This window comes from Lactuca serriola, chromosome 8 (genome assembly GCF_051521515.1).
Source record: "Lactuca serriola cultivar US96UC23 chromosome 8, Lser_US96UC23_V15, whole genome shotgun sequence".
Lineage (NCBI taxonomy): Eukaryota > Viridiplantae > Streptophyta > Magnoliopsida > Asterales > Asteraceae > Lactuca > Lactuca serriola.
This window is the reverse complement of record NC_136415.1, coordinates 287,608,508-287,680,596: the sequence shown is the minus strand read 5'-3', so window position 1 is coordinate 287,680,596 and position 72,089 is coordinate 287,608,508. Positions and strand designations below refer to the sequence as shown.

General features: G+C 37.5%; 3 protein-coding genes and 1 non-coding gene across 6 annotated transcripts; 1 reads left to right on the top strand and 3 right to left on the bottom strand.

The window, feature by feature from the left end:
* The first annotated feature begins 36,489 nt into the window (after positions 1–36,489).
* On the top strand, positions 36,490–40,257 carry LOC145068163 (protein neprosin-like). The gene is made up of 8 exons (XM_079015138.1): positions 36,490–36,678; positions 36,774–36,891; positions 36,984–37,186; positions 38,260–38,424; positions 38,842–38,895; positions 39,506–39,649; positions 39,801–40,125; positions 40,235–40,257. Exons 1-8 carry the CDS (start codon positions 36,490–36,492, stop codon positions 40,255–40,257), a joined length of 1,221 nt encoding a protein of 406 aa, XP_078871264.1.
* An 88-nt stretch (positions 40,258–40,345) lies between these two features.
* On the bottom strand, positions 40,346–40,418 carry TRNAE-CUC (transfer RNA glutamic acid (anticodon CUC)). The gene has a single exon. It is a non-coding gene; the product is annotated as a tRNA-Glu (tRNA).
* Positions 40,419–41,031: 613 nt separating this feature from the next.
* On the bottom strand, positions 41,032–43,326 carry LOC145068423 (Tetratricopeptide repeat (TPR)-like superfamily protein). Its single transcript, XM_079015383.1, has 2 exons — positions 42,902–43,326; positions 41,032–42,374 (listed from the first exon to the last, which is right to left on the bottom strand). The coding sequence occupies exons 1-2, from the start codon at positions 43,139–43,141 to the stop codon at positions 41,142–41,144; spliced, it is 1,473 nt and encodes a 490-aa protein (XP_078871509.1). The 5' UTR covers positions 43,142–43,326; the 3' UTR covers positions 41,032–41,141.
* A 3,317-nt stretch (positions 43,327–46,643) lies between these two features.
* On the bottom strand, positions 46,644–52,379 carry LOC145066114 (Translation elongation factor EF1A/initiation factor IF2gamma family protein). Of its 3 annotated transcripts, XM_079013294.1 has the most exons (13): positions 52,202–52,379; positions 50,913–51,085; positions 50,651–50,768; positions 50,400–50,561; positions 49,864–50,082; positions 49,687–49,764; positions 48,655–48,989; positions 48,445–48,555; positions 47,886–48,373; positions 47,619–47,787; positions 47,281–47,520; positions 47,067–47,201; positions 46,644–46,986 (listed from the first exon to the last, which is right to left on the bottom strand). In XM_079013294.1, the coding sequence occupies exons 3-13, from the start codon at positions 50,763–50,765 to the stop codon at positions 46,852–46,854; spliced, it is 2,187 nt and encodes a 728-aa protein (XP_078869420.1). In that variant the 5' UTR covers positions 50,766–50,768; positions 50,913–51,085; positions 52,202–52,379; the 3' UTR covers positions 46,644–46,851. The 3 variants fall into 3 exon arrangements, with proteins under 3 accessions (XP_078869420.1, XP_078869421.1, XP_078869422.1); XM_079013295.1 differs by lacking the exon at positions 49,687–49,764; XM_079013296.1 differs by lacking the exons at positions 49,687–49,764; positions 49,864–50,082 and having other exon boundaries at positions 52,202–52,377.
* Between the last annotated feature and the right edge of the window lie 19,710 nt (positions 52,380–72,089).

Sequence of the window (72,089 nt, the reverse complement as noted above, 5' to 3'; positions counted from 1 at the left end):
CCCCAAATTCCTTGGATCTATGTTTTCACTAATTATACATGCGATATTGTTTCCAAGACATTAAGCCTACAACTAGCATGCATTTGACATAATCAACTTAGAAATGAGTTAGATGACATACCTCTTTGTAGTAGCTTGTAGTTTTGGCCTTTAAGAACTTAGCACCAATAGTATGAAAGCCTCAAATGGAATCACAACACACCTTTGGACAAGAGATGAACTTGAGAGAATGTGCTAGACACCAAAATCGGCTATGGCCCTCCAAGGACACTTTCATTTTTGTTTTTAGCAATGGAGTATCATATATATAGTTTAGGATTATGGTAAACCCTAATCCATACCCTTGGGCTTATTATCCATGATCCATGAATCAAGTGGGCTAACTCTTTATGGGTTCCACCATAAACTTAGTCCATTATGTATCATAAGCCCAAACTATATATATATATATATATATATATATATATATATATATATATATATGTATATATGTATATATATATATATATATATGTATATATATAACTAAGTTACACAATTAGTCCCTATTGATTTAATTAGTCTCTTTTGATAACAAAATTAATTCCAAACTAATTCTTGATCAATACTAATTAATCAAATGATTTCATATTAATATATTAGAACTTATAATATATTAATAAATCATAAATAATCTCACTCTCAAGTATCATCCTATCAAATTGTCCTTTTGATATGAAACCCAAATGGACCATGCTATTCTCGGGTCAAGTGCATACCGAATATAGTTATGGACTTAGACACCTTATCCACCAGTTAACGCATAAGGGAACGTATTTTTGGCTACGGGTTAAGTGACCTACTTGACGACTCGGGGGACCGACTCAACGAGTTGGTCAGGGTTAAGGAAACCATAAATTCGGGACTTGGTACCCTATTTAAGCATCTTATTCTCCTCCTCTTTGCTCCATTCCCAACCCCCATTGTCCAGAACTTAACCCACGAAACCCTAGAGCATTTTGTGAGTGTGTGATCCATTCTTTAAGTGTTTTGGTGTGTTCTTGGAGGCTAGAAGAAGAAGAAGGAGATTGAAGGTTCAAGGAGAAGTTTGTGGATCCAACAACACCATCTTGATTCCATCATTTTCTGGTAATAAAGTCTTCATCTCTACTTATTGTTTCTTAGATCTCTTTATGACCATTTTATGAGAGTTTTGGTCCATGGGTCTTGATCTATGGGACAAGGACGTCCAAAGCAAATATCCTTTCAGATCTGGAGTCCCTAAGAGTGGTTAAGGCATAAAGGTGCAAGCTTTATGTCATTAGAAACCCCCATGCAAGCTTTAAGGAGTTGTTATGGCCTTTTAAGCCTCAAAAGGCCATGCATGGAAGTAAAGGCAGAGACTTTATGTAGTAACTGCACTAGGGGAGGTTGGATCTAGAGTTTGTAACCCTAGCACCCTCTGGAATGGACTGAACACAAAAAGGACTTAATGGACTCGACGAGTTGCGTAGCCAACTCGATGAGTCGGGAAAAGTTTTCCCGTTTTTAGGATTCGGGGTGATTTTGGTCAAGTGTTTCGGTCAAGTGTTTTCGGCCAAGGGTTTTCGGTTTAGAGTTTTCAGCCATGGGACAAGTCACTCTAGTGACTCGGCGAGTTGGTGAGTTATTCAGGAAACTCGACGAGTTGCTAGAAGCATTCGACGAGTTGAGGTCAACATGGACTGTTGACCTCGACTTTGACCAGGGTTGACTTTGAGGAAATTTTGGGGCTAAGTGCCATTTGTTAATTGATAGCTCGGGGAGCCGAGGGAGCAGTAGTTCGGGAATTTTCAGTTGGCAACCGGAGGAGTATCAGCAGATTTTCAACAGTACGAGGTGAGTCTCCTCACTGTGTGTATGGGTATATGGCCACAATGACGGCCCATTATGTTTGTGTATAGTAGGAATACCCGGGGGTTAGCCCTAGGCATTTATTGATATATGTTCCGGGTTACGACCCGATGTCGGGCGAGGCCCGAGAATGTTAGTATGCTAGAGGTCTTTGTGACTCTTGCATGTGTCGGTATGATAGGTTCCGGACCGGGGGTCCGATGCCAGGGCAAGTCTGAGGTATGTTTATATGGTAGTATGTTTCCGGACTAGGGTCCGATGCCGGGCCAAGCCCAGGGAAGGTTATAGGTTATATGTTAGATTATACTTGTTGCCTTTATGATACTTGTATGTACCTGGTAGGGAGGTTAGTGTGGGTGAGGTCTCGTATCTCATCACTAGCTGAGTATGGATAGGGTTCCATATCTCAATAGTAGCAGAGTAGGGACGAGACCCGTGATAGGAGGGGAGTGAGTGTGGGTGGGGGCCCGCATCTCACTATTAGCAGAAGTGTGGACGGGGTTCCACGACTCATCCGTAGCAGTCCAGGGGCAAGGCCCAAGTTAGGCAAGGCCTTAGAACAGGAGTATAGTTAGAATATGATTATGTATGTGTTGTCAAGATTGTTTGACTGTATGTGTATAGAGTGCGAGGCCCAGAGACAGGCGGGGCCTAAGAGAAATAGATATGTATACCGAGCAGGGCTCAAAGCCAGGCGCGGCCTGAGGCCGGGCGGGGCCTAAAGCCGGAGTGAGTCCGATGTCAGTCAAGACCCGATCTAGCAGGCGGTGGCCTAGTATGTGATTACGTGTATGGTATATGGTAAGTTGGGGAAATCACTAAGCTTCGTGCTTACGGTTTTCAGTTTTGCTTTCAGGTACTTCCGGTAGCGGAGGGAAGAGCTCGGGATGAACGAATGGCACACACCAAGAAGTTTTAGCCTGGGATGTTTTACTCTAATAAAAAGAACATGTTTTGATATGATACTTTAATTTGATATGTCAAAATTTTTTTATGGATGAATATTTGATAATTATGGTTTTGTTAAGGTTTTAAAAAGAAATTTTTTGTCATGATTTTTGGGTTGTTACAAGTTGGTATCAGAGCCTTGGTTTGAGGGATTTAGGCACACTCTCGAGTGTGTCTGAACTCAAACTGAGGACTTGGTATGAAAAAAATTCAAAGGAAAATAAATTTTATAAAAAGGGATTGAAAAGAGAAAAGAACATTGAAAAGAAAAAAAGGGTGTGATGCATTCAATCAGCCGAGCTCAAGTAAGTTCTCCCAAGTTACCAATACAAGTTTATGTTATGATATGATTTTGTGATCAGCATGCTAGTATAGGGCTAAGGATCTTGGAAGGATGCCTTGTATGCCTTTTTTATGTGTTTATGGAGCTGCATGCTAGTATTGATTAGACAGTGGTATTATAGCCTGTTTAGGTTATGTCTGATTATATGAGCTTAGAGTCGCATGCTAGTACAGATTCCTGATATGTGGATAGAATTGCTTGATTATGTTATGGGTATATTTTCCTTTTGTTTGAATGTTGCTTGCTTTGTGCTTTGTGGGACTCTGAGTGATGGGAATTAGCTACTAGGTGAATACGCTAAGTCACATGTAATCAGGGTTAAATAATCTTAGAGTGTTGGATTTGACCCTATTGTGCAGCTCTTATCTGAGTCCTAACCATTATAGGGATGAGTCCCTTGCTCGAAGGATTATCCGAGCCTCGTTACATGCGGTGGTATTCATGTAGTGGCTAATTGGCATTACAAGGAGACCTTCAATAGCTGAGGACTGGGTTGGGTCGGAGATTTCCCTAGGGTAAGCCTAGGATGAGTGTAGTGCTGGGACCAGGGGTAGTAGTGAAGGCACTTGGTGGAGTCGAGGCAATTCTTGAGGAAAGTACAGATAGATGTGGAAGGTAGTATGAGCCCGTACTATTGAAAGCATAGGATCTGTACTCGATTCAAGAAAGGCTGAGATAAAACCAAGGAACTTGTGGTACGTGTGTGATTCCTCAGTAGTGATGAGTATCCTGATGGTTGTTATGTAATGTGTTCATCATGGTGACGTTGTGTGAGAGACCAGTGGACGGATCAAGCGCCAGAGAGGGATCAGGATCAGGTTCATGATTCGAGCAGCTCGAGTAGCGGATGAGGGGGTTTATATTAGATGAGATTACTCGCAGTATTCTAGACTACATGTCACACCTCAAAACCAAGAACGGCGGAAACGTTCTGGGGCGGAGGACGTCATGTAAAGTATCACAATAATGCAAAGTAGTAAACAAGCAACAACATCATCCATTGCATTAATAGTATAATTTTAATTACAAGCGTGTTCTTTCATAACATAATGAATAATCAAAATAAAAGACGAGTATGGACTGCTCCGTCTTCACAAAACTTGGTCGTCGTACCTGTCTATTTGTGACCTGAGAATACAAGTTATTTTGAAAGCGAGTATCAGCATAAAGCTGGTGAATTCATAAGTATTTTAGTGTCATTTAATTGTAAAACATGTAATGAAAGACTTGAAATTGTTTTGAAAGAAAAGTTTGTATAAGTATGAAATGTTTGTAAGTAATTGTAAACGTTTGAAAACCCTAGAAAATCCCATATTTCCTACTAGTATAAAAAGTAATCTTCTACCAAGCCCTAACGGTTTTGAAAGTAGTCTTCTACCAAGACCCGACTGTTTTGAAAGTAGCCTTCTACCAAGACCCGACTGTTTTGAAAGTAGCCTTCTACCAAGACCCGACTGTACGACTATTATTATTTAAAATCTTATCTACCTCATCGATTATGTGAATATGACACACAGTAAAGGTATTAATAATATATTAACTGGAGTTTTATATCCTTTTGTAATTGTCATATATACAGTGTAAGTACTGTAGTATTTGTAATAAGTGACTACTTTTGTACTATTTTGCCTAAATTGAGGGTTAAGGCATAATGTGATGGCTAGATCCCATGCTAAACGCTCCCCTGTCAAGAGATTTTGGGAACCACACACGACCCCTGCAATGATTGCAAGCCGCGAACATCCACATTACTATGATCATGTATACCCAATATAACTATCACAATGCATTAGTGATTCATTGGTATAGTTAGATCCTGAAATTGTTCCATGTTATAGCACCTTGTTATGTCTGTTCTTTTATCATGTATTGTAATCGTATTTATGTAAGCGTATCTATGTAAATGTATTCATGTAAGCGTATTCATGTAAGCGTATCTATGTAAACGTATTCATGTAAGCGTATCTATGTAAACGTATTCATGTAGCATGTAATGTATTAGTATAGACTCATGAATGAACTGAATCTTGTGTGATTCCTTCTACTTAGGATAGTAAGTAGTATCTCCTAACTATACCTATTATAGCTACTAGTAATGTATGTGTATAAACAAAGTATGCCTTTGCTACCCAAAGGTACTGAATTGACTAATGGAACTTTTATGTCTATATATGTATACATGATATACAACTAATATTTAGACGACATTCAGACGGGTAACCGATGCCCTAAGGCCACATCCCAACGAGGAAAAGGAAATAAAGCGAGCTAGTCGTCCTAAGTCCTTTAAACATTATTTATATAACTATACATATCTAGGCATGAATTTGACAATATAAAAGCATAAAAGAAGTTTTGTAAAACCCTTGAAAAGTTTAATACTAAGAAACTATGACTTGATGTCAGTTTATAAAACGATTTGAAAGTATTTTGTTCGATAAGACAGTTTAAGTATAAGGAAAACCTTTGTTTGAAACACATTTGTAACAGAGTTTAAAAGGAAACATACAGTATGTAAAGCAGTTTGATAAAGAGTTTTAACATGTAAAAACGTGTAAGAAAGTCATCTGAAGAAATTTGTTTGGTAAAATAGTTGACATATAGTAAATCCATTTGCATGTTAGTTATTAATCACATGTGATTCATATAACAACTAGCATGATTCAAATTGTATTCCCCCCCCCCCCCCCCATAAAGAATTTATAAACATTTAGAAACATTTAAAAGGTTAATTAAGGGGTATGAACTCACCTGTAGTGAGTGGTTTGGATGAACTGATGAAATAGGATTGCTAGGTGTCAAGTGAAGACTTGTACACACTCAATGATCCTAGTTAACATATAATAACACATATATGTATCCAATTAGTCTTTAAACAACTAATTAACAAAGTTAAGACATCCTAAGACATGTAAAACACCTTATATAAATGCTATAAGTCCCAAGGATTACATCTAAGTGTTGTAGGACATTACTATTGAGTTTAGGGTTCAAGGGAACCCTTCATTTGAGTTTACGGTTTTGTGACCATAACTCATTGAGTTTACGGTCGTAAAACCATGAGTTTACGGCCTTAAACTCATGCTTCGTTGACCATATGTTGTTTTTAAGCTCTACAAGTCCTTAGAAGCATTTCTACTTTGAAGTATAAGCCTATGGGAGTGAGTAGGGCACCATCTCACTCCTAAATGGAGTTTACGGTCCTTGGACCATTTGCCTTTGGGTTTACTGCCGTAAACCCATATGGTTTATGTTCTTTTGATGTTTTCAAGCCCTTAACTCATCAAGGAAGGGGTCTATGCAAGTTTCCAAGGTTTAGCAGGGACTAGGGCACATTTTGGCACCCTTTTTAGGGTTTACGGTCCAAGAACATCTTGGACCGTAAACACCTTGATCTTGGTGTTTCTTGGGTGGTTTCTTGATATATGGAAGTGTAACAAGCCTTAAGATACTCTAGGATAGAAGTACTTACAAGATAGAGGCTTGAAAAGGTGCTAAAAGTCCAAGAACACTAGTGTGTGTTCTTGGTGTTTTGAAGAACACTTGAAGATCTAGCTATAAATCAATAATGAATGGATGAAATGATGTATAACTACTAGATATTAGGTTATAACAACAATTCAAGTCGAGAATCACTTACGTTTTCGGAAGATCGGGTGAAAACGGGTTGATAGTTGAGAGAGAATAGAGGGTGTTCTTGAGAATGGAAGTGAAAAGTGAGGAGTTTGGGGAGTACACTCATGCTTAAGGCATGAGTTCACGACCACTAGGGAGTTTATGGCCCAAACTCTAAAATTTTGTTCGTGAACTCCTAATTAAGGTGGTATGTGCGGTTTTGCAACTCCAAGACTCGAGACGGTACTTCCTTTCATCCGTTCGTTTGAAGAATAAATACTAAAAACATTCAAACGGACTTTAAATTGTCTAAAAATTATCAGAAATGTAATTGAATTTTAATTGAAGTGCTTGACTTTAATGTTTGTACAAATGAAAATTCCGAGTTGTCACACCAGACTCCTATGATCTTTGGGACGATCAAGGAGGGCATGATGGAGATTATGGAGGAGAGGCTCAGGGTGTTCAGAGCCGAGATTGATGCAGGTCAGTTTGGGGCCCGAACTCCCTCGTTCCAGGAGTTCAAGGCGTTCGGAGCGCTGGAGTTTTTCGGGGTTTAGGACCCCATTGTTAGCCGGCAATGGGTGGCAGATATTGAGAACGCCCAGCACACGAGTTCTTGCCCGGATGCAGCAATGGTGGGTTTTGCTTCGTGTATGTTGAGAGACAGAGCTCGAGATTGGTGGGGTGAGGTTACTAGTCAGGTGGGGGCAGCTGGTGTGGCTGAGATGACATGGGCAGAGTTCGTTCGGCGATTTGACTTGGAGTTTGCACCAGCCATTGAGGTGCAGAGGATAGTGAGAGTGTTCCAGGAACTCTAGCAGACCACAGAGACTATGGCGGAAATCACCGCCAAGTTTCGAGAGCGAGCTTTGTTGATCCCACGGTATGCTACAGATGAGGATATGAGGCGGACGAGATATCATTCCATGCTGAGGGATGATATTCGGGAATTTGTGTGCTTTACAGGGTGCAAAACCCTGAATGAGATGGTGGAAAAGGCCCGTGAGCGGGAGATGGACTTGGAATCCCGCACTAAGCGGAAGCCTGAGCAGGCACAGGCAGCAGTGGGTCAGGCTAAAAGGCTGAAGACATCAGATTCTAGATCAAGAGGTCATCATGACCATAGTCGCTCTGGTAAGTGCGGCAGGACGCACGAGGGTGTGTATATAAGCGACAGTGGTGGTGATTTGGGTTGTTTCAAGTGCGGCCAGATCGGTCATTTTAGCAGAGATTGTACTGCTACTACCACCCAGGGATCAGATCTGATATGTTTCCATTGCAATCAGAGTGGTCACAAGAAGGCCCAGTGTCCGAGTTTGCTTTTAGCAAGACAGGTGATGGCACTTGCCTACGGCAAGGAGCAAGGCGTACCAGTTGGTTTAAGAAGAGACACGAGCAGCCCCTGATGTGGCAAATTCGTATCTTCCATTTTCTTGTCAGCTTTTGTTATGATCTTATGGTTATAGTTCTACATCGGTATTGGTAAAAGTATTTCAGAATATTGTGGCCTGCATGTGATTGAGTTATATGCCATCTGCATACCCTGGATTTATAGAATAGTAGTTAGAGGTTGTTCCCTATTTAGAGCAGGTTACTCAGGATGCGGTAACTGAAGCATGCATTTGTGGGACTCGGGAGCGCATCGCTAGTTTTTGAGTGAGGCATCGTTTGGGTGTTGGTCTGTTCGATCGCCAGCAGTGGTAAGCATGGATTGAAAACGAAGTGGCCAGAGTATTATAGGGAGAATTGGGAATTCTTCCCAAGTTATGAGCTGTGAGGAGATGGTTGAATTGAAGTGGGTGAGAGCCACCCGAGCGGCCATAAGCAGAAGTAAGTGTGAGACTGGGATGAGTTCGTAGTATTGGTGAGGAAGAAACCAGCTAAAGTGGCTGCTTGGTTTGAGGAGCACGTGAGCTAGGAACTTGGGAAACTTCCCAACATTGAGTTCATGTATTCACGATTGGTTGATGACTGGTTTAGGAAACCAGTTTGGAGATTTTCTAGTAGGGCGCGAGCTTAGGCAGGAGGTAAGACTGCGGGGTAGGGCCTAGAGCATTTTGTGAGTGTGTGAGCCATTCTTTAAGTGTTTTGGTGTGTTCTTGGAGGCTAGAAGAAGAAGAAGAAGGAGATTGAAGGTTCAAGGAGAAGTTTGTGGATCCAATAACACCATCTTTATTCCATCATTTTCTGGTAATAAAGTCTTCATCTCTACTTATAGTTTCTTAGATCTCTTTATGACCATTTTATGAGAGTTTTGGTCCATGGAGCTTGATCTATGGGACAAGGACGTCCAAAGCAAAGATCCTTTCAGATCTGGAGTCCCTAAGAGTGGTTAAGGCATAAAGGTTCAAGCTTTATGCCATTAGAAACCCCCATGCAAACTTTAAGGAGTTGTTATGGCCTTTTAAGCCTCAAAAGGCCATGCATGGAAGAAAAGGCAGAGACTTTACGTGGTAACTACACTATGGGAGGTTAGATCTGGTGTTTGGAACCTTAGAACCCTCTGGAATGGACTGGACACAAAAAGGACTTAATGGGCTTGACGAGTTGCTTAGCCAACTCGACAAGTCGGGAAGAGTTTTCCTGTTTTCGGCATTCGGGGTGATTTCGGTCAAGCGTTTTTGGCCAAGGGTTTTCGGTTTAAAGTTTTCGGCCATGGGACATTAAAGAACTCAGCAAGTCACTCTAGTGACTCGGCGAGTTGGTGAGTTATTCAGGAAACTCGACGAGTTGAGGTCAACATGGACTGTTGACCTCGACTTTGACCAGGGTTGACTTTGAGGAAATTTTGGGCTTAAGTGCCATTTGTTAATTGATAGCTCGGGGAGCCGAGGGAGCAGTAGTTCGGGAATTTTCAGTTGGCAACCGGAGGAGTATCAGCAGATTTTCAGCAGTACGAGGTGAGTCTCCTCACTGTGTGTATGGGTCTATGGTCACAATGTCGGCCTATTATGTTTGTGTATATTAGGAAGACCCGTGGGTTAGCCCTAGGCATTTATTGATATATGTTTCGGGTTACGACCCGATGCCGAGCGAGGCCCGATGAATGTTAGTATGCTAGAGGTCTTTGTGATTCTTGCATGTGTCGGTACGATAGGTTCCGAACCGGGGGTCCGATGTCTGGGAAAGCCCGAGGTACGTTTATATGGTAGTATGTTTCCGGACTAGGGTCCGATGTCGGGGCAAGCCCGAGGAAGGTTATAGGTTGCATGTTAGATTATACTTGTTGTCTTTGTCATACTTGTATGTACCTGGTAGGGAGGTGAGTTTGGGAGAGGTCCCGTATCTCATCACTAATTGAGTATGGATGGGGTTCCATATCTCAATAGTAACAGAGTATGGGCGAGGCCCATGATAGGTGGGGAGTGAGTGTGAGTGTGGGACTGTATCTCACTATTAGCAGGAGTGTGGACGGGGTTCCACGACTCATCCGTAGCAGACCAGGGGCGAGACCCAAGTTAGGAAAGGCTTTAGAACAGAAGTATAGTTTGAATATGATTGTGTATGTGCTGGCATGATTATTTGATTGTATGTGTATAGCGGGCGAGGCCCAGAGACAAGCGGGGCCTAACAGAAATGGATTTGTATACCGAGAGGGGCCCGAAGCCGGAGCGAGTCTGATGTCGGGCAAGACCCAACGTAGCGGGTGGGGGCCCAGTATGTGGCTACGTGTATGGTATGTGGTTGGTTAGGGAACTCACTAAGCTTCGTGCTTACGGTTTTCAGCTTTGGTTTTAGGTACTTCCGGTAGTGGAGGAAAGAGCTCGGGATGATCGCATGGCACACACCAAGAAGTTTTAGCATGGGATGTTTTACTCTGATAAAAAGAACATGTTTTGAGATGATACTCTGATTTGATATATCAACTTTTGTTTATGGATGAAATGATTTGATAATTATGGTTTATTAAGGTTTTAAAAAGAAATCTTCATGCTTTTTGGGTCATTACACCGTTGCTGCCACACACTTGCCTCCACCTTATTTACTAGCGACCTACCCTCATTACCGGTGTCCAGCTATGAAATTGAGGGCAACACAGCTACATTTCGGTGAAATTGAGCAATCTAAGGTCAATTTCTTTCCCTAATTTCTATTCTTCTTATGTTTTGATGTTAGTTTTAGCTTTGAAACCTGATTTTATCATTGATGTATATGTTTTCTAAGATTTTGTTTGGTTAGTGATTTTGAGGGTCAACTAAGACCTCCTGTTTTGCTGTTAGTTTATGATTTTTGAGTCATTATATATGTTTTCTCACATTTATGCAGCCTATTGTATAATTGATTTGCATTTATGCTCATTGTGGTGTATTGACATGAAAATGGAATTAGACATGGTTTGTGTGATTTTGTATTTAGATGTATACTTTTGTATTGTCACACCCCAAAACCAAGAATGGCGGAAACGTTCTGGGGCGGAGGACGTCATGTACAGTATCACAACAATGTAAAGTAGTAAACAAGAAACAACATCATCCATTGCATTAATAATATAATTATTATACAAGTGTGTTCTGTCAAATTTTGATAAACACTAAAGCATAAATCAAAATGAAAGATGAGTCTTCAACGAGCTCCATCTTCCCTATTCCTTGCATCGGTACCTGTCTATGATGACCTGAGGATACAAGTAATTTTGAAAGCGAGTATCAGCTTTAAAGCTGGTGAGATCATAAGTATTTTAGTGTCTTAATTTGTATGTAAGAATTTGTAAGTAAATGAATTGTAAGTATTGTAAATGTATATGACTGTAAATGTAAAAATGTTTGCAAAACAACTGGAAACGTTTGAAAAACCCTAGAAATCCCTATGATTCCTACTATTATATAAAGTGTGTCTTCTACCAAGACCTAACTGTTCTCAATGTAGTCTTCTACAAAGACTTAACTATTCTAAATGTCCGTTTCATGTAAAAGTGTGTAATTTTCCCAAGTGTAACTATCATTAACAAAATATAGCTTTTTACATTTAAAGTTTAAGTGAAAAGATCACTAAATATATGTACAAGGAAAATTAAAGTAGTACTAAAATGTAGCGCTATAAGAACTACTGCTGTACTAACTACCTTAAACCGAATTTATATTAAGGCATCATGTGATTAATTGCACCATACTATTGACTGGTAACAACGACATAAGAATGGTCGTAAAAAGGTATGACGTTTGGCACCCGCAGACCTACAGGTCCGGCTATAGCTAGCAGCAAGGTGTAGGATAGTCAATCCAGTATAGATCTATACGCAAACTCACGTTCTCCCTCCAAGAGAATTCTGGCAACATCTCGGGCCATGACATTTAAGGCATGCTCCGATACAGTGGATCACAATTATTAACGTATTCATGTATATGTAATGTAATGAACTGTTCTAGCTGTAATGTATGTGCTCTCTACCTAGCAAGTATAGTAATGTACTCGTTCTAGTATCGTTGTATATGTTCTTCCTAGTATAGTTGTATATGTTCTTCTCTAGTATAGTTGTATATGTTCTCCTAGTAGTAAGTGTTGACTCATGAATGAACTGACTCATAGTATGATATTGTGTTCTAGTAATAGTTCTAGTATCTTCCTAAACTACCCATATGGTAGTTTACTAGTAATCTAACTGGTACGTATGGACATGGATGTATACCCTTGCTACTCAAGGGCATGGGATGAACTGGAAGGACCTTTTATGACTATATATGTACACATGATATATAACTAATATTTAAATGACCTTCGGACGAGTACCCGATATCCCACCAGACCACATCTCAAGCGCGAAAAGGAAATAGGGTGGATAGCCTTCCTAAGTCTTTTAAACATTTCTTATATAACTATACATATAGAGGCATGCAATTTATAATATAAAAGCATAAAATAATATTTGTAAAACCTTTGAACATAAATATTTTCTAAGAAAAGATCAACTTGATGTCGATCTATAAAACGGTTTCGAAGGCATGGGTTTGATAAAACGGTTTAATATAAAGAAACATTTGTTTGAAACACAATTGAAAATAAGTTTGAAAAGTAATATAAAGAGTATAATGTACAGAGAATTAAGGAGTTTTAAACACATAAAGTGTTTATGAAAGACATTTGAAGGAAACTATTTAGTAAAACGGCTAATGAGTAGCCAATCATTTGAATGCTGCTTATTAATCACATGTGATTGATATAATAATTAGCATAATTCTACTTGTATCCCCCCCCCCCATAAAACATTTAAAAACAATTTAAAACATTGATTAAGGGGTACGAACTCACCTGTAGTGAGTGGTTCTGATGACAATGTTGATTGAATTGTTAAGTGTCAAGTGGTGACTTGAGTACACACGTGAATCCTATTTAGCATATATTGGCATATATATATATATATATATATATATATATATATATATATGAATATAATTAGTGTAATGAACGATTGAATAATGATTTTGGGACCACCTTAGGGACTAGTAAACACTTATAATGAAGTGTTTCAATCATATATGATAGTATGAGGGTTTATAAGGCTATAAAAGAGGGTGTATGGCCAAAATACACACTATATGTGTGTGTGCGGCCAGGTGTGCGGCCTAGTGTGCTGCCAGCACATGTGTGCGGCCCTGTGTGCAGCCATGTGTGCTGCTAGATGGTATGTGCTGCCATGTGTGCGGCCAGATGGTGTTCTTGGTGTTCTTGGTACCTTTTATGAAGATCTTCAAGGAGGTTAGGATGATACTTAAGAGGATTTCGAGTTCTATGCTTGAAGAAGTGAAAGAAGTGTTCAAAAATGACTAAGTGTGGTATATATAGGTGGATTGTGCGGTTGGGAAGGGTGTGAGGCCGCAAACACATGTGTGTGGCCGCACACTCCATGTGTTGGAGTGTTTGGCCTCTTTTTGATTCCTACACTTTGAGTTAACCCATTTCCACACTCCAACCTTGATTATAACACGTTTAGAACGCTCTAATAGACCCTAAATGGTACTACAAGATAGCAAAACGAGTCTATTATTGATAAGAATGAAGAATGCAAGTTAGAAATTTTCGGGTTGTCACATGTATGAAATTGAAATTGGATGTCTAAAATGGTAGGTGCTATAAGGTATGATTGTATGAAATTGGATGTATTGCTTAATTGTTTGAAATTAGAATTTGAATTGGATTTATTGTATGTTTAATTGTATGAAATTGGATTATGAAAGTTGTATTGTATGTCAAAAATGAAATGAAAATTGGAATTGAATGTATTGTATATTTGTATGATTATGTGATATTTAGGTTTAATAGTTTGGTGTATATAAGATGAAGTGATAAAGTTCTTAATTGATAAGTTATAGTTTTTGTATTTAGATGTTGTTGTTTGTATTGTAAAGTGCTTATTATGTTTTTTTATTTTCTTGTTAATATTGTTTTAAAGTGTTTAATTTTGTTAATGACTTAATACGGGTCATTACAACTTTACCTTAAATTGGTTATTAATAGCAACGTATTTTTAGTAATATTAAATTAATTATAAAATAAAGATAATAATAATATTAAAATAAAATAGAATTAATTATAAAATCATATTAAATTAATTTAAAAAATTATACTAATAACAAAAAAAGAATAAATTAAATTAATTAGAAAATCAAATTAATTTAATTTTAAAATCAAATTAAATTAATTATGAAATCAAATTAAATTAATTATAAAATCAAATTAATATTAAGATTAAAATAAAATAAAATAAATTATAAAACCAAATTATATTAATTTAAAATAATAATAATAAAAACGAAAATATTAAATTAATTATAAAATTAAATTAAATTAATTTAAAAAAATAATAATAATAAAGAAAATATTGAATTAATTATAAAATCAAATTAACATTTTATTAAAATAAAATAAAATAAATTGAAAAATCTGTAGGGTCCATTATGTGTTGCGTCTTGGGCTCGATCCTTAGTCCAATTTTGTATCCGGATTGGGTCTGTCCATCTGTGATTTATTTATTAGGGTTTAGTATTTATAGATGCTTGCATGCATCTTTGTACGTAGCTTTTGAGTCGATCATTCATAGCAAATACTTTTTTATCGATTGTAACCCTAAAAGCCTCTACAACGGAATTTCTTTATCGAGCTCTGCTGAGGCGTGAATCTATTGAATCATTCAGCTTATTTTGATTTATTCTCGTGTTTGTTATTTTGTTTGCGTTATTCTGATTAGCCTGTGTGAGATCTAAACGATCAAAGAGTTTTTCAACTCATCAATTGGTATCAGAGCAGGAGACTGTGTAATTCATACACATCTCTTCTGTGAAAGAAGTGATTAGGCTTCATTCCGCATTCATTGATATTTATTGAGCCGTCACTCCATAATTGACGTATCTCATTATTTATTCATCTTGCCCTAATATTACGTATTACAAAGTCTGATCTTATAACAGGTTAAACGATCAAGCATGGACGATTCTCAATCCAATCCCATCAACATCTCTAAATGCATCGGATCAACAACCAAGATCCCAATCCTCTACACTCAAGACTATGAAGTGTGGACGCACCATTTTGAAGATTACGTTATTGGATCGGAAGATAACGGGTATCTGATATGGGAAGCTATCACAGCTGGCCCCTTCGCTCACTCAAGCACTTCAAGAATTATTAAAACTCAAAAGGAGTACAATGATCTATTAAAAGATGTAAAGGACGTTGCTCTGGAAGAAAAGGAGAAGTTCCAATGTAACATTAAGGCATTGGGACTAATTTGATTCACCCTTCAATCCGATACATTTCGGTTAGTAAGTTCTTGTGGTACAGCAAAGGAAATCTGGGATCGGCTGCGAGAGTTGTATTCCACAGATGAAGATCTGGAGCACTCGATTCAGACCCTACTTCTCTCTGAATTTGGAGAGTTCAAGCAGAAGCCAGAGGAGGTTGTTACACAAACATTCGATCGGTTCAATCATCTTCTCAGTAAGATGATCAAACATGACATTGAAAGAAAGCTCATCGAACAGAAGGTCACTTTTTTAAATGGCTTAAGACCCGAATGGAGGGCGATTGTGTCGACGGTTAAAGCACATGAGCAGTTCAAATCATATTCCTTGGTGAAACTGGTGGGGATTCTGAAATCCTAGGAAAAGATTGTGCTACAAGAAAAGAGCGTGGTTTCAAACATGGGATCTTTCGCCCTTCTATCTAAAGGTAAGAGTGCAGTAGTAGAAGAAGAAGATCTGAATCTGGGAGACTATGATCTGACATCTGAAGATTATACAATGATGGTGTCAAATCCTAGGAGGTTCATCAAGAAGAAGTTCCCTACCAACAACAACCGAAATTGGCAGGGAAGCTACAGCTCTTAAAAAGTGAAAGTGGAGCCGAAGGTTGAAGAACCAAAGAAAGAAGCGAAGGGTGAAGCTGATTCTGGTGTCAGCTGTTTTTACTGTGGAGGGAAAAATCACTACGCAAAAGATTGTGTGTTGAAGAAAATGGCTGAGAAAGATGAGGAGAAGGATGAAGAAGCAAGTCTCCTAAAAAGACTGGAGGAGATTAAAAGGAAGAAAGCTACTACTAATCCCTCTATGAATGCTCTTGTTGTGCAGGATTCGGTAGATGATGATGAGTTCGGTGGCATATAGGTGTGGTCGACCGACTCAGAAGATGATGAAGTGAGAAAGCCTTCTCATGGAAAGGCTTATGTGGCGAAGAGTGGTGATGCTGGTGGAAGATGTTTGATGGTGACAGATGTATCCCAGATGAGGGGATATAACATTGATGGTGGAAACGAAGTAGCTAAGGAGCGAGAGGATGTGTGCTTTACAGCGAAGCCTCTCAGTGTGCAGATCAGTGAACTAGATGAACTGATCAAGAAGGTACAATCCATTTTTGTTTCGTTTAAAATTCCAAAAACATCATATGAAAAAGAATTAAATAACTTGAATTCAAGAATTTCAAATCTAGATAGTTGTTTAACTCAAACACGTGTCACGAATTCTAATCTGACAGACCAAATAAGCAGGGTATCATCCAAGATTGAGGAGCGAAGGATGTGGATTGAGCAGAAAGAGTTGGAGCTGGTTAAATCTAGGGATGAAAATATCTATTTGCAAAAAGACAATCTTAAATTGTTAAAACAGAGAAATGTTTTTTGTTTAATTGCAAAAAGACTTTTTACTAACATTACTCAACTGCATTTAGACTGTGAAATAGGCCAGAAGATACATCGCATGATTTTACCTTTCCTTGAGCTAAAGGAGGATGAAATCGATGCCGAAGCATACAACTGTGAAAGTGTTATATCTTTAGATGATGTAAATCTCACTTATATGTATGGTCTAGACAAAATTGAATCATTTATAAAGTCCAAAGACCATAAGGACATGCTTAAGAATCTTTTGGATGAAAATGATAGGTTGAAACTCAGAGCCGAAACTATACAAAAATTTGACTCATTGAGTATCAAATTAAGTTCAGAAAATAAAATTGATGTTGAAAATGCATCTGAACTTAATGAGGACGACGACATGAGTGAAATCTCTGTAGAGGATGAGGTTGATTGTTCAGAGTTTATTAGGAGCGAACCTGAAAACCACAAAAACCTGATTTCTGAAAATTCTGTGGAATTCGCTCGTCTGTCCAAAAATAAGTCCCCAATCCTTAAAGAGAAGGCCGTTGTCTACCAAAAGGTAAGAACCACTCCCAATCAGATTATAAGGTCACAGGAGTAACCGAACATCAGACAGTCGAACTCTCTGCATTGGTGAATGAAGATAATGCAGATGGTTGTGATGAGTTTTTCCGGTCTGCACCGATAGACAATGCAGACGAAACAGTTGGTTTATCGGAGAGAACATCATGGAAAGTCAAAGGTAGATATGTGGTAGAACCACTTAATAAACCAACCAACTTTGACATGCCCAGTTCCAGTGGCACAAAAGAGGTTCCGGTAGAATGCGTCTCCTCAATAAGCGAAACCTCTTCCATGGAAAGTGAACCAGTTGTTCAGAAGCCGAAACAAAAGGCAAATATTCACAGGAAACCAAAACAGGTAAAGAATCAAAAGCAGCAGAGAAATCTGAGATATAAGAAAAATCTCTCAGAGCGAAAGCAATTCTAGCGCTCCCAAAATCCTCACTATACTCACTTTTATAGAAACTCCAAGCCAGAAGGAGAAGAAAATAAGAGTAAAAGGAGCTTCGGTCTATTGGATCAAAAGAATCAGAGGAAGACTTTTGGGCCACAGAAAGAACAAAACCAGAACGATAAGTTCGGTCCCGAAAGTAACAACAACCGAAAGCCTGGTTTCGGTGCACCAAACAACAACAGAAAAAGACCAGCGTTCAGTCCATCAAGCTTTTACAGCAGAAGACCCAGTTTCGATCCAGAATATACTCAAATATATTCTCAAATATATATTAAAATCGGATTTATATTGACCCATTAAGATAAAGGCAAGTTTCCATAAGATAAACAGCAAGAAATCCCGAAACTAGCTCTTTCTGACGCTCAAACTCGCCGAGTACCACAATGGACTCGCCGAGTTGAGGCCTACTCGCCGAGTCCACTATGGAACTCGCCGAGTTCATCAGGCAGAAGGACAAAAATCGAATTTTGCAATCAACAATCAAGCAACCAATGCATCAATTCAATAGAAACCAATCAAGGCTCTGATACCACTAATGGGTTTTAGCCATATGAACATTCCTATGTGCACATACAAACCCTAATGCTTGGATCTAGGTTTCTCTAATTGAACATGCATTGTATCCAAGACTTTGAACTATAGATCTAGGTAATAACACAAGAAAAAACATATCTAAAGGAATACCTTAAGTTGATTGCTTGAATCTTCTTGTCCTTGGAGCTTAGAGTCACAATTGTCACTCCTCTAATGGCTTACAAACACCAACTTAGCAAGAGGATGATTAGAGAGAGAGGGGAGAGGGAAATAAGTCGGCCAGGGTTCTTCCAAAGGCAAGAGTGTCGATTTCCTTGACCCCATGGGTCTATTTATACTTGTGAGGCTCCTAGGGTTTCACCCTTAAACCCTAATTTGATAACTTAGGCCCTAAGCAATCCGATCTTCCTTATGAAAAGCCTTGGACGATTTCTAGGTCTATCCAAAGCCCTAAAACCGTCCACCCTTTATCCATAAGGGATTATAGCCCAAAGTACAACTATCATATAATTGACAATTTATGCCCTTTTATTTAATTAATCTCTTTAAGTCACCAAATTAATTCCTAATTAATTTATGACTTATATTAATCAAATAACAATATTATTATTCCTTATATTATACTCATAATATATTAATAATATTTCTTCTCTCATTATAAATCATCCTGTCAAGTTGCTATGGTGAAGGAAACCTAAAAGGACCATGCACAATCGGGTCAAATACTTTCCTAATATAGTTGCAGCCTTAGACACTATTCCAACAGTCTCCCACTTGGCTAAGTCTAGTAACTATATATACAAGTATGATCCGATTAGCAATCGTAGCTCTCAAAGACGCTGTCAAACTCTGATCTTATCAATCTTGTCCTTTAGATAAGGGATCGTACAGTCCTCTGTTTAGATATCATGCGGATAATTCTTATGGAATTAATTGTCCAACAGTTGGTTTCTCGATCTCAGATTTATTTGACATAGAGCTTAATCGAACACATCAATTCAGTTCTGACCGGGCCCGACACATAAGTCAAATCAAATCATCGAGCGGCCGAGATATCGCTTTTACCCTCTTAGGATAAAAGTAATAGATAAATTTCGACTTATATGCATTTACTTATTCATTAATCAACTATACACAACAATGCGTTTTATAACATCAAGTTACTGATGCGATTTCGCATTATCAATGCACAACTAATTAACAAATAAGAAACCATATATCTAGGTTTTAAGACCATATGATATTATCGTCTTGCGATCACCCTTTTTATCACATTCCATAAAGTGATTCCAGCAAGCGCGGGTTTGTTCCAATGCTCAAAACTAGTTCATAAGCACTCATGAACGTTGCAGCAAACTTTTGCTATGTCTAACACCATTCAGACAATCTACAACCAATTCATGACAATCTTCATTCATACCTACTTCCAACATATGAACGATTGTGGACAATTTGAATAACCCGATTATTCTTAATAAACTCAATTATTCTGGAAGTCAAAACATGCAAAGTGAAACAATAGCTAAACGATTAACATAAGACAGTAACATTACTCATAAATAATACTCCTTTATTTATTCATCAAATGTTAATTAAATTTATCTATTACACGTTTCTAATACTATCTAATCTATACTAATATCATCTTTCAGCCCAATACTCCTAGCATGCCGCAAGTGCTTAACCCTGCTCAGTCCCTTCGTAAGCGGATCTGTTGGGTTATCTTCTGATGATATCCTCTTAACCACGAGTTGTCCATCTTCTACTTGATGTCTAATAAAGTGATATTTTCTGTTGATATGTCGAGATCTACCATGATCCCTCGGTTCCTTGGTCAAGGCAACCGCTCCTTCATTATCACATAAAATTTCCATAGGTTCCTTTATGGCAGGCACAACTCCAAGATCACCAATGAAGTTCTTCAACCATATTGCCTCCTTCGACGCTTCGCTCGCTGCAATGTACTCTGATTCGCACGTTGAATCAGCTACAGTCTCCTGTTTGGAACTTTTCCAAGTTACTGCTCCTCCATTCAGGGTAAAGACCCATCCCGACTGCAAACGGTAGTTGTCCCTGTCGGTCTGAAAGTTGGCGTCACTATACCCTCGCACCTTCAAGTCATCACTCCCTCCGAGGACTAAGAACCATTCCTTCGTCCTTCGAAGGTACTTAAGGATATTCTTGACCGCAATCTAATGGGCTCTGCCAGGGTTCTCTTGATATCTGCTAACCATGCTCAAAGCAAAGGCTACATCAGGGCGAGTACAAGTGATAACATACATGATTGAGCCAACTGCGGAAGCATATGGTACTCGGCTCATTTCTGCTATTTCAGCTTCGGTACTCGGACTTTGAGTCTTACTCAACTTGGCATTACTTTGTATCGGTAATTCTCCCTTCTTCGAGTTTTCCATACTAAAACATTTTAGTACTTTATCTAAGTAAGTGTTCTGACTAAGTCCTATTAGTCTCTTACTTCCTTCTCTCACTATCCTTATTCCCAAAATATAGGAAGCCTCTCCGAGGTCCTTCATAGCGAAGCACTTCCCGAGCCAGGACTTGACCTCCTGCAGTGTCGGGACGTCGTTTCCTATGAGTAATATGTCATCGACATACAGAACGAGGAAGCTTACTATACTCCCACTGGATTTGACATATACACATGATTCATCTTCGCTTCGTACAAATCCAAACTCTTTGACTTTCTCATCGAAGCAAATATTCCATCTGCGAGACGCTTGCTTAAGTCCATAAATGAACTTCTCAAGCTTACACACTCTATTTGGATGCTTCGGATCAACAAAACCCTCTGGCTGAGACATGTAAACATCCTCAGCCAACTTCCCATTAAGGAAAGCGGTCTTGACATCCATTTGCCAAATCTCATAATCATGAAATGCGGCAATGGCTAGCATCACTCTAATAGACTTTATTTTCGCAACTGGTGAGAAGGTCTCATCATAGTCAACTCCGGGAGTTTAAGTAAAGCCCTTCACAACCAATCGCGCCTTATATGTGTGTATGTCTCCATCCACGTCGGTCTTCTTCTTGAAGATCCATTTGCACCCAACGGTCTTACGTCCGGGCACATTATCAACCAAATTCCAAACTCGGTTGTCATACATGGATTGGATCTCGCTGTCCATTGCTTCTTTCCATTTCGCAGACTCCGGGCCTGCCATGGCTTCCTTATAGCTATTAGGTTCATCTAGATTTATTAGTGTATCATCACTAATATACGTGTCCCCTTCGGTAGTAATATGAAAACCATAAAAATGGGGTTGAACTCTAACTCTTTCGGAACGTCTAAGAGGTAACGACTCGTCAATCGGTTCAACCGGAGTTTCCTCCTCGGGTTGAGTGCCAGCAGTAGAGGTTCCTTCATCAATCGACTCTTGAATCTCTTCAAGCTCGATTTGCCTCCCACTGTCTCCTTGGCTTATGAGTTCTCGCTCTCGGAAAACTCCTCTCCTCGTAACGAAGACAACATTGTCCTTCAGTCTATAGAAGAGATATCCAAAGGATTTATGCGGGTAGCCAATGAAAATACATCGCTCACTACAAGGTTCGAGCTTGTCATGAGTATCTCATCTTACGAAAGCCTCACAACCCCAAACCTTGATATGTGCTAACGAGGGAGCTTTCCCTGTCCACAACTCGTGAGGTGTTTTCGTAACCTTCTTAGTAGGGACTCGGTTAAGGATATGGGCGGCAGTCTCTAAGGCATACCCCCAGAATGAGATAGGTAGTGAAGCACGACTCATCATAGAGCGGACCATGTCTAACAAGGTTCGATTACGCCTTTCTGCCACAGCATTCAACTGCGGTGTCCTAGGTGGCGTCAATTGTGAAACTATTCCACACTCCTTGAGATAGTCGTGGAATTCAAGACTTAGGTACTCTCCTCCTCGATCGGATCGAAGCATCTTGATTTTCCTGCCCAATTGATTATCCACTTCATTCTTGAACTCTTTGAACTTTTCAACCGTTTCTGAATTTTGCTTGATTAAGTAGATATACCCATATCTACTATAGTCATCGGTAAAAGTCACATAGAAGCGGTTCCCATCCTTCGTGGTTGATCTAAAGGGTCCACATACATCGGTATGTATGAGGTCCAATAAACCCTCACCCCTTTCACATGTGCTAGTGAAGGGTGACTTGGTCATCTTTCCAAGTAAACAAGACTTGCATGTGTCATCTTCCCTAAGGTCGAATGACTCCAACACTCCATCCTTTTGGAGTTGGGCTATCCACTTCTTGTTGACATGTCCAAGATGACAATGCCACAAGGATGCTTTATCCATACCATTGGAAGAATCCATGCACAAAACATCATTTCCTAGGTTATCTACAATCATAACAGCTCCATAAATTCCATTACATGGCATTGCTTCAAAATATAAGACACCATTTAGATAAGCATAAATTGAATCATTCTCATTATTAAAAGAAAATCTAAATCCTTGTCTAAACAAACCATGAAACGAAATGATGTTTCTTGCCATTTCTGGCGAGTAGCAACAATTATTTAAATCTAAACATAAACCATTACTAAGCACTAAAGAATACACTCCAATCTTGGTCACATGCGACGATCTTCTGTTCCCCATGATTAGATTTATTCTTCCATGCTCCACATCCCTATTTCTTCTTAGTCCCTGCAATTCAGAACAAATGTGGTAACCACACCCGGTATCTAGGAACCAAGAAATAGCATGAGATGAATCATTAGATTTAATTGTGTATATACCTGTGAAAGACGGCTTGATCTTTCCTTCCCTGATGGCTTGCAGGTATTCTGGGCAGCTTCTCTTACAATGCCCTATTTTGTGGCAATGGTGGCACTGTGCCTCCTTTGGGTTAGGGTTAAGCTTAGCAGCATCAACTTTGGTCCCACTAGAAGAGGAACCATCTCGGGACTTTCCCTTGCGGTAGCTCTTAGATGGAGCCTTCCTCTTCTTACCCCTACCTTGCCCAATTGCCAACACAAGAGCAGCTGGTGGATTGGGCGTTGGTGCAACAGACTTGTCCTTGAGGTTGCTCTCAGCAACCCTAAGGAGACCTTGGAGCTTACTTAGGGTGACCTCCTCCTTGTTCATGTGGTAGGTCATCCTAAATTTATTGTAACACGGAGGCAAGGAGTGAAGCACCATGTCGATAGCCAAGTCTTCCCTAAAGTCAACATTCAACTTGCGAAGACGATCGACATACCTTTGCATCTTTTGCAGGTGCATTTCATATTATACTTTTAAAGATTCTCCATGACCCGTTTTAGCGGAGATCATGTTAGTGAAGATCTCGTAATGTTCCTTCCTCGCGTTTTGATGGTATCTCTCCAATAAGTCTTGGTGCATTTCATACGAATACATGTCCTCGTAGGACTTTTGGAATTCAGCGTTCATTGTGGCTATCATGATGCAATGAACCTTCGTCACATCACGTTCATGAGTCTCAAAAGCAGTCATTTCAGCCGGAGTAGCGATTTCTGGATTGATCTTCTCGAGCTTCTCATCGAGGACATACTCCTTGTCCTCGTAGCGAGAAATCGTGCGAATGTATCTTATCCATTCGCTAAAGTTTGTTCCATCGAAAGTCACCTTTTGGCAAAGGCTCATCAATGTGAACGAGCTAGCAGCAGCGTTGTTCGCGTTCGACATCTACAAATAGAAAGGACAAAGATAGATTAGAATTTCAATCCCTAATTATCACCCAATAAGAAAAATTAGGGCTAGGATCCAACAAAAATATTTACATATTAGAAAAGGGATGCCGTAATCCAACATGCAAACAATTTGAAGGTAAGTGAATGACGATTCACTAATTCTCCACCATGAAAACATAACTTTAAGTTCTAAATGTATTGAGAATTCCTAGGTTTCGATGAGATTCATTGAACTTTTCAATGGCATGTTTAAATCTCGATATGCCCCTCTCGTTTGTGACTGGGATACCGAGGATCACAAAGTGGGTGTGAATTACCATGCAAATTTACACAGTTCCTTCATTGTAACAATCACCTATTCGATGTGCCGGTAAACCACACACGCTCCACCGAACTATGATAAACAATGAATCACCCTTTGCCACCTATTCTTAGAACCAATTAGTGTGCCGGTAAACCACACACGCTCCACTAACTTCTTAGCAAGGGTACAAAGTGCAATTTCATGGGATTGCATCAATTCACTTTTCCTAAAGAAACTAGGATTGGGAATTTTTGAAAAAACATGTAGTTACTTTGTATTTCATATTATACTTTTAATGAGGAGATGAGGTTGCCCTATCCTACCCATTCGGCTAACGACCCTCCACCGATCAAGCAAGTGGTGGGTGTGAGTGTACACCCATTAAGCGCCATTTTATAGGCCGCAACCTTATACCCACCTTATAGACCGGCTTCGTGAATGAGGCCTACTAACAGTAAGACTAGCATTTTAATTATACATATATATATTAATCTTGTAATATTATATTAGTATAGGGTTGAATTTTAAACTTGTAAAACTCTAGGGTTTGAAATTTAAATTGTCTAAATTAAACTTTTAATCACAAAACATAAATTTCAAAACTTGAGGACAAGTTTTAAACTTTTTAAAACATAAGGTATCAAATAACAAATAATCCAAATTAACATTTAATCACATAATTATCCATATTTGATTTATTTAATTATTTCTTGCAAAACAATTTACCAATTTAATCAAAATAATTAATCAATTATCACATAAGGAAATTATTATTCAATTAATTGATAAATATCTTTAATTAGGTCAAGAATATACTCAAATATATATTAACATCGGATTTATATTGACCCATTAAGATAAAGGCAAGTTTCCATAAGATAAACAGCAAGAAATCCCGAAACTAGCTCTTTCTGACGCTCGAACTCGCCGAGTACCACAATGGACTCGCCGAGTTGAGGCCTACTCGCCGAGTCCACAATGGAACTCGCCGAGTTCATCAGGCAAAAGGACAAAAATCGAATTTTGCAATCAACAATCAAGCAACCAATGCATCAATTCAATAGAAACCAATCAAGGCTCTGATACCACTAATGGGTTTTAGCCATATGAACATTCCTATGTGCACATACAAACCCTAATGCTTGGATCTAGGTTTCTCTAACTGAACATGCATTGTATCCAAGACTTTGAACTATAGATCTAGGTAATAACACAAGAAAAAACATATCTAAAGGAATACCTTAAGTTGCTTGCTTGAATCTTCTTGTCCTTGGAGCTTAGAGTCACAATTGTCACTCCTCTAATGGCTTACAAACACCAACTTAGCAAGAGGATGATTAGAGAGAGAGGGGAGAGGGCAAGAAGTCGGCCAGGGTTCTTCCAAAGTCAAGAGTGCCGATTTCCTTGACCCCATGGGTCTATTTATACTTGTGAGGCTCCTAGGGTTTCACCCTTAAACCCTAATTGGATAACTTAGGCCCTAAGCAATCCGATCTTCCTTATGATAAGCCTTGGACGATTTCTAGGTCTATCCAAAGCCCAAAAACCATCCACCCCTTATCCATAAGGGATTATAGCCCAAAGTACAGCTATCATACAATTGATAGTTTATGCCCTTTTATTTAATTAATCTCTTTAAGTCACTAAATTAATTCCTAATTAATTTATGACTTATATTAATCAAATAACAATATTATTATTCCTTATATTATACTCATAATATATTAATAATATTTCTTATCTCATTATAAATCATCCTGTCAAGTTGTTATGGTGAAAGCAACCCAAAAGGACCATGCACAATCGGGTCAAATACTTTCCTAATATAGTTGCAGCCTTAGACACTATTCCAACACTTATCTCAACAAGCGTTTCTCTCTAACCCCCTATGAGATTATTAATAACAGGAAGCCGAATGTCAAGTTCTTTCATGTGTTCGGTTCGAGGTGCTTCATTTTCAACTCCAAAGAGCATCACAACAAATTTGATGTCAAAGCCGATGAAGGCATCTTTCTGGGATATTCTCTTACTTCAAAGGTGTACAGGGTCTTGAATAAGCGTTCTAAACGAATTGAAGAAACCTATTATGTAACGTTCGATGACAATTACGTCAAGAAGTTAAAGTCTACTGAAGAAGCAATTGGAGAAATTTTCTCTCAATCAAGTCAAGTAACAGCCTTAATCGCCAATTTCTTTGACCAGTTCATGGATTTATTTGATGAACCTGACAAGGCTACTCACTCTGAGGCCACAGCAGCAGACAATAAGATGGATCAGGAAATCGCTAACGTATTCAGGAAGAAGCCCACCAGGAATGATTTGAATAAAATGCAGATGGGGAGGATCGATCCAAAGCGAAACTCAGTCATGTTCACCAGGAATGAAGGCCAAAAATGTCCGTTCGCCTTGGCTGACAAGCATCTTTATACCACTTCGTGTTTGGAGCATGTTCTGGGGATCATCAACCGGTGTAAGCAAAATTCTGAAGATGATAAGAAGTACTTCAATGACATGATCCACTAGTATATTCGCTTTAGACAAACTATTCTTGCCATCCTTGTCTGTTCGATACCACGAAGAAAGTTACTGCAGCAGGATCCAGCAAGCCAAAGTAGAGTCTCGCTCCAATTGACGCAAAGGGGGAGATTGTAGGGTCCATTATGTGTTGCGTCTTGGGCTTGATCCTTAGTCCAATTTTGTATCCGGATTGGGCCTATCCATCTATGATTTATTTATTAGGGTTTAGTATTTATAGATTCTTGCATGGATCTTTGTACGTAGCTTTTGAGTCGATCATTTATAGCAAATACTTTTTTATCGATTATAACCCTAAAAGCCTCTACAGCGGAAGTTCTTTATCAAGCTCTGCTGAGGCGTGAATCTATTGAATCATTCAGCTTATGTTGATTTATTCTCTTGTTTGTTATTATGTTTGCATTATTCTGATTAGCCTGTGTGAGATCTAAACGATCAAAGAGTTTTTCAACTCATCAAAATCAAATTAAATTAATTTTAAAAAAATAATAATAATAAAGAAAATATTAAAATTATCATAAAATTAAATTAAATTAATTATAAAACCAAATTAATGTTATTATTCAAATATAATAAAAATTACAAAATCAAATTAATTTAATTTAAAATAATAATAATAATAAAGAAAATATTAAATTAATTATAAAATCAAATGTAACATCTCATTTAAAATATAATAATTGAATAATAAACCCGAAACCCCGAGAAGCGATTATTATTATTATTATTATTATTATTATTATTATTATTATTATTATTATTATTATTATTATATGTTATTATAGTCCAAAATCAGATAATAATTAGTGGAGTGTTGGTTTCGAGGTGCCAAATGATATACTTTTGATTTCCAAGGGTTAAAAGTGTGAATTTCGGATTGGTTTCGTAAATAATTATGAAGGCAGGGACTATTGGGTAATTATTGGGACTTAATATGAAGAGATGTTGGAAGCTAAGGGCTAAATGGTAAATTTTAGACTCAATTTGTAAAGAGTTTTGAAGGCAAGGGTTAAAAAGGGAAATTAAGGATTTGTTTTGAAAGAATGTGGAGGGAGAGGGACTAATTTTTTCATTATGGTTTGATGTTTTAAGGGGAGCCGATATATAACGTTAGCACCTGTCAAACCCTAACCCTAAATCACTCATGTTCCAGCCGTCACCTCTCCCCCTTATGCCTCCGATCGCCAGCCGCCACCTTCTCCTCTACAATTTCCGGCACCACACCACCTTGTGACTCCCCAACCGCCACCTCTCTTCATCTCGTTTTCTGATCGGCGAACGGCCAAGAATGACTGCATGACTTTCGCCACCCTTAGACCGTCTCTCCAGTCGCCGTCGTTGGCCATTGTCGGGAAGGAAGAAACACATTGGTGTTGGTCGTTGTTACTGCTCCCAGCGACAGATCTCCTATCCTCTCCATTATGTGTTGCTGCTACGCCGTCATTGCCGCTCCAGCTGTTGTTTTGATGCCACCATGTCGTCCAAGCGCCACATGTCGCCGCGAGGGTGACTATGTATTGGGTAGTTGATAATGTGTTGTGTGTGTGTGTCTCTGTGTGTATGTGTGTGCTGTTGTTGCTAGTTGGTGCATGTCGTGTGTGCGTTTCTGTTAGCCAGAAAACCAGAGAAAACCACCATGGCTGCCAACCGTGGTGGCTGACACCGCTAGTTCTTTTCTGCCACCCTTAACTGCCGTGTATGGGTGGCTGTGAGTGTGATTCAGTGTTTTTATGCGTGTGTTTCACTTGTGACGGATGTAGGATCGTTACTTGGCTGGAGATTTGAAGAAAAACCCCACTGCCACCACGTGCCACTGTCGGCCACCACTAGGGTTGTTGTGTGTGTGTTGTATTAGTGTGTATGTGTGTTATTTTTGGTTTAGCATTGTAAATTGTAACAAAAATGGAATAATGAAAAGAAAAACCCAAACCACCACCGTAGAGTGGTGGCTGCCGCCACCGGCCGCCATGTTAGGTGGCAGTGTGCCTCGTTTGCATTTTTGGACTCATTTGGGATGTTTGGACAAAATGGGCCCAAAGAAACCCTAATGGTCCCAATGAAGCCCTAATTGGCCTAAAAGCCCAACCATTTGATTAATGGGCTAGTGTTGGGTTGGAAACCCTAATGCCATGAAACCCTAATACTGGGATTTATCGGGACCGCCTCATAATTAATTAATAAACTTACAATATTAAACTAAAATCATTGACAAATTAACCTAAGGAAATAATGGACTTAATAGATTAAGTCCTTAATGGATAAAGTCCTTAATGTGTTAAGTAAGAACACTTAACCCTAATTGTCATTTCATGTGAAAACCCTAATTTCACTTGGGCCTTGAGTTAGGAATTTCTATTGGGTTTTGGTGATTGGACTATTAATGGGATTTCCAAGAATAAGTAAATGGACTAAAATAATTAGATGGGCTTTAGGATAAGGCCTATGTGAAGGACTTAGGCCCAATTTGGAAAATTGGGCCATAGATGGACCATAACTGGGCCTTGATGATTATGTGATATTGGGCCATGAGAATACCATTAGTTTGGACTAGAATTAATGAATGGGGCCTTAAGGAAAGACCATGTAGAGGTTTGGGCCCAATTTGGAAAATTGGGCCATATGTTGGGCTTTGGCCCATTACTTAACTTTTGGGTCTTTGGAGTGTGAGATGGACCTTGGGCTTGGAACCCAATTATTAATTGGGTATTGTTTGATGTTGACAGTTCGGGAATCTATCAACCAGCAGCTGGAGTTTTATATGTGGGACTTCAACAGTGTCAGGTGAGTTTTCCTCGCTATACTCAAGGGTCTAAGGCACCAAGGCCGGCCCTTTTGGATTGTTATCCTGATTTGTTATCATAGTATGACCTGTTAGATCGGTATCCTGGTAGATAGGATGGTATATGCTATTATGATCTGTTAGATCGGTATCCTGGTAGATAGGATAGTATTATGTGGCATGTGGTATGATCTGTTCGATCGGTATCCTGGTAGATAGGATGGTATTATGTGTTATATGGTATGATCCGTTAGATCGGTTTGTTTGTCTATAGACTGTTATGTGATTATTTGTTATATGTGCACATGTTTGTTTGGTGGTTGAGGCTTATCTACTTTGTGCGAAAGCCAATAGACCTAGGCATTCCAACCTGTTGGTTCTGGGCCGTGAGTATTCCATCCTGAGGATGATTGGACTCGTAGTATGTGGGCATTCCAACCTGTTTGGTTGAGGGCCTAGGGTATTCCAACCAGATGGTTGACTGGACCCATAATATACTGTTTATGATTATATGTGTATTTTTGTGGGTATGGGTATTTTGGGGGAATTGACTAAGATTTCGGGCTTACAGTTTCAGTTTATTGTTTCAGGTACATCAGAGGATCGTGGAAAGGCAAAAGCGTGATCGTACAGCTCCTCACTTTTTATGACTTTGTTTCTGGGATACTCTGATATGATACATTTTGAAAACAAGTTTTGTAATGGTTAACAGATTTGAAATGTTTTTAAAAGTTTAAATTTGGCATGATTTTTATGGGTGTTACATCAAATTTAGTTAATTTTTAAATCAAAATAAATTAATTATAAAATCAAATTAAATTAAATATAAAATCAAATTAAAAGGAATATTTTTTAAACTATAATGTTATGTAATATAATATTAGAAGTACGATGCTATAATAGAAAATAAACATTGAAGTATATGAGGAAGATTTTGTTTAAAAAAATCAAATGTTTTTTTGTAATAGGAACTTTATTTGAAGTGTACATTTTATTCATATTGTTTGTCTAACTTTTATTTATGTTGTTCGTCTATATTGTATATCTTATAATTTTGTAGGGTAACTAACTTTTATTCATATTGTATTTTTATATTGTACATCATGTAATTTACAGGCTACAGATGAGGTTTACTTCGGCGATACTCTTTGCCATGATGGCCGATGTTATGGGGCTTAGACATGGAGTTGATGGAGTCGGAGATCCACCACCTCTAGTAGGCTTTAGTTGTGGTCGGCACGAACATGATGGTAAGTTTTATTATGATATATTTATTAGCTATTTTTATGAATTTATTATAAGTTATCGTGACTAATATTTTTAGTTGTATTTTTCAGCCGAGCTTCCAAAAAAAAGAAGAGGCATGTCAAAAACTATCGAGCTAGGAAAGTTGATACGGGCAATCAAAGGAAAGCTCGTGGATTTGGATTTCGACAGGGAGATCACATATTCCCCTGTCGGGAATCCTGGTAATTGGTTTACACATGAAATTGGGAGGTATTTGTGGAACAAAGTCCCTTTCATCGCATTTGGTTGGGACAATGTTTCCCCCGCATTAAGGAACGCAACAGTTGTGCATCTAAAGGTAACTTGGATAAAATTTGTTTTTTAAGTTGAGTTGTGATTGTTATTTAATTAACTAACTTTTTTGTATTTTTAGAATAAATTTGATTTGAATAAGGTTAACTTAGATCCGTAGCGTGCTCAATTGTTGTGGAGCATTGATTCGAGTCTTACAAAAGTTTACACAGGCCGAAAAAGTAAAGTTCATTCTTATTTTAAGGAAATCGCGGGGGGGGGGGGGGGGGTGTCTGCAGATATCCCAGCTGCATTAAACAACCTCCCCCCCAGGGTATGTCACATGAAAATTGGGCGAAGGCAGTCGAACATTTTGAAACGCCAGAATTTTTAAGGCATTCGGTGTCAAACACAGAAGTCCGTGCAAAACAAATAGTTGTAAACAGAGGGGGGTCGAGCTCGTACAATAATGCATTTTTCAAAGAAGTTAGTTATGATATATTTAAATGTTTATTTAAAGTATAAGTAATCTAATTTTTAATGTTAAATAGGATATCAGTCGAATCGAAGCTTTTCGTAAGGCTAATTCCAATCACCAAGGGTATTTTGTAGTCCTACAGTTGAGCAACAATACGTAAGTGGTTAATTTGTATTTTCATAGAAGTGTTTATATCGTCAAGGGTATTTAGTAATCTAAATTTTATAATTTTTATCATTTTTTGAAAATACAGAATGCTTTGCTCCAGGAGATCAACCAACAAACACAAGCTTCTTCTGAAGCATGTGGTCTAACACCCACTGATATAAAAAACTATTTTGAAAGAATAGTGGGTGTTCGACGTGGACATATCAAAGGCATTGGGCGTAAACCTCCTACCGTTGTGTCTATGTACAATCAGGAACAACCAGTGACATAAGAACCACCACAAACACAGGTAATTGTTAGTTTAAGTTGAAAAGTATAATGCTATAATGGAAAAACAAAAAAAGTAGGATGCTATAATGATATTTTGGTAATTGTTTGTTTAGTATATAGTCCAATGCTATAATGGAAAGTAGAATGATATAATGATATGTTGGTTATGGTTTTATATGTTGATATTTTGTAGTTTGGTAAATTTTGGAAAGTATAATGCTATAATGGAAAGTAGAATGCCATAATGATATGTTGGTTATGATTTGATATGTTGGTATTTTGTAGTTTTGTAATTTTTGTAAAATAATAATTCAAAGAATTATAAGTGCCTTTTAGTTCCAAATAATATAAAAACATAGTATAAAATAATAAGAAAATGCTGGAAATTTATGTATAAAATAAGCGTTATCAGATGTTGTGAGTAGGTGAGGAGAGTAGAGTAGTATCTCTAGGTGATGATGGTTGGGGTGAGGATGAGAGGGTTTCTGTTTTGGTTTCTGTTACACTTGAGAGGGGTATGTACTCCTAAATGTTAATGAATGGAGAGGTGGATGACGAAGAAGGGGGGTATATGTAAATTTTAAATTAATGTAAATAACAATCTACTGTGAAAACATGCAGAAAACTAAACATATTTGTAAACAATTTGTTGGAATGGTTCTAGTTCTAGCTCTCAATGTTGTCATTTAACTTGATTATGACTTGATGTAATTCATGATTGTTATATTAAGTTGGTATTGAAAGATATAAACACGCTCTAATACCTCTCGCTAGCCAAATTATCTAACCAAAACACGCTCTTTTACTAGACCTAGCGTTACTAATTCAACCTAAACACGCTCTTAGATTGTATTGGAAAACCACATTACGTTTTGTACAAGTGTCCCAACAATGTTCATTTCTTCTCATATGCTCAAAAGTGTGAAAACATGTGATATATGTTCTACAATAAGAAAACATATTGTTTGTTACCAATTATTAACTTTATAGAACGATTAGGTGTCCTAAAAGTTAATTAACTACACAAGAATTGAGTTCATATAAGTGGTCAATCAAACATAAATCAAATTCAAGGATTCTAGTTTAAACAAGAACATAATCACTAGAATAGAATCATAAATCAAATATAAAGTCATATGTTTCAAGTCAAGCAACCAACATGTTTCGAACAAGAACTAGAAATTAGGGTTTCCTAGTCACACATGGCTAAGAACAAATCAACTAACAAAAAGATGGAATTAGAATTGCTTAATGCTTACAAATGGAAATATAAAAAAAATGTTTGCAATGATTTGGTATCTTTAGAAGCTAAAAAATTCTCCCAATCTCACCCTAAATCTAATCTCACCCTAAATTGCCCATAGTTGCTCTCAAAACCATCTGTGCCCAATAATGAGCCATATTTCTCCTTTTTAGCACAAAAAAGTAATTGCACACCTACTTATAACTGAAACACATGGTCAGACTCAGACCATGCGTTTTTGGCATGACCATGTGTTTTTTCAAAAATAAATGAAAGTTTCTATACCCACGCACGGTCTAGCCCAGACCATGCATTTTTAGCCCTATGACCATGTGTTTTGTGCATGGCCATGTGTTTTGAATGAAATTGTGCTTTTTGCTAAAACTTCAACCAGTCTTCAAACCTGACCCCATCTTCATTCTAACTTCGACCCGTAACACATCTGGTCCATCTTCTATACATGCTCCTTGCTCCATGTTCACCTCCAATGCTCCAAGCTCCATAATTCCTACAAAATAAGTCAAAATAGTGAAGTACTAGACATGCAGAATAAAACAAGCAAGTGCTCAAATAGTTAACTATATGCAAGAATTAGGAAGTAAAATGCAATGAAAATACATAAATGGAAATTAGGGTTTCTTAGCCACACATGGCTAAGAACAAATCAACCAACAAAAAGATTGGAATTGGAATTGTTTAATGCTTGCAAATGGAAATCAATTTATTTATTTTTTGCAATGATTTGATATCTTCAAAAGCTCCAAAAATTCTCCAAAAATCGCATCTAGTTGCTCGAGAAACCGTCTCCCCAATAATGAGCCAGATTCCTCCTTTTTAGCACAAAAATGTAATGGCACACGTGCTCATGGGTGAACACACGTGGTCAGACTCAGACCATGCGTTTTTGGCATTGCCATGTGTTTTTTTGAAAACAAATGAGAGTTGCAACCATGTTTATGTGTTTTTAGCCCTATAACCATGTGTTTTCAGCATGATCATGTGTTTGACCATGTTTTTTGAATCAAACTATTCTTTTTGTTAAAACTTGGTCTTCAAACCAGACTCTATCTTCGTTCTAACTTCGACCCACAACACGTCTGATCCATCTTCTCTCCATGCTCCTTGCTCTGTGCTCGTCTCCAATGCTCCAAGCTCCATAATGCCTACAAAATAAGTCAAAAATAATGAAGTACCAGACATTCCGAATAAAATATGAAAGTGCCCAAATTGTTTACTAAATGCAAGAAGTAGGAAGTAAAATGCAATGAAAATACATAAATAGACATACAAAATAGGTGCACAAAATGCACCTAACAGATTTCCAACAATTTATTTTTGCTTTGAATCGTTCAACTATTGGGTTCTAATGTTTAAAAAACTTCATATTTGCTCCAATGGATACTCCATATAAGTAAAGTGAAAGTATTGATACCAAAATTAAGAAGTTTAGCCATAATGGACACATCCATATCTCCAATTCCAATGTCGAAAACCTTACTTGTAGTAAAGATGACATTTAATCCGAATGCCAAATGAAAGCATCTAAGAAGCCTTTTTTAGATTCAAACAATCGATGAACATAATATCATTGACATACATTAAGTAGGTTAAGATAAGACTAGTATTAGAAAGATTAATACCTTGGACTAAATGTTTTTTCGCATGTCTCCTTCATAGTCACACGAAGCCCTTCATAGTCTGTAGCTAAGATAAAGATGAAAGGGGTCCATTTGTCCAACCCCTTCATGATGTTGTGTGGTTTCCTTATGATTGCTTTAAGAGGAAAGTTGACAATGGGAATGATACTCGCTTTTGGCTTGATGTGTGGTGTGGAGATGTGATTCTAAAAGCCCAGTTTCCGAGAATCTATGCTTTGGCAACTCATGGCGGTAGTATGGTTAGTGACTACTAGGTTGATCAGAATTGGCTCTTTACTTGTCGTATACCTCTTGGTGGTGGAGCCCTTCAAACGTAATATATTCAATTAATGGAGGTTCTTAGTTTGTTTCAAATCACAGATCGTTTAGACTCGTGGTCTTGGGAGTTTGGCGATGAAGATGTTTTTATGGTTAAATCCCTTAGATTCCACTTGGATCATCATATGTTGCCTATAGGTGGTGGAGTTACAAGATGGAATAAGTGTGTTCCTATTAAAATTAATATTTTTATTTGGAGATTGGTGCTTAACAGGTGGCCGACTAGATCTAATTTGGCGAAGCGAGGGATTGATGTGGAGTAAGTGTTGTGCCCGTGTTGCAATGTTCAACAGGAGGATGTTGATCATTTATGTCCTTTTGCGGTTCAGCTCTGGAAAAAGCTTGCTTTGTGGTTTGATGAAGTGTTGTCTTCTTTTCAAGATTTTGTGGATCTTTTTTATTGGATTGATGCTTAAGGGAGTAGTAATTATCGTCGTGTTATATTGGATACCACTTGTTTAATGCTTTTATGGTTGTTGTGGACGTTCAGAAATACTTTGGTGTTCGCCAACTAGAGAAGTTTAGGAAAGAGTTTCTTTTTTATTCAAATGTGTCTTTTTCGTTTAATTGTTTTGTAGTAGGGTAAAAAAAATTGGAATGGGTGGATGATAAACCCATTCATGAACCGATTGTTTTTTCGGTTTTCTTTTGCTAGCTCCTAATTAGTTTAACACATTTAGCTGTTCAAAAAAGAAAGGAATTCATATGTAGGTGAACCGCTGACAGGTACGGAAATGGACTATTTTTTTTCTAAGAAACAATGGATTAAATGAATTTAATTCATAAACATATATGGATTAATTTCACATATTTAACTTTTTTAAAGAAAAAATAATCAATTACTTTGCATTTATTGGCCAATTACATTTAATTCTCGATTTTCTCTAAATCTCATATTTGGAATAAAATTTATTACAGCAAATATTTGAAAGCTCAGCTCGTAGTATTAATATCTATTAAATCGTATTCTTTTAAGCAAACTCTCCAACAATTGATATCTTAAATCTCAATCGATGCAATTGGAACTTGTTTTTGTTCAGTTCTGGTCACAAAAAGTAGTGTAATTACACAACAAGAAGCTAAAAATAAAGAAAACACGCACAAATTCTGTGTTGCATTATATAAACATATACAACAATGAAGTCGGGTGCTTGTAGTGAGACAAGTTCAACTGTTTCAGTTTTCTTTTTGTTTTTCTTATTGCTTTCTCCTGTTTTCTCGACAATAAATTTTAAACATGCAAACAAAACCTTCGAGTCAAAGAAGATGAAGTCGATTAAAGCTACTCTTGGCAAAAACAACAAACGTTTTGTGAAATCAATTAAGGTGACTCTTATATTTTATTTTATTACTTTACTTGACTTGTTTGTTTTATTTTTTTTTATTTTTATTTATATTGTTTACTTTTGTTGTTGAATCAGAGCCCAGATGGTGATGTAATAGATTGTGTTTTCTTTCATCTTCAACCAGCTTTTGATAAATATCCTATGCTGAAAACAACCATGCCGATGGTATACTTAACCTGTTTCTTTATATGTAGTATTCAATTTCTATTTATATTTTCCTTCCATATATGTATATGTATATGTATACAATTTTTAATTGGGTTTTCTAAATAAATAAATGAATAGGATCCACGAAGATACCAAATGGGAATAAGAAATGGCGGATGGAAACAGAAGTTAAGCAGTTATGGAATTCAAAAGGTGAATCATGCCCACAAGGAACAATTCCAATAAGAAGGCAAACAGAAAGTGAGATTTTGAGATCCAATTCTATTTCCAAATTTGGGAAAAAACTTCTCAAGAGAAATTCTATTTACGTTGGCCATAAGGTACAACATTAATATCTGATTTCTAACATCAAAACAACATGACATAATAGTAATTACTTGGTATGAAATACTTTAAAATAAAGTTGATCTGCGTTAGAATCCTCCATTTTTAACTTTGAGACTCTATAATTATAAAAATTAACAAAAAAGACAATGATAATATTGGAAAGAAAATCTTAAAAGAATCGTGTACTTGTAAAACATGAACATTTTCTAAGTTGTTCTTGTACAAAAGGTTTTTTATATTTAAAGCCCGGGTTAATTGTAAATTAATACGAATTATATCTAATGATCACTTTCTTAACTTTATAAAATGAAACATTTTATTTTATTACTAATTTTGTAATTTGTAATATTTATATAAACGAAGAACAAAATGTTAACTTTATTAAATTATATGAAAATTCAAGTATGTTCTACTTTCGTTTTAATTATTATTATTATTATTATTATTATTATTATTATTATTATTATTAGTATTATTATTTTGCATTTAGCCCTTTAAAATCAACTATCCATTTTACAAATGTTTATTGTTTGTAAATACATCAGTTTGGGATTTATTTATTTTTTTCAACTATTCTTGTTTCTCAAATCAATCTTACAAAGATGGTATAACATAATGTGTTTAATGCAAAAATGACAATCAACTATGTCATTTTTATTTTGAACATATGAAAAACCAATCTAGCAAAGAGCTAGAATTAAACAAAACAACCAACTATGTAAATATTACCTAAAATTATTATTATTATTGTTTTTTTCATGTAAATTTTAAACGATTTTTTGATGCTTTTCAAACAAATTATTAAAAAGTAAGAAGAAAATTGGTTTAATTTTCTTACACGTACCGTTTTAATTGCTGTTTGACCGTCGTGTAATTTAAGAACAATATTAATTGAGTTGTAAGGATTTTACATATTAAGAAATAATTATAAAAAATAAATAAATAAATAACTCGTACACTCACATCAGTTAATTGTATTAGATTATGGATGCTTCATTTTATGTGTATAAAATTTGTAACTTTTTTTCATTAAAAAAGGGGTATATACTAACAACTGTATTTCCAGCATGCAATTGGGTATGTAAGAGGAGGAGAATATTATGGAGCAAAAGCAACTTTAAATGTATGGGCTCCGAATGTTACTAATTTTGATGAATTTAGCGTTTCGCAAATTTGGGTTAGTTCTGAAGTTCCAAATCATTTTGCTCAGACGGTTGAAGCTGGTTGGCAGGTACATATACATCTCTATTTTTCTATATAAAAATTTATTATATATATATATATATATATATATATATATATATATATATATATATATATATATAGGGGATAGTTCAAATAAAAACAGTAAATATGTGAGAACGTAAAAACACTATTTTTATGTTATTATTCTGGATTGAATTTTGTATCCACAAATTTATGTCATTATTCAGCAATGAATAAATGAATAGTTATATATATATATATATATATATATATATATATATATATATATATATATATATATATATATATATATATATATATATATATATATATGTGTGTGTGTGAGAGAGAGAGAGAGAGAGAAAGAGAGAGAGAGAAAGAGAGTAAAATGACAAACCTTTATTAACAGTTTACAGAATTATAACTGTATCTATAACAACAGGTATCTCCAACAATCCACGGAGACGGTTTGCCAAGATTTTTCACTTACTGGACTGTAAGTTTTATGTTTGTTCATAAACATTTTCATTGACAATGCAAATATTTTTATTTTGGGATCGTCTTAAATGAAATATTACATTTTTTTCTTTGAATAAATTTTAATCAGTTTACCTATATATTATAGACAAAATTACACAAATTGGTACCTATCATTTGTCAAAACTTGTATGGTGAGGACAACTATCCAAACTTATACGTGATCGGTCCTTGTGGTTTGTAAATCATATCCCTTTTTTCTTGTACGTACGCATGTAAAATGAAATTTATATCCTTTTTAATATCATGTATCTTTTAATGTATATATATTTAATTAATAAACTTTAACAACTATAAATAAACTTTTTTTGAGCATGTATAATGTAGTAATGTACCACATGTCATTTATTTAATAATTCTTTTTTTAATCAATGTAACTTACATTTGAGATTGATACTCGATGGTAATTATTAGATTATATCAAATAGATTGGATCTTTACTTTACATCTAAGATAATTTGATAGCAACGAAACTACGAAAGAATAATTTAATTCAAACATTATAATTTTTAAAGGGTGTCCTTTAATTAGATATTGATGTTGATAGTTTGAATCCAAAAATATTACAGAACGATGGATATCAATCTGGATGCTATGATTTGCTTTGTGCGGGATTCGTCCAAACAACTCATGAGTTTTGCCTTGGTGCTAGTATTGCTCCAATTTCAACGTACAATAGTAACCAGTTTGATATCACGATATTAATCTGGAAGGTATATCTTTAATCTATCATGTTGGCTATAAAAAAAAACTTTACGAGTTACACGTCTTAAAGTGTAACTTGGATGATTTATATTATTATATACATGTTATGAAATTTGTTATAAGTGATATATAAGTTGTATTTTATGTTGATTTTTATAGGATCCGGGACATGGAAATTGGTGTTTGATGGTGGGAAACATTCAAGTTGGATATTGGCCAAAAGAATTGTTCACAGACCTTCATGATCATGCAGCTAAGATTGAATTCGGGGGAGAGGTGTACAATACTAGTCCTGAAGGTCCACATACAACAACTCAAATGGGTAGTGGTCATTTCTCGAGTGAAGGGTTTGGGAAAGCAGCATATGTTAATAACATCCAAATGGTTGATCAAAACAATGTGTTACATCCAGTTTCAGATTTGCAATTAGGTGCAGAAAACATGAATTGTTATGATGTTAGTAATGGGTACAGTAGCACTTGGGGTAATTATATATTTTTCGGAGGCCCTGGAAGTAATCCAAATTGTCCCTAAAAATAGGAATTTTGTTTGTTTCTTATTAATATCCAATATACATCTTTTTTTATTTTTAGCGGTTTACTTGTTAGTTGATTGATTTGTTGTTGATTTTTCATGTTGAAATACTTCAACAATTTGTAATGTAAAAACTGTTGAATATTTTCTTTTACGCAAAAAAAAAAAAATTCCGTTGCCGGGACTTGAACCCGGGTCTCTCGGGTGAGAGCCGAGTATCCTAACCAACTAGACTACAACGGATTTGTGTTTTAACTTATCAGAATTTCTTGAAAACTAAATAATCAGCACTTTTAAAGAAACAATTTTTTACTAAACGTATAGGGTTTTATTTTAGGGCTAATACTCAATCACAACAACAAAATACACCATTATTATATTATTAAAGAAAAGTGTGATTATATACAACCTAATCTAATATAATTTACCTATTTATCTATTATTAGCCCTAAAGCAAAATCATATATGAAACATCTATTTTACACATCATTCAATCATCTCTTAATATAAAATCTTTGCATGTGTATATGCTGGAAATTGTTCCTTCATCCAATCGTTTCTTGCTTCATATATTTTTTCCACATAGTCTAAACATTTTAATCACAATCTTCTAGAAATGCTTCTTCATGTCACAATGTTTCATTTCATTAAAGCTTTAATTACAAATCATTATATTACGCAAGAAACCGAAAAAATAAATAACATTCCCAGCAATTTACCCCATATACCCATCGTTGAAACACATAATGATTAATCCAAATGAATTTCAATTTTTAAATGCAATTGATATAAAAGAAACAACAAGCTTCAACTTTTTAACCATATCTAAAACAAATCTGTAATATACTCTAAAAAATTAAAACCATTCAATTTCATCATTATTACTGCAACACCACCAAAAAGCCATCAAACTTTGGCTATAAAAATCTTTCATTAAAAACAAAATCACAACAAAAAAAAAAAAACTCATGCAACCGATATCTTTTCGAGCAAACTCTTCCCTTCATCACTCAACTCCACATTTTCCATCTTTACCCTTCGCCTAACAACCGCACTCGTCCTCCCAGCCGCCGCATAACACCGAATCAAACCCTCCAACACCTCCACACCACCACCACCATCAACCTTCTCCAAAACCCTAACAAAACCTTCCGCCCCATCAACATCCTTAATCCCCTCAAAATGTCCCATAATCTTCCCAACAACCGTAACCGCCGGGCCCCACTTTTCCCCGGTTGTAATCGCATTCTCAACACACTCAACCGCTTTTCCAATCTCCCCTTTTTCTAAATAATAATTCAAAAACAACTCCCAAGTTTTCGAATTCGGTTTCCCACCTCGCCTACGTGACACCTCTTTTAACTCTTCACCTTTTTCAAATAAATTCTCTTTTAAATAACCTCCGATTAAAACATTCACAATTCGAATATCATAATTCGAACACCCCGAAACCCATTCCCGAAACAATTTCTCAGCTCCTGGTAAATCATTTAATTTCACCAAAACCGTAATCATATTTAAATAACTAATATTCGCGGTTTTTGGGAACGCGAGTTTTAACGAACGCCATACGCGGTAAACTTCTAGAAGGTTCCGGGTCTTTCCGTATAACGTAATCAAATGTTGAAAAGCCGAAAGGTTCTTGTGGGAATTTATCTTTTCTAATTCCTTGAGGGCGTTTTCGGCTTTTTTGATCAAATTAGAATCGATGTAAATCGATGCGAGATTCGAATACGTTGTCCAGTCTGGAGAAACGTTTTCGTCCCTTGACATTTCGTTAATTACTCTTTCGACCCCGGAGATATCGTTCATGGCGGAAACGGCCCTCATCCAGATGTTGTAGGTTAAGACATCGGGTTTGACTTCGGTTGACTTCATTTCGAGGATGATTTGTGGGATTTTTTCGGGTTGTTGGGATTTTTCGTATAGGGTTAGGATGCTGTTGTAATGGAGGGAGGTTAAAGTTAGGTTTAGTTCTTTCATTTTTTGGAACATGGATTCGGCTTTTTCTGTCATTTGGTGTTTGCAGTAGTGGTTTAGAAGTGGGCCATATGTGAAGTGGTTTTTTGATTGTTCTGGGAGATTAATGAAATAAGATTCGGCGGCTGTTATTCCTCGGGTTTTGGAGATTAGGTCTAGATGGACGGCTTGATCTGTGATTGTCTTGTTCATGCCTCTTTCTGCCATTGTTTCTGATAGCTGTAAATGTTATAGGAGAATTAATGAGGTGAAATTGGTAAAACAGTGTGAAGCTCATAGCCTATGTGAAACATTTCTGGAGTTCTGATTTAAAGAAAAAAATGAATTCTGAATCTAAAAAGAACAAATCCCTCTTTTTCTCCTCAATTTGCATGCTACTTACAAGAATTCCAGTCGATTTCTCATAAAATTGAAAGTCTAGGTTTTATATGATCCATGCTCATTTCTGTATTTGAATTCAAACTCCATAAAATTTTACACTATTAAGCTTGGAATTCTCTATTAAAGCTTAGGTCAGAACAAACTAAAATCCAACACTTTACCTTGTAAGGAATCATTGCGCAAAGGATAGTTCATAGTACATCTAAAACTTAGTTCTATCTCTAATTCACACAGAAAATTCACCAGAGTTCATGTGTTTGAATCCTGTATTAGTGACTACAGCTCCTAGTTAAGTAAAATCATTTCCTATCGAATACAGAATAGTAAGAGCAAGATTCAAAAGGGGAAAAGGAGAGCATAAACACCTTGAGGGCAGAGGCGTAACGCTTGCGACTGCGAAGGACTTTGAGCGTGTGATCCACCTCCCATTTGTAAGCTTTCTTTTTGGATTTAAGAAACTGATTCAAATTTTGTCTAACACTAACATCTGATCCGCCATCTTTAAGAAGCCGCCTGTAAAGCGCTTCTTCTAAATACTTCTTAGTAGACCTCTTTGTTAAGCTCTTTGTCCTCCCGAAACGTTGAAGAAACAGAGATGACGACATTATCAGGAGTAAAAAAAACAGATTCAAATCATATAACAACTACTGTTAATCGAACGAATACGGTTTTCGAAAACCTATCTGGGGGTTTTGTTTTGTTAAGGGTTTGGACTTTGGAGTCGAGAACAGGAAGAAAGGGGGCATCCGGCGTCGTTTGGTTGTTGGAGCGTGGATTGCAGGGTGCAGTGGTGCACCCTCAGCTATCTGGGCTTAAGCCCATTGTTAACTTGGGTTTTTAGTTATTTCATTAGGTGCTTGCCAGCTATTGATAGTTGTTGTTATTTCACAAGTGGGCCCTACAAAATGTATTTTTGTTTAGGGCAAATGTCATATTAGCCTATCGAACTTTTCGTGTTTATTTTAAAAGGTTACTAAATTATTTTTTTTTGTACATTTTAGGGAATGAAGTCCGAGTTTACCGTTTTAAATGGTCCTTATTTGACCTGATACCGGATAACCAGGTAAAATCTGGTCCTCTACTCCTCTTCACGTTGTTACCCTCTTCGAACTTGCTGCCATCGTCTCCCTCATTCCTTCCTTTATCTACCTTCTAGGGTTCTTTGGCATCGATTTCATTCAATCCTTCATCGGTACCTCACGTGTGGATTGTAGGAGAGCGGCTTCGATTCAACGGGAGACGTTAGAGAGAAAACCTGGGAGGTCGTTATTAGGGTTACCACTTGAAGGATTCGATTACAATTCGATATTGGGGCAGTGTTGTGAGATGCCTATTGGTTATGTTCAGGTACCTGTCGGAATCACAGGACCTTCGTTGTTGAATGATGGCGAGTACATGGTGCCCATGGCTACGACAGAGGGATATTTGGTTGCGATTTGCTCGATTTTAAAGCATTAAATGCTCAATTGCCGGAAAAAATCTCCACAACAGATGCACATGTAGCACAAGTGTTGCAATGGTAATGAACATGGTGTCAAAAGGCGTCCAAAAAGTTCTAGATTTTCTTCAAATCGACAAAATCGAGTTTTCATTCAATTTCAAGCCCTTGAGGATAGAAATTTGTACAAAATCTGAAATTTGAAATTGATGTATAACAGGTTTTAATCTCAAGTATCATTACAATGAAACTGATGTACAAAGAATCTGCAATCAACAATTGAAGCTCGGATTAACAGAAAAAGAAGATGAATTGGATTGTTCCGATTCACGTTTCTGCTGCTCCGATTCGCGTTTCTGGTACACCGATTCACAAAGAATATGAATTAGATTGTTCCGATTCACCACAAATGATTCTAAAGTGGGAAGTACTTTCAATTTAGTTTTAGGGATAAGTTTGGAGAGGGGAAACTTGTTACTGTTACAGTTACAAGGGAGGAGGTTGGAGGAGATGAAGCTACAGTCTGAGATTAAAACATGTTATAATGGGTCAACTGACTTTTTTAACTGGTCAAACGATAGTTTATTCCCTTAATGTACAAAAAAAAAGTTGGATGATCTTTTAAAATAAACACGAAAAGTTTGATGGGCTAATATGATATTTGCCCTTTTGTTTAAACATGTGATATCATATTAGGTGTAAGATACACCTTAACCCTTGCAAATTAAATGTATTATATATTATGTTTGCGAAACTTAAACGAAAAAAAATTGTAGAATGGAGTGGATAAGAATCAAACCGAAAATCTCACCTTGTTGTATGAGGTCTCTACAACGAGGAGGTCGATGGTTGTATATGTAATTAATTACATATTTTTTTCAAATATATTGTAAACCGGTCTGATACGGCGTATAAATCAGGGGAAAGGTTATTAAACGGAAAAACTAAAAAATAAGAAAGGGGAATAACCACTATAGTTGCAATGGCCTTTTTCAACTCAAGCAAATACATATTTATTTTTGAAAATACATATTATAGTTTACAATATATTTAAAAATGATATAACTAATTACAAAAACGTGCCTTGGCTCATCGATTAAGGAGTTTGATTGGAGCAAATCCCTTTTCTTTTGTTTATAAATTTCAAAGCATCTCTTTTGAAGAAAAAAAATGCAAAAATGGTTCCTTGTCAAAATTTTGTGACTTTGATCTAAAAAAGTTTGGTGGTTAGTGGTCCAATTTGGATACTTCGTGTGTTTTTGGTCTCTATGGTTGGCATTATTATGTGGTTCTGGTCTATACCTTACCTGAAATGACGAAAATACCATTAATTAATTCTTTTTTAATTTCTTTCTATTAATTTCTTATTATTTCAATTAAAAACCAAGAAAAAATGTCAGCTACCCACCCCATCCCTCCTAATTTCTTTTTAATATTTAGAACCACCGGTCACCGCCACCGACGAACCACCGCCCTCCTCATCGGGACACCACCATTCTCCTATGACATCCACTATATTACCTTTACAGGAACCTCCATAAACCACCATTATACCGCCACCAACAACCACCTACATCACATAGGACCACCTACACCACATCAGCCGAACAACCCCTTCCAGCCTCCACTTATTTTGAACATTATATTACAGCCATTTGTATCATCACCACCAAGATGAACCCTAATGTAAAGATGACGATTTTTTCAAGTATATGTTGACTAGATTTGTGTACCCTAGATTTGGTGAATGGAGGGGTGAATCGACAACCTGGAAATGTTTCCAAGTCCATAATCCTCCCTTTCCAAGATCTAGAAATCGAAAATCGTTATAGAAATCATGTCACCTGTTAGAGAAAGGAAGAAGTATGGAGGGACTATAGGTGGGTCAATCGGCGTTTGGATGAACACGATTTTTGAATGGAGAATCGAATAAGCGATACTAGTTTTTCATAGCAATGCTGGCAATGGTAGGTGATGATAGTTGTCGCCACTCTGCACCACCGGTGTCATCTCCCTTAACTTTGTTTATGCACAGATTTGATGATGATAACAACATGAGAGAGAGAGAGAGAGAGAGAGAGAGAGAGAGAGAGAGAGAGAGAGAGAGAGAGAGACAAAGAACTTCTCAATCCAGATTTGTATCTTGATCTGGATGAACTCCCATGGGTGGCGATGTTGACAGTTGACGACGAGTATGAATGTTGTGGAAGAGCTATAGCAAAGAAGTGGTGATGGTGGTTAACCGGATAAAACCCATCAAGCACGTTTTTATGGCGATTATGGTGGGAGAGAGAGAGAGAGAGAGAGAGGTGGAATTTTTTTTTCTATTTTTAATAAACTAAAAAAATAATTTAAATATAAAAAATAAAAAATATATATAAAAAGTACAATAGTCTTTTCAAGCTCATAAGGACCAAAAATAAGTATTCAAATTTGGACCATTGGTGCACCATCAAATCTTTTTGGACCAAAACCAAATAATTTTAGACAAATTTTTTAGAACATTTTTGCAATTTCAAATCGAAGCAAAAAAAAAAAGGTGGGTAAACAGTTTTTTACATAGCTTATGGAAACAGTATTCAAGCAAGTCCCTTTTCCTTGAATATGTTTTTAAATTCCATTTATTCAGCTAAACTAACACTTGATTCATATAGTAAGAACTGCAGGCATGTGAAACAAGTTGTTTACATAAATTATGGAAACAGAAGTAGTCAAACTGCCTGATGGATACAAAATTGTATACACTCCCTCAACACAACTTACAAAACATTTCCGCATGCAACTTGTTATAACTTACTTATAAGGGCATGTATCAAGTCAAAGTGGTCAAAATGAGACATGACAACTACTACACTAGTTATACCATAAATAATATAACTAACTCTGGTCATCTACTATAACTCTAGTTACCACACCAACAGCAACAGTTGTCCCTGATGATCTCAGAAACACCCTCCCAAGAGCTCTGCTACTTGAGAATTCATCCACACATACTTCCCCTTGAAGCATCACCTGATGAGGTTATTAAATAAATAAATAAAATTAACACATTTGAAAACAACTCATGATCACAAGATTTAACAATAACAAACCTCAACTATGGCAGTTTGTTTGGATACAAGACATCTTGGTGACTTCTTGGTAACCTTCCCTGTTTTTGCATCAAGCAAAGACACAATCTTTGCAACTCTTGCTACTTCCTTTGCATGGTGTATATGAAACTCCAACTGCTCAAGTATATATAATAAATAATATGTAAGTTTACGAGGGGAGGGGGGCATTTATGTCTTTTCCAATAAATAATACCTGAGAGCCGATTAAAACTGGCGTTTGGACATCCAAAACAAGAATCTTCAACTCCAAATGGTTTGTAACCGACACTGGAAAATCAGGGTGACACAATACACCACCCGAAATCACAACATTTGCATCAATATTTTGTAGAGTAACAGCTACATTATCTCCAGCTCTTGCAATGCTACACGCCTGTGAATCACGTTCTAAAGATCGAACTGTTCCAATGTCTCCAGATGGCAGAATCATAACCTATAAAATGAAAAATCCATATATATTATTTTTTTTTCTTTATATTGTGAATAATACAAAGAAATCAAAGTAAAGTAAAGTAAAGTAAAGTAAACTACCTTTGTTCCATTTCGAAGAGCTCCGGATTCTAACTTCCCACATGCAGATACCTGACCTTGAGATGGGAGTTTGATGACATCACAAATAGGCATCAATAGAGGCTTAGAATATTCTCTAGCAGGAGGTTGAAGAGCATCTATGGCTTCCAACAAACTACCTCCCTTATACCTGTATTGTAATTTATAAGTTACAACTTACAACAACCAAATTAGTATAATGCTTAATTTGATTTTTTTTTCATGTAATAGAAAAAAAAGAAAACTAACCAGGAAAGCAATCGAGCATCAGAAGGAGGAGCAACCAAGTTTTGATTTTCCATGGCACTCAACGGGACCCACGTGACATTAGAATCTTTAAAATTACAAGAACGAAGAAAAACTCCAAGTTGAAGTTTAATATGATCAAACCTTTCCTTGGAGTAATGAACAGCGTCCATTTTATTGACAGAAACAATGATTTGATCAACACCAAAGCTTCTAATCAGCTGTGCGTGTTCCCGTGTTTGACCTCCTGCACTATCGATACCTGCTTCAAAGGCACCAAGTGATGCATCAATAACAAGAATTGCAGCATCTGCTTGTGTTGCACCTGATATCATGTTTGGGACAAAATCTTTATGCCCTGGTGAATCCAACACCACAACATGGTGTTTCTTTGAGTTAAAAAAAGCAACTCCAACTGTCATTGTTATCCCCCTTTCTCGTTCTTCAACACTCTCATCTAATGCCCATGCATAAGCAAACGAACCTTTCCCCTGAGTTTTTTGAAACACAAAATTAGCACAACATACGTTCACTTATAGGTGTATTTTAGTAACATTCATGCCTGTAATTTAGCCTCCTTTTCAAATTTATGCATTTGTTTCTGAGATATTTGTCCCAAAAGGTGTAGCAGCCTTCCTGAAAGTGTTGACTTTCCAGAATCCACATGCCCAACCTGTAAATGTCTCAAATACAACTTGTTAGCAACTTAGCATCACAATTCACAATGACAAATTATTATTATTTTTTTTTAAATAATGTGTTTGACACTTACAATAGCAAGATTTAGCTGACTCAGACGATCTTCTCCTTCATCAAGTAGCATCCATTTCTCAGGTTTATACTGTGAGCGAGATACAGTTTTACCCATTTTACCCTTGTTTGCAATTTTGGAAGTTCCAGATTCGCCACTCATGGTAATGTTGTTAAATTCGCTGGAAATCTTATGTGTTTGTGTCATGTTATTGTTCTCCATGTGTTGTGGTTTATCTTTTGAAATCAATGGTGGTGATTTGTTGGAAGATTTAGGATTTGACTTCAAGTTGGCATTTTCAATCTTCTTGTTGGAAGGAGCATCAGAAGTGGATGGTTTCTCCAAGTTGGGTACGACTATTTAATTTGAAAAAGAATAAACATGTTAGATTTCAATGAGAAAGTAATGAATATTTTTTTATGCATAACAGAAATCATGTACATAAAAGCAACAAAATTTTAGAGATATTAATTATTATATAACTGCTTATACATTATACATCTACATGTTAATATAAATCACGTGTTTATGTAATAATGTCTTTAGTTGGAAAGAACAACTTCTTCCAGAATCAATCCAATTATTCTCTATCTTTGCTCTTGCCCAAAAAAAGGAAGACTAGAAAAGTGTCCTAATGACATATCTTGGGTAATTACATATCAAAAATCTTGAAATGTTTAACTTAAGCACCCTCTTCAGTCACGTATTTTTAGATAGGGGTAGTTTGGGAAATCATCAAGTAAAAAGAATCAAGGGCATTAGGGGCATTTTAGACATTTTATATTAGTTAGTTTGTTATGACAGATGGTATAAGAGGGTAGTGGGAAAGAGAATCAGCCAAACTATCTTTCATAACAAAAGTAACTAATATAAAATGACTAAAACGCCCCTAATGCCTTAATAAGATTCTCTTTATTTGATGGTTTCCCAAACTACCCCTATCTAAAAATACGTGACTGAAGAGGATGCAAAACAGATTTTCTGAGTGAGAACCTATACGGGAGACTAAAAGTATAAAGTTCCTTGAACTCCAAATGGTGACAAAACAAGTACCTTTGGAACCTAATTTGTAAGACTTCAATCCCAAAGAAACAACATCATCTGGAGATGGGATATCAAACTTGAAAGGGGCTGAAATAGTCAAAAAAGGCAAGGTCAAGGACTCAAGGGTAGTTACTAAACTTATTTATTTGATATTTGATGTCATCTATGTCAAGAGCATGTGCAAACCTATGTTAACCTTGTAAGATTTTTCAGAGATAATGGCATTATGTAAATCATGGAATTTTCCATGCATGTGAAGAGAGAATGTGTCCTCTTTTCTTGAAGAATCATCTTTCTGTGGTTGAAAGTTTACAGTTACAGCCCCTCTTGGTGACTCATAAGGGAATGATGTAAAAAGAGACTTTGCCATCATTGATGCTCCAAAGTTTGTGCATATTCCATCAACTGCATTAAAAAATCTAATCTATGAAGACACTAGGAGAAAGGAGAGGATTCCTCTATTAGACAAAAAAAAAAAGGTCCTAACTCTCAAAGGTATGTAAGCTCCCTAATTTTCAAGTTATTATTCAGCACAAGCTCATTGTGATGTATATTGAATAAAGCTATGATGTTTTGGAATTATATCTGAGTAAAGTTTTGAACTTTGTGATGTATATTGAATAAATGTTAGTAAGTCAACAATCCATGGAGAGTGAAGGGACCAAATTGATATATTTTCATTTATGAGGGTGTAATGTAATAAAACATGAACATATGAGTACCTGTACTTGATTGGCCATTGTTGGAGCTTTTGATTAAAGGGTTGCGAAGAACACCACATATATCACATGAAGACATATATTCATCATTATCATATGTACAAATGGGACAACGCCAAACATTTTGATGCACTATTTCTTCTTTTGTAACAGGAGGTTCCAAAGCTGTAAATAGGAATCCAAGTCAAAAGATACAATTAGTTTAGTTAGATTGATTCCATCAAAACATAGGAACTCAAGAGAAGATTAATTACCAGTTTCGTGTTCATCTATGCCATTGCCATGATTATAATCATAATCATCACGATAATCATCATAAGCATCATACTCTTCATCAAAATCAACTCCATATGATACTTTGCGAGGCATTTCCTGGTTATATAAAAAAACCAAATATGATATAGAATAAGCTTTCACTTATGGAAATTAGACTTGAGAAGATACAAATATAGGTCCTTTATATGCAGATTAAATTATGAAACTGAAACCAACAAGAAATATTTTTAAAAGATATACCTTGACTTTATTGTGGACTGAATCAAAATAACACTGTCATCCAAATCCTTCCCAGACGATAATGAGAGAAAGATGCTGCAAACTTGCCAAAAGGGTTTGATGACATAACACCAAAGAAATGCTTTATCTTCCTACTTCAGCTCCATTTTCCCATCCAGTATAATATTAAATTTCTGATTAAAAAAAGTTATCAAAATATGCCATACAGGGTTCATCTCAAAGACTAAATAACTGAACAAACTGAATCAACTAGAAAAGAGAATCACTGAACCATGAACTCAAAGTATCTTACTTTACTTCCTTTTTCTTTCTACATTATAATATTGATAACTACAAGTAAACTAAGTTCTTAATTACTCACATGTATCCTTATATCAGGTAGAATTTGACTTACTACCAAAAAAATTGTGCATTGAAAGCGAGTAGTTTACACATGCCACAGAATCAATCTTGATAAATGCAAATTAAGTAATGATTTTGTTGGTACCATTTTATCACCAGTAAGTCACAATCTTTATAAACTTATGCCCCTTGAATTTCTCCATGAAGCTGAAAATTTTTAATTCGATTATAACCCATAAATTAGCCCCTCAAGTCGATGGTGGAAGTGATCAAGTAAATATCTTTATATTTTTCCTTCTTTGTCTATATACATTCTCATCTCATTATGTATAATCAAAAGAATTATCACTTCATGTGTAAATTAGGGTTTCAGTATATTTACAAGTTTTCATAAATTCTATATCTAGTTCCATCATATAAAAGCTGTGAGATTTTATTAAGTTGAGAATTTAAATAAGCAATTCAATCTTCGGGGTGACTGAATCCGTATAGAATGCGCATAAAAAACAACTGTGAACATATAGGCCGGAGGTCATGAGGCGCCGGCGATGTGGAGGAGGCTGAGGCGCCGACAATATGGTGATTTGGAGGAGGGAAGGTCGTGGTTTCTGTGATGGAGGCGAGAATGTAGAGGGAATCACACTTATGGAAAATAAGGAAACACTTGTTCATGAATTCAATATCGAGTTCCCATTATGTGTATATCAAAAGAGTTATCACTTCACGTTTAAATTAGGGTTTCAGCATATTTACAAGTCTTTATAAATTCAATATCGAGTTCCATCACATCAGAGCGGTGAGATTTTATGAAGGTGCTAATTTAAATAAGCAGTTCGATCTTCGTACCGATTGAATCCGTGTAAAAAGCGCATCAAAAACAACTATGAGCACATAACTCGACAAATTATAATTCAAATCAAATCGATTAGCACAAAGAGAGAGCTTACCCGTGGAGAGTGTTTGAAGAAGGATTCTGAAAAAGCAACGTATAAAATCAATTAAGATTATGATGAAGCAATCAGGAGACAGAAGCAGCGAGAGTGTTAGTTCCTGTTCCAGATGATCGACAAAGGGTTTGGAACGCTTTCTTTACTTGAGTAAAACATGTGTTTGGAGTGCTTTTGATCAGGTGGATTTTGGAAAAGTTAATAAGATAACAATATGTTGGTAAACCTTTTTTTTTTTTTTTTGCAAAAATATGATTTTTTTTGCTTCGTAAAGCCATAAGCGTCTTTCAGGTCAGGGTATGCAAGGTGAGCGACTGTACATGACCTATTTCGTAGAGGCGCTCAATTTTTATATATAATTTGTTATAATAGACTAGTAAAATAGGTTCGAAAACAAAACTCATTAAAAGGTATTATCATCACGTCAAAGTCAATTCAACATCTTATTTTCGTGAGTACAAGTCGGAAGTCCCTACGATGTTATTCCTTCTCTTGAACTCACCAAGTCGTTATAATTGATTGACGAGTTCTTAGCACACTTAACTATGTTGAACGATCAAATATTGACGTCGATTAACTTTATCTAGAATTAACACTGATTGACGAGTTATTACCGAGTGAAACTACTAACACAACCGGTGTTTTAACATATATGAAAAAGTTGGTTTTTCCTAATGTAATTAATGCATATAGAGTCTTGACTAAGGCTGTAAACGAACTGAACGTCCGGCGAACCATTCGGCAGGAAGTTCATTTATGTTCGTTTATTTTATAAATGACCAAACAAGAACACAAATTCTCGTTCATTTAGTTAAACGGACAAACATGAACAATGGTCTCATTCGTTCATTTATGTTTGTGAACATTCATTTATATTGTTTGTTTATGTTCGTTCGTTTAATGTAACACTCATAAAAATCATGAAAATTTTAAACTTTTAAAACCAATCCACAAATCATCATTGTTTACAATATAGTTTTCAAAACATGTTTAATATCAGAGTTTTCCCAAAATCATAAATCAAAACACGAGGAGATGTACAATCACGTCTTTCGCGGTCATCTGTACCTGAAAACATAACCCAAAACTATAAGCCCAAAGCTTAGTGAGTTCCCCCAAAGTACCAACACATAAACAAATAGCACATATACAATAGCAACATGCATTGGGTCCACAACTAAAAGACTGGATTACCTCTGATCCCACAACGTAAGTCTGGCTTGCCCTTGGGGCCCACAGCTTATGTCTGGCTTGCTCCTCGACCAGATCAGTCCTCGAACTCAATACCACCAAGCCATCTATACGAGTCTAGCATGCCCTACCCGACCCTAAGCTTGTATCTAGAATGCTCATGATCCCTCAGTATGAGTCTGGCATGCCCTACCTGGCCCTCAATTCATATCTGAATTGCTCAACGGTTTGTTGGTTACCGCACGGAGCAGTACAACCTTAACCCAACCCACACAATATGTCAAAATATAACAGATACTAACATATACAGATAATCATACAGATAGTATCACATGTATTTCTACTGATCTACCAGACTAGCATATCAAAACTAGCATGCATATCTATTCCTTACTCAACATATCAACGAATATCATCAAACCAATGGGTCGGCCTTGGTGCCTTCGACCAATAAGTATAGTGAGGAAAACTCACCTCGCAAACTGAACAGAACTGGTGAGGTCCAACTTCGAATCTCAGCTCTCTAACCGATACTTATTTCCACCAAGTGAATAATTTCATCAAAATCCCAAAATACCTAAAATACCCTCAAGGTAAAACTTGGTCAAAGTCAACTGATCAAACCCACTAAGTCAACCGAGTCAACCCAATTGAGTCAACTCAACCTAGTCAACTCAACAAGGCTGACCCATGCGAGTACGCGAGGCGTACCCCGGAGGCACGCTTAGCATACGCGAAGCCTCGCAGAAGACAACCATCGAGGTGGTTGACGGGGTACGTGGTGTGTATTCCTATGTACGCAGGGCATACCCTCGCAGCCTCCAAACTCCATTTAGTGCTTAATGGCTTAAGCACTTAAGCCCATATTTCAGATCTAAGGTCCAAAGACGCTCTAGAGTCACAAAGTTTCCAACTTTATGACTTTACAAGTCCAAAAAGTGCTTAACACAAGGTCTTAATCCATTAAGACATTCTACAAGATGCATGGAGCAAATCTAACCAAAGGGACTTTATTTTTATGGCTTAGGACCCCTCCAAGGGTCTGAAAGGACGACTCAAAACAACAAGAACAACCCATGCACAAGATGAGACTTTTGGGACCAAAAAGGTGACATAAAACTCCCCATTTCTAGATTTACAAGATTAAAAGACAAAGGTGCAAGCTTTATACCTTGAAAGGCTTGCAATGAAAGATGAATCCTAGATCTAAGGTGCTTCTTCCTCCAAGTTGAGCTTGATCTCCTTCCTTCTTCTTCTAATCACACAAACACACTCTTTAATGCTTGAAATGGCCTCACAAGATGCTTCTAGGGTTTCAAATCACGAAGAGAGGGTAGAGGTTGTTTAGGTGAAGAGAAATGAGGCCATAAAGATGTTTAAATACCATCCAAACCCTAAAAATTAGGGTTTCCAACTTTATCTAGTACGCCCTGCATACATAATATGATGTGGAAGAGGCCGAGGCTCCGACAATATGGTGATTTAGAGGAGTGAAGGTCGTCGTTTTTGTGATGGAGGCAAGATTGAAGAGGGAATCACACTTATGGAAAATAAGGAAACATACGTTCTTTTTTCATGAATTCAACATCGAGTTCCCATTATGTGTATATCAAAAAAGTTATCACCTCATGTTTAAATTAGAGTTTCAGTATATTTACAGGTCTTTATAAATTCAATATCGAGTTCCATCACATTAGAGCGGTGAGATTTTATGAAGTTGTTAATTTAAATAAGCATTTCAATATCGTACCGATTGAATGCGTATAAAAAGTGCATCAAAAACAACGATGAGCACATAAATCGACAAATTATAATTCAAATCAAATCGATTAGCACAAAGAGAGATCTTACTGGTGGAGAGTGTTTGAAGAAGGATTTTGAAAGCAACGTATAAAATCAATTAAGTTTATATGATGAAGCAATCAGGAGAGAGAAGCAGCGAGTGTTAGTTCCTCTTCCAGATGATCAACAAAGGGTTTGAAACGCTTTTCTTTTACTGAAGTAAAACATGTGTTTGGAGTGCTTTTCAGGTGGCTTTTCCAAATGTTAAATAAGGTTAACTTAACCAGAAATTTATGTTTTAAAAAAATCAATAAGTTTATTGAAAATTATAAGGTGTTTGGCTAAGCTTATTAGAACAACTTATTAGTTTATTAGCAGTTCATACCGCTATAAGTCAAAAAAATGTGGATAAAAATAGCTTATTAAACATCTAATAAGTTTTTTTTTCATAAGTTACCCCACACTTACTTATTAGTAGTTTATAAACTAATAAGTTATAAAATAATAAGAGGGTGTTTGGATAAATTAGCTTATTAGCTTATTAGCTTATTAGCGGTGAGAAAAAGTAGCTTTTGCAAAGTGTTTGGATTAGAAATAAGCAATAAGTTATAAGCAAGGGGGAATGCTTTCTAAAATTAGCTTATTTAGCTTATCCCCACCAAAATAAGCTGATTTTTAGTGTTTTCTATCCAAACACTTAAACTTAGCTTATATGTAACATCCCAAAAATAATGACAAAAAATTTTCATTTTTAGATTAATAAATCGTTAATACAAATCACATCAAAAACAACAAGTTAATCGAGATTTAGAAAAACGTCATCGAATCAGTGTAGATCACAGAATGCGGAAACATGTGGTGTGTGCTCTACAATCATCCTGAGCTCTTCCATTTGAAAATTGAAGTAACTGAAACATAAATTGATAACCGTAAGCACAAAGCTTAGTGAGTTCCCCCAAACTACCACATACCAATCATACAAGTAGGCCCATCCCTAGGGTTGATTCCAACCCAAAACAAGTATGCCCCCTGGGGTATATTTCAACCCAAAAAATCACAGTGGGCCTCGCACTGGGGTATATTTCAACCCGAACATATCGTAATGGGCCCCCACCCTAGGGTATATTTCAACCTGTCATGCCATACTGGGCCCCGCCCTGGGGTGTATTTCAACCTTATCATAACATGTAGCACACTACAACTATAATCATAAAACACATACATATAACTAGCATACAATATACACATCAGGCCCTGCCTGGCATCAGGCCCCGCCCGGCATCGAGTCGCGTTCGGTAAACATAAACACATAACACATGCAAGAGTCACGAAGACAACAAGTATAATAAGCATAACAAACCATGGGCTGACATTGGTGCCTTCGACCCGCTAAACACAGTGAGGAGACTCACCTCGTACTGCTGAATCCCGCGGATAAATCTTTGGTTGCTGGCTGACCGATCTCCGAACTAACAATATAAAAACAATACCCAATCAACATTTGGGTGCCAAACCATATCCATAAATCCATTACTAGGATAAATGACCAATTTACCCCTTACCTAGTTTGGACTAAGACTTAGGCCCAAACCTAATAATCCAAAAGGGCTAAATACCAAAAACTACCCAAGGCCCAATTAATGGCCCAATTTTCCAAATTAGGCCCAAACCCATTGTAGACCTTCTCAAAATAATTATCAGCCCAAAACTTGATGGCCCAACAGGGCCCAAGACCACTAAGCCAAGAAGATGGCCGAAACCGAAGTCGAACATGCGAAATCCCTCCTGACTGAGTATGTGGGGTGTACTCAATTGTACGCTAAGCATACTCGTTGTTTGGCTTGTACGCTGCGCGTACAGACTTGTATGCCCATTATACTTCTCCATTAAGCCAAATCCTCCATAAAACTCTTAACGCTTATATCCAGAAGTCCAAGTCACAGATCTGAGTCCAAACAAATGTCTAGAACCATAAAGTCACTGACTTAGTGACTTTGCATGCCCCAAAAGAACCCAAATTCAAGATATAACACTCTATTTTCATAAAATGGACATAAACTCATGCATGGATGGATCTAAACCTTAAAGGTGACAACTTTATGCATCAAGAACCTCAGAAACATCAAGAGTTGCAACTCATAGCTCCTGTAGTGGCATCAAGCCACCAGATCTCATTATTAGGGCCAACAAGAGACCAAAACTCGCATAAGATAGATCTAAGACATCAATGATCAAGTTCATAGCTTTTTACTTCAAACAAACTGGAAATGAAGCACATCATCAAGATCCATAAGCTCTTCTTTGATCCACAACCTTGTACCAAACTCCATCTTCTTGAATACGAGCCAAAATACACCAAGATGCACACATGGAGCTCAAAAACACAACCATGGAGGCTAAGGGACGGTTTCCAGGGTTTTGGGGACTTGGAGGCTAGTAAAGAGTCCAGCCTAAGGACTTAGTGTGCTTATATACGATACAACATAAAAATTTAGGGTTTTCATCCACTCCACATATACCCCGCGTACTCCTCGTATGCCCAGCATACGAGGTCTCGCATCCACGATTAGCCCTTCGCAGTACGCTAAGTGTACGCTAGTGTATGCCTCGCGTATAGACCCTCGCATCAGTACGATCTGCGTACTACCTAGCTACGCCTCACATACTAGGGTTTCCCTTAAGTACTAATATACTCTGAATGCCATAACTTACTCAATGTAAATCCGATTTTGATGGTCCATATATCCATGAAAAGGTAACAAGAAGCTCTATGATTTAAATAACTCATACTTGCCTTACAATATCCCGAACAAACATCCAATTTCCATAAAAGCCCAAGCTGACAAATTACCAAAATACCTTTTTGCTCTAAAGCACCAAAACGAAAACCCAGATCATCCAATTTACAACATCCACCCCAAAATGAGTCCAAATCTCAATTCTTCAAAGGTCCTAAGTCTGCTAATACCCAATCCTTGATCACCACCTTGAAATGGAAACGATTCAAAACAGGGTGTTATATTGTAGCGGTAGGGATAAGCAATAAGCTATAAGCTCCCTCTTTTTTCCCTATCTAAACACCCTCTAAGTAATAAGTCTTTTTTGTCAAACACCCCCTGAGTTGATTAAAAAACACTCCATATCTTGTATCAACGGGTATAGGGAAGTTGAGGTGGAACCTATATGACATATTTGTTGGATTAGTGTCTAAGCCCGTAACTAATTTGGTATGTACTTGACCCGTTTGTGCATGGTCCTTTTAGGTTGCCTTCACCAAAGCAACTTGACAAGGTAATTTAATGAGAGAGAGAGGATATTATGATTTATTAATATATTATAAGAATAATATATTAAAGGAGAAATCATATTATTTAATTAATACTGGTCATAAGTTAATTAGGAATTAATTTGGTGACTAAAAGAGATTAATTAAATAAAGGGGGCTTAAACTGTCAAATGTGTGATAGTTGAGTTTTGGGCTGGGAAACCTAATGGATCAAAGGGGGAACGAAATTATGATGGGGATCCATCAAAATTTCGTCCATAGGCCCTATTCCATAAGGTTCCATGGGCTGCTTGGTGATTAAGTTGTCCATTAGGGTTTTACCTAAAACCCTAGCAACCTACAGTATAAATAGAGACCCTTACATGCAATTTTCGAATACTGGTATTCCAACAGATCCCTAGGGCCAAATTTTAGCATCCTCCCTTGAAATGACCCAAAATACGACCCAAAAATTTTTGTTTTAATATTACTAAAAATCGCAACATCAACTATTAGATAATAAAACCATGAATCGTATGTCTCAAAATGCCATAATAAATGTATCAATTCAAAACTGAAGTTAATATCATATCAAAATATCTAAATAAAACTCCCAAGAATAAACTGCAACTGTGGTGTGTGCCATGCCATCAATCCGAGCTCTTCCCCTTGCTTGCGGAAGTACCTGAAACAAAAACTGAAATTGTAAGCACAAAGCTTAGTGAGCTCCCCCAAACTACCACATACCATACAATAACATATAAAGCACATATTGGGCCTTGCCCAATGCATCGGACCGAAATCCAGACTAACTGGGGCCTTTCCCCTGCATCGGACCGAAGTCCGGACTAACTGGGGCCTTGCCCCCTGCATCGGACCGAAGTCCGGCTAACTGCATCAGACCGAAGTCCGGACTAACTGGATGAACATGGCATAGCATAATCATAACTACTAACATAAACAAATATATTGCATACTGCATCGGACCGAAGTTCGGAACACATAACACAAAAACATGCTTGAATCACAAAGACATCAAGCACACTGAACTATTGCATCGGACCGAAGTCCGGAAACTACTGCTAACTAGATGGGTCGGCATTGTGGCCGTAGACCCATTCCTACTAGAAGGAAAACTCACATGAACTGCTGAACTCGGCCGATAACCCTTCGGCTATTAACCGACAACTCTTTGAAATGTTGCTCCTCTAGCTCCCTGAGCAACCAATACCAATAACAACACTTAGACTAAACTGTCCTCCCAAGGTCAACTAAGTCAACTTTGGTCAAAGTCCTGGTCAAAGTCAACCTTCCTGATTGACTCTACTCGCCGAGTCAACCCGTCGACTCGTCGAGTTCTTATACTCAGAAAACTCCCATAACACGACTCAACTCGCCGAGTCGCCCCAGGACTCATCGAGTTGAACGATCTCAGAATTCCGTCTTGACCAAGTCACTGAGTCGCCAACCGACTCACAGATCCGAAGCTTAACCAAAAGAGGTTGGGGTTCTGCGACCTGACTCGCCGAGTCCAAGAACATACTCGCCAAGTCCAAGGCAATCTTCAACAGACTCGCCGAGTTGTTCTTCCAACTCATCGATTCCATGCCCATCTTCATATGACTCGCCGAGTACACCCAATAAACTCGCCGAGTCTCTTCAGTCCTTCATCCATACAGAGGCTTTTTGAGCCATGCAGGGGCTCCAAATTGTAGATCCACTCTTATAGGGCATAACCCCCACGTAAAGTTGCAAGCTTTACATGAAACCAAGGAGTTAAAGGTCCATATCACTCTAGGGATAGGGCTTAAGACAAAGGGGCTTTACCAACAACTCTTTGACTGATGCTTTATGACATTATAGACCAACACAAGTCTAGATCTAAAGTAGCAACCTCAGATCTAAACTCCAAACCCAAAATATATCTCAAACATACCAAAAAAGCCCCAAATCTCATACATGAATAGATTTAGATGCACAAGAGGGAAGGTAGCAGCTTTTTACCTTCAAGATGTGCCCAAACTGAAGTAGATTTTGGATCTACACCCCTATCTTGATGCAAGCCCTTTTGATCTTCAAATTTCTTCCACTATAAACAACTTCTAAAGCTTCAATCTCCCTCCAAAGGCCTCAAACACACGAGCTTAGGGTTTTCTGGTTCTCAAGAGCAATAAGGAGGCTGAGGGAAGGACATAAAGTCCTTTAAATAAGGTGCAACCCTCGAGATTAGGGTTTTTCTCATTCCAACACCAACTCGTCGAGTCCAGCTTCCGACTCGGCGAGTTGATCACTTAATTCGCGACCCAAAACCCTCTCTGACTCGGCGAGTAAGTATACCTACTCGTCGAGTCCCTTCTTTAATTTACACTTTAAGCCCTTAAATCAAACTTCTGAAATTTGGGATGTTATAACTCTCCCCCACTTAAATTAGGCTTCGTACTTGAAGCCTACTGCAGTATACGCTTCCGAACTAACCACTTACACTGCAGACTCCGAATTCCCAAATAACTCAGGTCCTTCCAGACCCTACCACTGCACCCATTTTTAAAATACATTCTTCTCACATGGCATTCTTGACAAAACTCCATGTCGACCACTGGCCTCAATGACATCACATAACAACCAAGTATCGCCCGATGATACTGTCCCCTTCCTGACAGGTACACACTTTCAAGACTTGCGAAAGTTAGATACCATAATAATTCACCGGGTCCTCTCCCGAGTGCCAAACCTTCCTCCCTTTTTCCATATCTGCCGATAACTCGGGCAACTCGCAAGGTTGGAACTCATTCTGTCCTCTTCATGAATCCATTCCTTTCATGCTAACTACCCCAGGTTCCCGCTAGAACAACAGAATCCACAGATCCACTTATCCCAGTGATTCACTTATACTTGACCATAACTCAGATAATCGTGTTATGAGTGGCTTGCCGCTCCACAAGCTCTCCATGAAAATCCAAAATACCATTACCGTTGGAGACCCAAGACTATCTGAAAACACTGAACTTCCTGAAAGCACTGAATAATCTGGAACGCTGACTGCCTGAGACACTGAACTCCCTGAATACCGACTGCCTGAACACTGACTGTCTTAATCACTGACTGCTTGAAACACTGAACTGCCTGATCACTGACTGCCTGAAACACTGACTTCCTGAAACACTGAACTTCCTGGAATACTGACTGCCTGAGACACTGAACTGTAACACCCAAAATCAGGAAAACTAGGAAAGGAAAGAAAAGCCCTAAGTCAAAGGAGTTAACTCGTCGAGTCCAAGGAGGAACTCGACGATTCGGAGTGTGACCCGTGTCGCATATTAAGTGACCGACTCGGCGAGTCGGGGAGACCGACTCCGCGAGTCTGGTCTGGGTTGGGAAACCCTAATTTCCGGACTTGGTACCCTATTTAAGCATCATTTCAGGCCCCCACCCCATCCTACATCACTCCCTTTACCTACTCTCGAAACCCTAAGCCTCCATTGTAGTGCTCTCAAGCTTTCTTTGCCATTTTTGGGTGCTTTGAAGCTAGAATGAAGAAAGGAACCTTTGGTGATTCAAGAATTGGCAGTAGATTCTGAGTTGGTGTGATATTTCAGATCATTTGAAGGTATGAAGCTCATACCTTGGCTGTTATTCATTTAGATCCCCTTTCCTAGTTAGATTTTATCATTTTAGGGCCAATTCCAAGGTCAATTCGTGTATTGTGCCTTAGTTGTCACACCCCTAAAACCAAAGGCGGAAACATTTCCGGGGTTGACTCCACGTTGAGTATCAAATCCAATGCACATAGTAAGCAAAGTAGACAACCATTACATTACATATATAATAGTTTACATTTGTTTCAAAAGTAAATTGTACAAGTGTGATACATAGTATATATGAACAAAATGTGACGAGTCTTCTACGCACTTCGTCTTCGCCAAAAGAGATCGTCAGGTACCTGTCTAATGCGAACCTGAGAATACAAGCGGTTTGAAAATCAACATAAAGCTGGTGAGTGGATAAGTGGTTTTGTTTTGTGAAAAATGTACGAGTTCCTTTGGTTTCCTGAAAAGGTGGTTGTCCAAGAAAATCTCATATTTTCTTAAATACAAGACCGATTGAATATCACAGAGTATAGTTTAATACACAAAACTATATATTGAGAATCATGGGATTACTATCCCGAATTAGATATAAAATACTTTGATATACGTGAATTGTAGATGGAAAGTAGTTTGAAAACCATGGGACTAACATCCCGTACTAGATACAAGATAGTTTGATATACGTGAAAATATAGATTGAATACCATGGGACTACCATCCCGAACTAGATACAAGATAGTTTGATATACATGAAAATATAGATTGAAAACCATGATTGTTCTTGTGAATCGTTAAGTTTAGTTATCTAACTTGTTACACTTTTCTGGTTACGTACTACTGTTACTCAGGAAAATCCTATATTTTCCTACATGTGTGTGCGTGAACTGTTACCGATTCTGTGTGTGCGAACTGTTACCGGTTCCGATTATGTTCAATGTTATCCCCAGGAAAACCCCATGTTTTCCTGAATGTGTGTGTGTGTGAAGTCTCCTGAAGATCTGATTATCCTTAAATGTACATTAGTTTTATTACGTACATAAAACTAATAAATAAGTGTAAAATGTTAATAATCTTGATTGCGAGTCCTTAACCATACTCAGACTAGATATGACTCGGGCTAGGGCCAGTATCCTTTTTATGACTTTCGTCACCCTTAAACCTTTCGGTTTGGCTGTAGCTAGCAGCCAGGTGTGGGATTGTCAGTCCTGTATAGATCTATACACTCAAGTCACGTTCTCCCTCCTGGAGATTCTGGTTACAGGGTTAGTGCCCCACTCTCTCGTGCCAAGGATATGTTACAGAGGACGTGTCTCCAATCTTTAAGATTACTCTTTACTTCTCGTCTAGAGAAGTAGTATCTATGACTAACTAAGTTCTAAGGGTGCCTGTCCTTTACACTCGAGCCTAGGTGTTTTATTAAGGACATCACAAATGTTCTATGCTATCTAATGATGGTTGTCCTTTACACTCGAGCCTAGGTGTTTTATTAAGGACAATACTGATGTTTTATGTTTTCTAATGATGTCTGTCTTTTACACTCGAGCCTAGGTGTTTTATTACAGATATTACAAATGTTTGATGTTTTATATCAATATAAGTGTGAACAATCAAATGTGAAGTATACAACATAACAGTATATAATAAGAATTGAAAATCGGTTTGAACAACAACTCAGCAAGTTAAAAACAGTTTATTAAAAGGTTTTCAATTCTTAAAAATGTACGAATAATGAAACCATTTAAATGAAATAATGTATTTAAGTACAAGATATTCTTGTACTCTTGCTTGTATCCCCCATGAAAACATTTAAAAACCATTGAAAAAGGGTAGGGGTATGAACTCACCAAACGAGAAAATGCAACGTTCCGGATGCTAAGTGTCGAATCAAGCCTTGATAACACACGAGGTTCCTATTTAATATGAAATGGTATACAAATATATCTAATTAGATTTATAAACTCTAATTAGATATGATATTTCACTCCAATGAGCGAAAACACTTCAAAACGAGTGTTTGGAGTGACCCGGGTGACATCTACGGACGAGTAATGATACGGGGGACTTGGGAATTGAGTTTACTCTTCAAGAGTAAACTCCTAATGGAGTTTGCGACCATATATCCCATACATACATGAGTTCACGGCCGTGAACTCATGGTTGGGTGATTTAGGATGCTAAATGGCTTCAATGCACATGGGGAATATTGGAATGGATTTTTCTAAAGCCTAGGAATGGATTGTATGAACATATACACCATTTATGGGAGTTCACGGCTGTAAACATGGAGTTTACGGCCGTAAACTCCCCCAAGTTCAAACCATATTTATTTTGTGAGGCTTAGGACAATCACATGTGATTCTAACTAATTTTCCAAGCCTTGGTATGAATTTAGGGTATCATTTGACATGTATAAAGGAGTTTACGGCCCATGAACATGTTCTTGGGGTTCCTTGGCTGTAAACACCTAATTGGAGGGTGTTTGAAATTTTTAAGGTCCCCAAACTATTTTTAGATGATTCTAGGATTTATTCCAAGGCTTTTGGTGTAGTTGTATGGCTTTCTAACATGTTTAAATGAGTTTATTCCCCATGAATGAGGAGTTTATGGCCCAAGCATGCTCCTTGGCCGTAAACTCTTATTTGTCCCTCAAAATCCATGTCTAGGGTGTTCTAAGACCAGTTTTGCAAGCCTTAAGGTCATATCTAAGTCCCAATGATGGTTTGGAAGGGTTAAATTGCTCAAAAACCCATGTTTTTATGTGTTTACGGCCCAAGCATGCTCCTTGTCCGTAAACACATGTTCCAGGTCCAAAATGATATATTAAACACGAATTTGAAGGCCTAAGAGGTTAAACAACAAGTTGGGGATGTTACCTCAAAGATTTGGAGCCTTAATTCAATGTTTTGGACCTTGAATCTTTGGTTGAGGAGAGAGGTTAGAGAGAGAGTAGTGAGATGAAGCAAAAGCTTCAAATGAAGGATTAGAACACTTTAAATAGTGTTCGGGATTTGGACACGGTGAAATTCTACCCGATACCGGCTTTAGACGGGGCTTTTGGTCGCACCCGATAAAGTTGCCGTAACTCGATATGGTTGATTCTAGAAATGATCCGATCACTAATATGGGGTGTTTGAATGAGTTCTAAAGGTATTAGGATTCCTATTAAGTCATAATATAAAATACACATTAATGACTTAATTAAATGACGAAATTGGAAATAAATTTGGAAACGACGATTGGTTGATAGAATTGGGTTACGAAAAGGGTTATAAGCAATGATACGAAATTTCGGGTTGTTACATTATCCCCCCGTTAGAGGGAATTTCGTCCCGAAATTCAAAGATTTGAACACAAATTGCGAAGTGAAAAGAGATATGAGGATGAATCTACTGCTTCGGGTCTTCATGCTCCCAAGTGGAATCGGGTCCCTGCTTTACATTCCAGTGAACCCTCACTGTCAGGATGCGGCTTTGTTTCGAACGGTCAACCTATCAATCCATGAACTCAATTGATTCATCCATGAAGGTTCGAACTTCTGTTTATTTCGATCTCATCAGGGGATTTCTAGGGTTTCGTCAGGTCAACACTCCTTACGAACAAAGATGTGGAATACCAGATGGTTGCTGTTGAATTCTGAAGATAGCTCAAAGAGGGCTACGGAATCGATTCCTAACGAGGATCTCGAAAGGTCTAATGTTCTACGAGTTAAGTTTTCCGTACTTCCCGAGGCGTACTATGTCTTTCCAGAGTAAGACTTCCAACAAGAGGGCACATCTTCATGTGGCAGAGTAACTAAGGGTCCGATGGTTCTAAAGGAAATTTCTAGACGGGTTTGCAATAATAGTCGGCGGGACCCAAGAGTTGACGGGTTTCTATGGGTACCTCCGGTGCCGACTAATTCTTTATCGCCTTTAGTTTTTGGAAAGTTCCACAAGTATGACTGCTTTGCTTATCTACTTTACCGGAAAGTGGTTTGACCAAAGTGCACCACTACTATCTCGTAGTGATCGTATCAAGTCCTGGTTGCTTCCTTGGACACATCGTCCTCACTGAGGTTGTGGCTACGAGGTAATTCCAGGGATTAGGTCAATGCGAAACTTAACTACACATTCGAAGGGAAATTCTCAGGAAATCTTCGGAAAAAGGCATCGGGGAAAGAGTCGTAGACTTCTCGTTTCTCGGATATCACACGGACGAGGAATGCATGGGAACCTTTCTAAGCTCTGATGCACGAAGATGCGAAGGTTGGATTTAGGTTTGATGTCGAGAATCATGAGAGTCGGGTCAGAAGAAAGATTCGGACGGACGACCCTTTCGAAAACAAGAATAACAGCATGAAGGAGATTCAATCATTACATGCCAATGATCGCATCAAAGCTTTTCACGAAAAGTTTACCATTAAATCGAATGGAAAGGAATAATCATCCAAATTGAGGATACGATCTATGGGTATGACGTTAACGTTCTCTTTCTCACTGGTTGGTCATCTCGACGGTACACGTTTCGATTACTAATGAAGGATTTATTTTAGAAGGATATTTGAATGAATGGTTAGCAAATTCTTACGGCATTAGAATCAAAAGGATCACAGGCATAAGATTCATCGAGGAGAAGTATACCTGTGGCAACGGTGGGATCGGTGGCTGTCTCCTCTTGTCCTATCGCTAGAACTCTTCCGGTGTTGCCAGATGTTACTGCCTTGGGACAGTTTCGCTTGAAATGTCCAACTTCTCCACAACCATAGCAGGCTCGACCAATGCCCGCTCCGGAGGTTTGACTCGTTGATTGAGTTGGTGTCTTACATTTTTGCACCATGTGACCCTTTATGCCACAACTGTTGCAAAATACCTCTATACATGGACCGGAAGGAAGGTGATGATAGTTGCACTTGTCACAACTAGGAAGGGTTCCAGCATACCTACTGGCAGGTTTTCGGGTTGAGGATCCAACAACAGAAACAATTGTAGGGGAAGTGGCAGCGTGAATTGCCACCGTTTGCTGCCTCTTCGAAGACTCATGCGATGTCTGAATTTTCTCCTTTTTCCCAATTTTTCTTTTCTCACCACTCCTCTCTATCGGCTCAGGAGTGGTAGCTGCCTCCTCAAGGTCTTCACTATGATCGATTAGGATTTGTGCTAAGCGTTTGGCGCTGTCGTATGTATCCGGCCTCGCAGCTATGACGTTTCCTTTCGTTGGCTGGGTCAGCCCCCAGATGAATCTCTATATCTTCTTACTTTTCGGGGTAACCATTCCCGGGCAGAGTAATGCCAAGTCGTCGAACCTGGAAGTGTAAGCGGTGATATCGGAACCTTTCATCTTTAGGTTCCTGAGTTTGTGTTCTAACTTCTGCATTTCGCCTCGAGGGCAGTACTCAGCCAGCAGAAGTTCCTTCATGGCTTCCCAACCCATGGTGTTGGCTACAGGTAAGGTTAGGGATTTGACTCGGCCGTTCCACCAAGTCAGGGCTTTGTCGATAAAGGTGCAGGCGACAAACTTCACCTTGTTAGATTCTGAGCAGGCGCAAATTTCAAAGATGGATTCGATCTTCTCGAACCATCGGGTGAGGGAAATGACACCTCCAGTGCCATCAAAGGACGTGGGTTTTGCGTTCATGAAATCTTTATAGGAACCCTCTTTTCGGTGTCCCCGACTACTTTCTTGGCTTTGGGTTTGGGTACCACCTCCCGAACTACCGGAACCGCCAGAGTTCCGTTGAGACATGGCAGCTGCCACTGCGGCTGTAACAGCTGCCTGGAATACTACAGGATCAATTTGGGGAGGAGGAGGTGGAGGAGGGTTGTTGGTCTTAGAGCTGGGTCTCTTTCTTGGAGGCATCTTGATCTAATAAGATCAAGAAAGAGAGGATGATAAGTCCTCTGAATTGAATCAAGAGATATGACGGATATATGCTGAATAAGCGATAAAGCAGGAAAGAGTTATCTAAGCGGGAAAAATTGTCGCTAAGGGAATGATCAAAGAACAATGCATGAACGAGGATTTCTACCAAGGATTGTTTTGAGAAATACTCCCATAGTATCTCATGATTCGTTATGACGATGGCTCGATGTTTGTGGTATTAGGGTAAGTTTAAGGCATGCCGCATACCACAGTCACTCCCAAGCACATGTTGGCCATGTCTCGAATGAATATAGTTGGCCAAGCTATATTGATCCTAGACACGACTACATAACTGCCCAGGTTTAACCGCGGCGTACGACACCCATTTACTTATGTTTTGTTCTACTTGTAATTACGGATCTCGACGGTTCGGTATACTTATATACTTTTGAAAATACTTATATTTTGAAGGATACTTTTAGTTCAGAGCACTTAGGCCCCTTAATGTTTACATTTTTATACCATGTAAGGTTTGGTATACTTTATTCACTATAAACAAGGGCTCTGATACCAATCTGTCACACCCCAAAACCAAAGGCGGAAACATTTCCGGGGTTGACTCCACGTTGAGTATCAAATCCAATGCACATAGTAAGCAAAGTAGACAACCATTACATTACATATATAATAGTTTACATTTGTTTCAAAAGTAAATTGTACAAGTGTGATACATAGTATATATGAACAAAATGTGACGAGTCTTCTACGCACTTCGTCTTCGCCAAAAGAGGTCGTCGGGTACCTGTCTAACGCGAACCTGAGAATACAAGCGGTTTGAAAATCAACATAAAGCTGGTGAGTTCATAAGCGGTTTTGTTTTGTGAAAAATGTACGAGTTCCTTTGGTTTCCTGAAAAGGTGGTTGTCCAAGAAAATCCCATATTTTCTTAAATACAAGACCGATTGAATATCACAGAGTATAGTTTAATACACAAAACTATATATTGAGAATCATGGGATTACTATCCCGAATTATATATAAAATACTTTGATATACGTGAATTGTAGATGGAAAGTAGTTTGAAAACCATGGGACTAACATCCCGTACTAGATACAAGATAGTTTGATATACATGAAAATATAGATTGAATACCATGGGACTACCATCCCGAACTAGATACAAGATAGTTTGATATACATGAAAATATAGATTAAAAACCATGATTGTTCTTGTGAATCGTTAAGTTTAGTTATCTAACTTGTTACACTTTTTTGGTTACGTACTACTGTTACTCAGGAAAATCCTATATTTTCCTACATGTGTGTGCGTGAACTGTTACCGATTCTGTGTGTGCGAACTGTTACTGGTTCCGATTATGTTCAATGTTATCCCCATGAAAACCCAATGTTTTCCTGAATGTGTGTGTGTGAAGTCTCTTGAAGGTCTGATTATCCTTAAATGTACATTAGTTTTATTACGTACATAAAACTAATAAATAAGTGTAAAATGTTAATACTCTTGATTGCGAGTCCTTAACCATACTAAGACTAGATATGACTCGGGCCAAGGCCAGTATCCTTTTTATGACTTTCATCACCCTTGAACCTTTCGGTTTGGCTGTAGCTAGCAGCCAGGTGTGGGATTGTCAGTCCCGTATAGATCTATACACTCAAGTCACGTTCTCCCTCCTGGAGATTCTGGTTACAGGGTTAGTGCTCCACTCTCTCGTCCCAAGGAAGTGTTACAGAGGACGTGTCTCCAATCTTTAAGATTACTCTTTACTTCTCGTCTAGAGAAGTAGTATCTATGACTAACTAAGTTCTAAGGGTGCCTGTCCTTTACACTCGAGCCTAGGTGTTTTATTAAGGACATCACAAATGTTCTATGCTATCTAATGATGGTTGTCCTTTACACTCGAGCCTAGGTGTTTTATTAAGGACAATACTGATGTTTTATGTTTTCTAATGATGTCTGTCTTTTACACTCGAGCCTAGGTGTTTTATTACAGATATTACAAATGTTTGATGTTTTATATCAATATAAGTGTGAACAGTCAAATGTGAAGTATACAACATAACAGTATCTAATAAGAATTGAAAATCGGTTTGAACAACAACTCAGCAAGTTAAAAACAGTTTATTAAAAGGTTTTCAATTCTTAAAAATGTACGAATAATGAAACCATTTAAATGAAATAATGTATTTAAGTACAAGATATTCTTGTACTCTTGCTTGTATCCCCCTGAAAACATTTAAAAACCATTGAAAAAGGGTAGGGGTATGAACTCACCAAACGAGAAAATGCAACGTTCCGGATGCTAAGTGTCGAATCGAGGCTTGATAACACGCAAGGTTCCTATGTAATATGAAATGGTATACAAATATATCTAATTAGATTTATAAACTCTAATTAGATATGATATTTCACTCCAATGAGCGAAAACACTTCAAAACGAGTGTTTGGAGTGACCCGGGTGACATCTACGGACGAGTAATGATACGGGGGACTTGGGAATTGAGTTTAGTCTTCAAGAGTAAACTCCTAATGGAGTTTGCGGCCATATATCCCATACATACATGAGTTCACGGCCGTGAACTCATGGTTGGGTGATTTAGGATGCTAAATGGCTTCAATGCACATGGGGAATATTGGAATGGATTTTTCTAAAGCCTAGGAATGGATTGTATGAACATATACACCATTTATGGGAGTTCACGGTTATAATCATGGAGTTTACGGCCGTAAACTCCCCCAAGTTCAAACCATATTTATTTTGTGAGGCTTAGGACAATCACATGTGATTCTAACTAATTTTCCAAGCCTTGGTATGAATTTAGGGTATCATTTGACATGTATAAAGGAGTTTACGGCCCATGAACATGTTCTTGGGGTTCCTTGGCCGTAAACACCTAATTGGAGGGTGTTTGACATTTTTAAGGTCCCCAAACTATTTTTAGATGATTCTAGGATTTATTCCAAGGCTTTTGGTGTTGTTGTATGGCTTTCTAACATGTTTAAATGAGTTTACTCCCCATGAATGAGGAGTTTACGGCCCAAGCATGCTCCTTGGACGTAAAATATTATTTTTCCCTCAAAATCTATGTCTAGGGTGTTCTAAGACAGGTTTTGCAAGCCTTAAGGTCATATCTAAGTCCAAATGATGGTTTGGAAGGGTTAAATTGCTCAAAAACCCATGTTTTTATGTGTTTACGGCCCAAGAATGCTCCTTGGCCGTAAACACATGTTCCAGGTCCAAAATGATAAATTAAACACGAATTTGAAGGCCTAAGAGGTTAAACAACAAGTTGGGGATGTTACCTCAAAGATTTGGAGCCTTAATTCAATGTTTTGGACCTTGAATCTTTGGTTGAGGAGAGAGGTTAGAGAGAGAGTAGTGAGATGAAGCAAAAGCTTCAAATGAAGGATTAGAACACTTTAAATAATGTTTGGGATTTGGACACGGTGAAATTCTACCCGATACCGGCTTTAGACGGGGCTTTTGGTCGCACCCGATAAAGTTGCCGTAACTCGATATGGTTGATTCTAGAAATGATCCGATCACTAATATGGGGTGTTTGAATGAGTTCTAAAGGTATTAGGATTCCTATTAAGTCATAATATAAAATACACATTAATGACTTAATTAAATGACGAAATCGGAAATAAATTTGGAAACGACGATTGGTTGATAGAATTGGGTTACGAAAAGGGTTATAAGCAATGATACGAAATTTCGGGTCGTTACATTAGTGAGCAAAGAGAACTTCATATCTAGGTTGTCTTGGCCTAGAAACCCATAAAGTATTAGTCTTTGGTGTATTGGTGAAGCATGTTTGTCTCAAACCCTAGCCCTAGAGTGTTTCAAGCCTATAACTCCTTGGTTTCACGTAAAGTTTGCAACATTACGTGAAGGGTGGGCCTTAGAAGTGTAGTTCTACAGTTTGGAGCCCCTGCATGGCTCGAAAAGCCTCTGAATGGATTGAGAACTGGAGAGACTCGTCGAGTCACATGGGTGTACTCGACGAGTTGTATGAACATGTGCATGGACTCGACGAGTTGGAAGAACAACTCGACGAGTCTGTTGAAGATTGCCATGGACTCGGCGAGTCTGTTCTTGGACTCGACGAGTCAGGTCACAGAACCCCAACCTCTTTTGGTTAAGCTTCGGATCTGTGAGTCGGTTGGCGACTCAGTGAGTTGGTCAAGATAGAATTCAGAGATCGT

Coding starts and splice junctions, on each gene's coding strand:
- LOC145066114 (XM_079013294.1), bottom strand. CDS start 50,765: ATGCCTCGCAAAGTATCATATGGAGTTGATTTTGATGAAGAGTATGAT. Junction 49,765..49,863: donor ATCTTACAAGGTTAACATAG/GTTTGCACATGC, acceptor TGACTATTTCAG/CCCCTTTCAAGTTTGATATC. Junction 48,556..48,654: donor GTCAGCTAAATCTTGCTATT/GTAAGTGTCAAA, acceptor AGACATTTACAG/GTTGGGCATGTGGATTCTGG.
- LOC145068423 (XM_079015383.1), bottom strand. CDS start 43,141: ATGTCGTCATCTCTGTTTCTTCAACGTTTCGGGAGGACAAAGAGCTTA. Junction 42,375..42,901: donor GTTACGCCTCTGCCCTCAAG/GTGTTTATGCTC, acceptor TAACATTTACAG/CTATCAGAAACAATGGCAGA.
- LOC145068163 (XM_079015138.1), top strand. CDS start 36,490: ATGAAGTCGGGTGCTTGTAGTGAGACAAGTTCAACTGTTTCAGTTTTC. Junction 39,650..39,800: donor TCACGATATTAATCTGGAAG/GTATATCTTTAA, acceptor TGATTTTTATAG/GATCCGGGACATGGAAATTG. Junction 40,126..40,234: donor TGGGTACAGTAGCACTTGGG/GTAATTATATAT, acceptor TTTTATTTTTAG/CGGTTTACTTGTTAGTTGAT.